The sequence below is a fragment of the Mercenaria mercenaria genome, chromosome 3 (assembly GCF_021730395.1).
Source record: "Mercenaria mercenaria strain notata chromosome 3, MADL_Memer_1, whole genome shotgun sequence".
NCBI lineage: Eukaryota > Metazoa > Mollusca > Bivalvia > Venerida > Veneridae > Mercenaria > Mercenaria mercenaria.
The window spans coordinates 101,866,191-101,932,399 of NC_069363.1; the positions used below are offsets into that span (position 1 = coordinate 101,866,191).

Consider the following 66,209-nt stretch of genomic DNA (forward strand, 5'->3'; position numbering starts at 1 on the left):
ATAAAGATGATTATCCCATTTCGTTCAGGTTTTTAATTCGATTGCTCTTAATGTGCGGTAAATTTTATGTTTTTTTTACTTTTATTTTTCATACAGTTGATGCTTTTTAAACCCTAAAAATTCCTCGATTTTTTAAATTTAAACTTAAAATTGGAACGTTGGATTAATACTTTTCTATAAAATTTGATTCGTGAATTTTCATCACTTTTAGTACAAAGTGCTCTTTTTGAGTTTTTGATCGCTCACCGTCCCGGGGTCCGTCCCCTCCTCCACACTTATTTAAAAAACATCTCCTCCGAAACCCCGGCCCTTTTGTGAAACTTTACGGAATTTCTTGGGTGATCCCCTTTAATAGTGTTCAAAGAATGAATTCCACTTAAATCTTTGGTTGCCATGGCAACCGAAAGGAAAAACTTTAAAAATCTTCTTGTCCAAGGCGTAGAGCTCGAATATTAGGCAGGTGGCATCATCTAATAGTCCTCTATAAAGATTGTTCAAATTATGCCCCTGGGATGAAAAGAGGCCCCGCCCCGGGGTCACAAGTTTACATAGACGTATATAGGAAAAATGTTAAAAATCTTCTTGGCTGAAACCACAAGAGCTAGGCATTTGATATTTGGTATGTAGCATTGCCTTGCGGTCCTTTACCAAATTTGTTCAAATTATTACCCTGGGATGAAAAGAGGCCCAGCCCTGGGGGTCCGAAGTTTTACATAGTCTTGTATAGGAAAAAACTTTAAAAATCTTATCGTCTGAAACCGCAAGGCCTAGGCTTTTGATATTCAGTGTGTTGCATTGCCTAGTGATCCTCTATCAAGAGTGTTCAAATTAGGCCTCTGAGATGAAAAGAGGCCCCAACCAGGGGATCCCAAGTTTTACATAGACTTATATAGGAAAAAAACTTTAAAAATCTTTTTGCCTGAAACCGCAAGACCTAGGCCTTTGATATTTGTTATGTAGCATTGCCTTGTAGTCCTCTACCAAGATTGTTCAAACTATTACCCTGGGATGAAAAGAGGCCCCGCCAGGGGGTTTCAAATTTTACATAGACTTATATAGGAAAAAACTTTAAAAATCTTCTTGGCTGAAAGTTCAAGGCCTAGGCCTTTCATATTTAGTATGTAGCATTGCTTAATGGTTTTCTAACAAACTTGTTCAAAGTATGCCCCTGGGGTGAAAAGAGGCTCTGCCCCGGGGTCGCTTGTTATATGAGTTATATAGTAAAAGTACTTCAAAAATTATCTGACCATATTTCCTAGACTGTTTAATTATAATTACCTGATGACCCCAAGTAAGTAGGGGTCACTTGACTTTGACATCGACCTTAAAACTGACTTTCAGTGACCATGAATGTGACCTACTGGCCTACTTTGTTAATATTTTAGCATCAGTTTGACATTTTAAACATGTAGCTCATATTACTCAGGTGAGCGATCCAGGATCATCATGACCCTCTTGTTAGGAATTATGTTAGGAATTATAGTCTTTAGTTTGTATTTTCAACTATCCGTATGCAAAACAGATGTAACCATTAACCCTTACCCTGCTAAATTTCTATAATGAACTTGTTCGTCTTTCAATTTGAACAGTACCATTAACTATTAAAAGGAGTTCATATCAAAAAGATACTGACTGAATGGCGAAAAGTGCAGGTCATGATTTACACTGGTCGCAAAGGCAGAATTAGTCGTGTCCAGCATGATAAGGGTTAAATAGATTTTTATGCTTGTTTCACTGCAAAATGTGCAGTCATACGATGAAAATATCTTGCAATTTATGGGAAAAGCATCAAACTTGGTAGAAAGTGAGTATATGGTGTCTGATATTCATGAATATAAAGATATTGGAAATAAAATCAAAATTGTCGACATTATTCAGTGGCCAGTATACATGAAAAAGAGGGGTAAATATTTTTCTAGTAAGTCTGTTTTTCTTTGATTTACTATGCTTTTTTCAGAAAATGTGTTGCTTCACAAAGTTGCCGTTTCTCTAATTGTACTGCAGATAGGATTGCATGATCCATTTAATTTCCTTACAGAATAATAGGTATGAATGAAAATGACAAACAATTGTAATTAACGTATCATCCAGTCAATCGTATTCTGATACTTATTAAAACAACTTTATTTTCCGACCAAAGTAATTTTATATAGGCCTAGAGCTATATTTAAATTTAGCTTGTTTCCGCCACACAATTTTACATTACCTTTTCTGATATATATATTCAAAGATGAAGATACACTACTTTTTCTACCATATAGTAATATTTCCACAGAAGTTATTATGTAAGTGTATAATGTCAATGAAATTTGATTCATTTATAACATTGAAGATGCAAGAAATTAAAGTGGTATCGCAGGCGCTTGAAGCTCTATCAATAAACATATGCATTACCATATCCCACCCACCTAATATACTATGAAATAGATCTAACCTGCACATATATTTTATTGATAGAGCTTCAAACACCTGTGGTGGTATGTATCCAACATTGTACCAACAGACATGTTATTCTACCGTTGTAAATTCAATTTTTAAGCGAAAGTAGGGATAATTTGATTATATGTATCCGTTTCAGCGTACATGTAGATACTAAAGCATAACAGAAGTACTAGCAGAATGTCAAAATATATTAAACGTACTCAGGTGACATTATTAATTCTAATATGCTTGTCTCTGTTAAAACATGCTTACGCTAGAATGACGTCACGATAACGTGCGGTGACGTCAAAGTTTTTGTTGCGACCAAGAAAGAGCGCTACTATATTTCATCTACTGTTTTTGATTAAAGGCATATTAGAATTGAAATAATTTATTGCAAAACCATGTTTTAACACTATTTATGCACTCGGGCGGTAATACGTCGTACAAATAATTTCAATCGGGCTGCGCCTCGTGCATAAATAGTGTTAAAGCATTCTTTTGCTATAAATTATTTCTTAAAGAAATCAAGGACAATTTTAGTCTAACAGGGAAAACTACGTTCAAAGAATGCAGCCGCTCATACAACATTCCAAATACTTTCTATATCTCCTACTGGACTGGGCAATTGGTTATATACAAGAAACTAATAAGAGAACCCTAACAGAGCCCAAGAACGTCAAGAAACAACAAAATAATAATCACGAAGAAACCAAACTATAGATCATTAGAAGATGATATTAGAATCTACTCTAAATCAAATAATATTCTGTTAGAAGTTAGTTTTATTCAGTGAAATCAAGTTGGTTTATTCAGTTGACATACATCAAGGTTAAAGTCTAAGTCACTACTAAAGACAGCGTCTTTTTATATTAGGTACTTATTTTGCTATGTTGTTAATATAAGCTTGGGAAGGTTCAAGTAGTACCTTTCAGGTGAGAGCAAGAATTTTGTTCCGTGTCTCAAAGGTAGCCAAATGAAGCTCCTTTAGTACAGGGGTAACACTTCTATGACCGGTTGTCCTAGTTATATTGCCAGCTGCCGTGTTCTGTACATGTTGTAGTTAGTCCATAAAAAACATATTCCAATAGTCTGATAGTGAGGTAATTAGGCAATTTATAACAGCTGGTTGCATCACTGGTTGGATACAATCTTAGCTGACCTATTATGCGTAGACGTGGATATAGATACCTGCACATAGAGTTGAACATTTTCATTATAAAGTCTTAGGTGGTGACCGTAAGAAGTATCCACGTACATTCAATCCGAGCTGTTATATTGCGATCTTTTTAGATCGATCACCACGACTTTTATATTGTGTTATTGGTACTGATTAGTTTTTCAGCATTAACTTGTTAGCTGGGGTGGTTCCAATACTCCCGCTTCCATAGCATTGGGTATTGTATAATCACCCCTTTGATATAGTGCCTGCATTTTAATTTTGTCTTTGGCAGTTTTTGTGATATGCAGGCTCCGTAATGCCTAACTCCTAGTTACAGATTTTCTTAGTATAGCTTTAAAAATAAGTACAACCAGCTGAGAAGCGTCGGTGTAGTAACGATGAAGCATTCTGTAGCATCTACATATCTCACGAACATGTTTACTGTACATTATGTAAATTTTAGATAAACTAGACTTTATCAGCATATGTGTCAATAACCACCTATCAACGCACAAGATTTGACAGCGGTTGCTTAGATAGACGTTTTCCGACCCCACCTGCTTTGCATGTAACTTTGATATGGTTCTCAAGTCAATCTAACAGTCCCCTATGAAGTCAATATAACATACATGTAGTTTTGGTCTACAGACTGAATGATGTCATTCTTGAATTTCTTTAGGTCAATCTGGATTTCTTTAGAACCGATACAGTTTAGTAAAACTTTCTATATGCAGACTGCAATCCCTCATGAAGTGGTTTTATGTAGATACTGCTTTTATGGGATATCAGCTACAATTTCCAAAACCTTTGAAAGGAGTGGGAGCTTGGACTCGAGCATGTTGTTTTTGCGAGTATTGGGTTCCGGGTAAGGTTTCCTTAAAATAGGTCTTCTTCGCGGATTTTTAAACACCTTTGGTACATACCCAAAATCCACGGAATGTACTTGTAAATTTTGTTATAAATGTTTAAAAGTTATCCAGACATTTCTTTTAAAGTCATGTCGGTATCAGAGTTAACAGGATATGTTCAAAAATTATATTTAGAGATAATTGGTCTTCCTTCTTCTTGTCTGATCTAAGTGACTCCAGTGGTAGTTTATATCATTTCTTATGTTTTCAATTTTATTGATGAAAACGTCACTGAAATTCGGTTGAAACTCTTTGGGAGTTAACTCGAAAGGAAATGCAAGATCACTATTGTCTCCTAGCAGACTTTTGGTTCCTTGGAAAAGCGTTATCCAGAGTAATGATAATTCGAGCTTGATATGATATGTGACTTTGCTTTTACGCTGCTTACGCTCAAGCTTATGTTTTAATTGTTTTGCCTCATAAAAATCGCCGTAATCCAGAGACAGCCTGGTCGAAATCGGACAGTATAATGCTTCATGATCTATATAAACTTATCCTCGTCTGTGCCAGGCACGTGTACAGAAATGTCCTGTTTCAATATAGCTTATTCTAAATGGCTATGTAACATGTTTACGCATGATAGCAGAAACTAGGTCAATTATATGTCTAAACGCTCGAAAGCTCCTTTGATTATAATAGCATGAGATCAACCCCAGTATGCGCTTGCTTAATGAATGGGTTTGGATTGACAGTCGTGGATAGATGAATATGTCGTGATGTTTTATATTAGATATAGGACTTTATATTTAAATTGAAACCATAAATATATATCTGTTACTTGTATGAGAATTGCAATTTGACACATGCAAATATTGCCACATATGCAACAGCTGTACTGCTATGGATATCTCTTTGCCAATGTGGTGGTAATTGTTGACTAATCTGATGAAATGCCTATCTGGACAATATCCATATGTTTATGCATTTGCAAATGTGTATATATATTATATATATATATATATATATATATATATATATATATATATATATATATATATATATATATATATATATATATATATATATATATATATATATATATATATATATAAACATATTACATAAAACTGTAGGTTGTGTCTGTTGCTTTGTAATTCGATTTATTTCGTAATAATCTTTCAAAAATGTATTGAAATATTACACTGCACACTTGCTGTTCATGATCAAAATGTTCTGAATTTACAGTATAATTAAAAGATGTTTCGACTGAGGAAATAAATTGCTACTTCATGTTTGTAATTTTGCAGGCCATTTTAGTTTTGGCGGCTATTAGGATAACACGGTAACATGCAAGATATGTGAAGGAATGAGCTATGCAACTTATACATATCATATTGTGTAAATATGTTGCATATGCATTCTTGCATACTAGACGGGTATTTTCTGTATTTTCACCGGTGCTGGAAAACATCATTTTACACCCCTGTGTGTAAGATGACACTCGTGCTGTAAATGACGTATTACGAACTACATATAGTAAGAGATTTATGTTGTAATTTATAGTTTATTTCATAAAACGGAATAAAATCCAATACCTTGATAGTTCTTCTTTATTCCTTATATTATATTTTTCGATTAAAAAAACGTAAGTTTAGTTAAAAATACATAAAGTTACGCTGCAAGCGATAAAACAAACCGGAACTAAACATTGTTATTTGACTTGATTTAGGAAATTGCCCTAGGGACTGTGGTACCTCAACGACGTCAGGCACTTGTTGTACGTGCAGACCTTACTGGATGACAACTGAATGTATAGACGGATGTTTAGAGGAGGAAAAACTGTATTGTTATAACTGTCTTCGAGATTTAAGAAAGAATAGGCTTTTATATCTAACCTGTACTGGATGCCATGAATATGTAAGTCATACTACTGGTGAATGTAAATCTTGTCCTGATGGATGTGTTTCTTGTTTCAACGATAGATTTTGTTACGACTGTATAAACGGCTTGTATGGTAACAACTGTAATAAAAAATGTGGTCATTGTGAAGCTGAATTGTACGGCGATGTGCACTGCAACAAAGTGTACGGAACATGTAATGGATGTGCAGATGGCTATTACGGCCACCTTTGTGATAATGTATGTGGACATTGTTTACCGTACGACCTCAGTGTGGTAAAATGTCACCAGTACACTGGAGAGTGTGGTAAGGGTTGTGCTGATGGCTACTTTGGTCGTCGTTGTGACAAGAAATGTGGAAATTGCCTACCTGATGATAAGGGGGCAGTAACGTGTGACACTGACACAGGAAATTGTCCGAACGTTTGCATCGCAGGTTATTTTGGTAAAACCTGTGATCAAAAATGTCACAGTAACTGTTTTGACCCAAACATAAATACAAGTGTATGCAACATAGCAGGAAAATGCATTTATGGCTGTGTGTCAGAGTGGTATGGTGACACGTGCAATAAAACTTGCAGCAGCACCTGTTCTGCTATATCATGCAGTCAAAAGTCGGGCTTCTGCGAAGCTGGATGTATTCCGGGTTGGTATGGTGACACATGCAATATATCTTGCAGTAGCACCTGTCATAATAAGTCTTGTGATCAATATTCAGGGCACTGTGACAACGGATGTGCGTCTTCGTACTATGGAGACACGTGCGAATTCAGCTGCGTTGACACTTGTAAAGAACTGGTTTGCGACAGGGAAACGTCACAGTGTTTGCGAGGATGTGTAACAGGATATGGAGGAGCATTCTGTAATATGAGTATGCAATTATGAATTTGCATTCTTTAGTTAGAATCTACAACTGTAATCAGTTTCTCTGAGAAAAAAATTCAGCACCCATTTCTGTAATGTAAAGTATCAGTCCCGTAAATACATATTTTTTGTAAAATATTTTGACGGACATATACGATTTAAAAATATTAAGTTTGATTAAGCTTTCAGAATTACAATAATTATACTTAAAATTTATTTTATCTTATAAATATAAAAAACTATACATTTATTTCAGTTCATTTGGAAAGTAAGTAATGGTTTAAATCAGCTGAAATATTTGAACTCATATTTTAGATGATATTTATAGCAAAAATGCAGTGAAGTATGTTTGAATCATTAAATTATAACGATATATCCAGAATGAAACACAGCGAGTTAACAGCGTGAATAATGTCAACAATAATTCATTGACTAGATGAAAGTAAAGAGTCTTATAAGAAAAAATCTATATATATCATGCATATCAAAATATGAACCAGCTTTACATGGCATACAAATACTTTATGGCTTTGTGTTTGACGTGGTAAATTCTTTACACTCATTGATAAAATTGACTGAGATTACTTTCACAGAAGGCATCACAAACAACGCATTATTAAATGATATGCAAATTAATGATTAATTTGGGATATTTCTTTTTATCTGTTAAAGAATTGTTTCATTTTTGCTCATGTAATGATAAAACAGTGTTACTGAAATGAAGTATTCAATAGAGTTAGAATAATTCTTAGCACAGATATCGGATGCAATACTTAACATTTTACCGTGTCTGGATAAAAAAAAACTGGATTTGTCCGCCAATAATATTCATATTACTACTAGTTAAAAATGATATCAGCAAATCATAGTTAAAGGTTACTTGTTTCCACAATTGACTTGATACTTCAAGAGTATAAAAACCTTCACTATAAGATATCTTCACAATACTTATACATATACTGTCAAATTGAAAAAAAAAGTGACAATAGAGCAACCACAGCCATTGTCAATTGTATGGAGAATAAATCCAAATCATAAGTGAATATAGCACGCGCATGGATTCGTAACACTGTAATTGCTCTGTTCAGACTATTGTAATGACGATATATATAACAGACATTACAATGCTACGAAACCCTGTGGAATATGGCAGATTTTGACCTTAAAAGTAGTGAATCATGAAGACTTACATGACTTCAATCAAAGGGTGTCATATTGTAATTGAAAATACTTCTTTTTAAAGTTCATAATCAATAGTTAATTGATGTTTTAGCACACATTCTGATTCTTCCAATATTGTTCATTTTCAGCAATGAACATCGGTCCTGATTTTGCTTTAGTTGGCTTAACAAGCAGTCTGGCTGGAGTTATAATATTACTTGTATTGGCCTTAATTATTTGGTTTATAAGAAGGTATGTAGTTGACATGTTTACGTATATTAACGAATATAAATAACTTTCATGGTATGCGTATTTTAATACTATATTATAGCAATTATAATCTCCCGTTTGAGATTGTTATATATATTATTATATTATTATATATATACGGAAAACATCGAATGGGTTTTCCTCTATATATGTTTTGTATACCGACCGGTTGCATCTACAATCATCAGGGCAGACATATAAAAAATGTGAAGTTGCCTTCATGTGTACACAACGTTATAATATGTTGTCGTCAATAATTTTTTCAGTTTTGGTTTAAAAATATCAAAAAATTAGCGTTCCTAAGAAACATTATTATAATGAAATTTATAAAAAGGAAAAAATGAATATTTTGAGTCCGTTTTAGGGCACTGATCTAAATGTTCACTAACATGCATTGTCTTGTTGAAGGGTCTCTTACTTGTTGCTCATTGACTGTCATTCCGTTTCTTAATTTATCCCTTGTTGTCCAATATAAAATTCCTTGCATCCATTGCAAACCAAAAAATACAAAACATTTTGGACAGTACACTTTATGTTTACTTTTAAATAAAACATTTATTGTTTAATTCTAAAGTAGACCCTTCTGTAATGTATTTGCATAACCAACCGCGTGGCTCGTTACATTTTTTTGACTGAATGCGGGGTAACATTTTCATTGAATTCGGATTAAACGAGAATACGTTTGCGATTAGGTAATTGTCTTTTGGATTTATCTATCTATATATATTGCAGCGTGTGAGACACCATACACATTTAAAATCAATTACTTTTATAATTTTAGAGTACTCCTCAAAGGCAAGCGTTATGGCAACCTTCGGACGTCTACAAGAGTCACCTTTGCGTCAATATATGACGAGTTATCAGATAGAAACAGTGGGTATATATAAAAAAATTACTTTCGAGTCAGTCTATAATCTAAACAATTCATTCAGTTTTGTTATTTTATTTCTGGTCTTTGGGATCATGGCGTCTATTCAATGCGATTTTATTCCGGCACGTCTCGACGGGTAGAACTTACAATAGGACTTTTGTTAAAAAACAACAAAAAAGACCGAAGATTTTGAATCATATGGAGGCATTGCTTACCTTGCTTTCTGTTCGAGCAATTTCAAATGTACTGGCAAACTGAGAACCAATTAGCAATATATAAACCCAAAGGGACTCTTTCTAAATGAAAGTGGTTCTCTTTTTACGTAACTGGACAATGGTATATCATGCTTCACAGTTCTTCAGTCTCAGTTACGTTGGACATTAGCATAATAAACTAGCTGTTGACAAGCTTTTTCAATAAACTAACCTCAAGCCGGTGCTAGAAGGCGTGATCAGTGTTGTTATAAATTCTGGTCATTTGGGTCCATGTAGTCCATGCGATATATGTTGAACAGAATGACGCTTAAGTCGATGCTAAGTGGTGTGAGGGGTTTTGCGGATTTCATTACCTCTCATGATCAGACTCAATGAAATCGAGACCGCTAATATATTTCTTGGTTGCATTATATGCTTCAAAACATTTTATTAATCTTCTTATAAATTTTATTGCATATTTCTTTACATCGCCATGACAGACTCAGTATGATTTTGATTTTGATTTCTGAGCTTCCAAAATATCGCCCTACCTTTAATAGCTTTTATTGATCATGCAGTCTTTAAACAGGAGATATTTATGCAAAAAAATGTAAAGTTCATATAAAAGTTAATATAAGGAGCCATAGTTAAATTGTAAGTAATATATATGGTTAAACATATACCCTGATACTTCATTCAATACTGGCTTGTTTTGTAAATTGTAGATAAAACAGAGGACCGCCGTGTTAGTGAGCGCCATTCATACATGGAAATTGTTGACGCCCATCCAAGGAGTATACATGAATCAGGATCCAACGCATGTAACTATTGTGATAACGATTTTGCTGGTAATTATGCATCAACGCTTGCAACTGTAGAAACCATTAAAGACACTCCGCTTGTTTGTGCGAACGCTCTCAACATGTCTACATTGCACTCGGAAGACAATAAAGACAATAAAAGCGAGAGCGATGAAACTCAAATATCCAGTTTCATTTCTTCTGATGATTATCATTGGCAAGTTCATATAAAACTTAATATAAGAGCCGCAGTTAAATTGTAAGTAATGTATATGGTTAAACATACACTCTGATATACATTTAGTACTGGCTTGTTTTGTTAATTGTAGATAAAACAGAGGAACACCGTGTTAGTGGGAGCCATTCATACATGGAAATTGTTGCCGCCCATCAAAGGAGTATACATGAATCAGGACCCAACACGCGCAACTGTTGTGATGATGATTTTGCAGCTAATTATGCATCATCGCTTGCAACTGTAGAAAACATTAAAGACACTCCGCTTGTTTTTGCGAACGCTCTTAACATGTCTGCATTGCACTCGGACGACAATAAAGACAATAAAAGCGATAGCGATGAAACTCAAATATCCAGTTTCATTTCTTCTGATGATGCTGAGGTTAATAGAAAAGGTTCAAACCGATCAAGAAAATATTATGAAATACCTGACATTGTACCTGGTGTAAATCATAATGTTAAAATTGAAAGCAACCTTACAAATGATGGCTATGAAATTCCTATATCCAGTGCAAGTACTAATGATCGGAAAGGCAAAGCTCCTAAAGCGGGCGAAGCAAATCTATCCAGACAATGTAACAGAATGACTGACTTAGCTACAAGCCAAACAATAGATTCAAAGAGAACACAGAACAAACAATTGATGTCTATAAGAAATAAGGAAATAGATGTTAATGACATCAAACAAACACCACAAAAGGCTAAAGACGATAAATGCAACACAAATCATTCTGGATTTAATATGGAAATGCAGTTTGAAACACATCAACCACAGGAGGAGGTACTTGATGGAGACAGTAACAGCTTAAATTATATACATCCTGTGAATTAAAATACTACAATATCATTCAAAACAAGACTTGATTTCCCTTTCGAAATGAGAAAAAGAGAAATAAGTTTCAGAAGTATCTAGATGCACCCTTGAAACAGGGTGAATAAGGAAAACTTCAATTGAAACCAATTAATTTGTTGAATTATTTCATATTGATACATGTATCATTTTTCAAATTATTCTAATTTTTAGATACGTGTTACCTGGCGTAAAAGATGCCTGTCGTACAGTTTCTTACAGTTGGAAGCTACGCTTGACGAAGACTGATGGGCATTTCTAAAAAACCCACTTGGAGTGAGCTGTTTTTAGATTTGTCTTCTTGCCGGTTTCGTCGGGCCCTTAATGTTTTTTTCTTGATGCTCTGCTTTTTGCACAGTATTACGTTGCATATGTATTTACACTTGCGTATTTGTACAGAGTGCTAGGGTTTCGCTTGGCGGGGCAAACGAATATTTTCAATGTCCTGTAACTTTGGAATACGGTTAGGACTGAAAGGGGTGGAATAATAAATCAGTTTAAACTTCCAAGGGGTATTTTTGACACCGACCAAGCCAGTGCGGCGCTCCGGTGTGTGTTTGTAACTGACCAGTCCAATGCGATGCCTGTTTGTGTCACTGGTTGAGCCAATGCGCTGCCGCACTGTTTGTGTGTTTGTCACTGACCGAGCCAATGCGGTGTCCCACTGTGTGTTTGTCGCTGACCGAGCCAATGCGGTACCGAACTGTGTGTTTGTCACTGACTGAGCCAATGCGGTGCCCAGCTGTGTGTTTGTCACTGACCGAGCCAATGCGGTGCCCAGCTGTGTTGTTTAATGTGTTTGTTTTTGTCCACTATATCACTGTTTTACTTTGTTTAAGTATTTCACTGTACATATATAATTTATATTCACAACAGCAATATTTGTACAGCATGTCTTTTCGTGCTTGTAATATATGTGTTGTTATAAATAGTTCTGTCATCGGTGAGACGAAATGAGGATCATGTCTACCGGTAACATTTTGGGGGTTGTGGCGGTACCGATCGGATTTGTTGTTCCTAGGCGCTGTGACCGTGGCTATGTACAGTCGAGTTCTAACCGACCCTGTCTTCTGAGGTTTTAAAACATTATGTAGGTTCATGCCAGTATCTAATATTTCGTTTTGTTAAGGGGCTCAAGATATGTAATGAAGTTTACTTCGAATTGAGTTGGGTTTATAGTCACACCGACAAATTAGTTCACACCGCGACTGTCCAACTTTTGAAGGTGGAGAAAGACCACAGGTGCCCTTCTAAGTAATATTTCAGGAACGGACAAACACGTGATGGAACCACCAGATTTTAAGTAAGCTAGGTGGATAGCTTTCGCTTACATAATATTATTCTATACCTCTAGCGAGATTTCGAACCCACGGCTGCTGGAGATTATCAATTTAATCATCTGCATATCAATTTAAGCAGATATTGTTCATGTTCGGCACCATTTTGTATGGTTATAACTTCAGCTTGCAAACAAACATCAAACATGATATATAACCAATTGTTTTTCTTTAAACAGTTATTTTCCATTCTAAAATGGTTCGATTTTTGCTTTGTACATTTTACGATAAATCACTGTTGGCGCGCGGACCGGTAAGAAAACATTATGGCATCCATCAAATAGCAGCATGAGGTCCGGTTCATTATTTTGTGAGGGATGAAGTTTGTAATTTGCAACTCGCAAAAATCTGCTTCGTTTGCTTTACCTTTATATCAAAAACAAGCGCAAGATTTGAGGAGATACCTGTCCACATGATTTATTGAAAAAGAAGTTCATTTCAACCGAGGTGCCAGATTGATGAAATTAGTTCTCTTGTAAATAATATGTAATTTCTAGTTTTAATTAATAAAGAACAATAACATTTAAAGAAATAAGAAAATTAATATGTTATTGCTAATACGGAGTATTTATTTTAAGCGTTTAGATGTCCCTTTGAAGTTCTATTGATTATAAAATACCTTGTCGTCTTTATATCATCATATTACTTATTTGCTAAAAATTATATAAAAGTGTTCAAAAGGAGGTGGGTACATGTATTTTGAATGTCATGCAAAGTTTTGACATCTATGTATAAGCACAGTGTAATATATACATTCATTGTTGTACTTGGACCACTTTTAGTTACATCTATCTGACTAATGTTGTATATATGCTATATCATATATGTTCTTTAATATTTTCTGTTTATATAATTGAGTAATATTCCGGGTGGTCAGTTTCCAGGCTTATAAGATTGATTATGTAACTGATTCTTCCTTTGGCTTCTTTTGATTTCTAATTTGATTGACATGTAGCAGTTATCATCTTGTTAATATTTCCTGTTTCTAGGAACTAGTCCTTTGAAGCTTAATTATACTCTTTCTTTGTGTTCCTCTCAGTTAGAAAAAAATATTTTGGCCGATTAACATCTTAAACTATTATCTAAGGAATATATAGAAATAAAGATATAAAATATAATCGTGTTATTTAATACAGTTAAACGAGACTCTAACACGAGTCTGTAGAACTATATCTGTAATCTTTATTTTAAGTAGTGTTTGACAGTTTTAAAACGATAATTGTTCTGTAAAATGTGTCAAATACTATTTTAGACGTTTGAATCCTGTCTAAAGGTTGGAAATCAGTTTTGAAACAATGCATCTCTTTAGTACGTATTGTGAAAATACAATCAATTTTCAACTTCTTTAGTAAATCATCATTAGTATATAAGGAAATTAAATAAATAATTCACTTTAGAATTTTTAAAAAATAGAATCGCTTATTGATATATATGGCAGTACAGTCATTTGCTATTGTATGAATATGTTTATATAACAAAACAGGTTTGAGTCGCTCAGATGGTATTGTAAATAATTTGTAAGAGTTTTATGATGTTAGATCAAATATTGAAAACATACAAGCAAACTAATACCAACTCTGAGTTCATGTCAACTATTTTGTATACATTCATATCAAATTGCCTCTTCTGAATCTCAGTATCTCACTCTTTCTTACATCTCATTCCTTTTGATATGCCACTATGTTCGATATTGTAAATGATATTAAATTGTTGTCCTTGTTTTACACACCTTATATAATAGTAACGTGTAGAACATATAAAAAAATATATATATATTGCCGTAAATGGTCCAAATATCATTTACATTATTTGCTTATACAATAATGTATTTTCAAGGATAGTACATAAGGTCTAAAACTAATCCTCCAGAGTAGCGTATGTATTTGCTCGTTTGCAGTTTTAGATATTAGTGATAGCCTAAAACATAATAAAATATATCAAATATCAAATACATAAAATACATCAAAATATAGATATCATCCTCATACAGTTTTACAGCGAGTTCACACCGTGAAATATGTCAACAATAATTCATTGATTAGAATAAATGTAAGTCAAGATTCTTACAAGAATAAAAATATATGTACTTTTTACATCAAAAGCAAAATTTACCTAGAAATACTTTATGGCTTTGTGCGTGATGTAATAATGGTAAATCTTTTAGGTTCATCGATAAAATTAAACAAAATGCATAAATGATGCCGTATTTATAAATGATATACACATTAATGATACTTTTGGAATAATACTTTATTTGTTAACAGATATTGTTTTAGTTTTAGCTCCTATATTGATGAAACTGTCTTATTGAAATTCAGTACTAAAAGCCGACAAAAATTCTTTAGCCAGCAGCCATGCCCACAGTAATGTGATGTAATGCTCAAAATTTTACCGCGTCTTGATAAAAGTTGAACATGTCTGTCAACAATATTCGCAGTATTCATACAAATCATAGCGCGAAATGTACCAGATCTTCTCAACTGGCATGGTATCGCGATAGGACTATACAAGCCTTAATTAATATACCTATATAAAAATGTAGAAGTCTGTACCGAATCAAGTAAATTATAAAGAACAAATAAACAAAATTACATGAGTTACATAATATTTGCCTACCGGTTTCGTTTATTACTCATCATTGTATTATTTGCTCTGAAAATTAATAAACGAAATCGGTAGGCAAATATTAAGTAACTCATATAACGTTCTTTATATATATATATGAAAAAAATCAGTAAAATCCTTGTGCAGATATAAAATATATAAAAGTTCAGTTTCCAAAATTTCCAAGGAAAAACAGCTGTAGACTTCTGAGTTTTTTTTCAATAATTTTAATTTTTCACTGCAAGCGCTTTCAATTGTACATATCTTCGGGCAGTTACGTTTTGAAAAAATACAATGACGTAACATCATAACAAAACATACGGGAAACGTCGTAAAAAGACGTTGCGGCAAACTTCAAGATTTGTATTTTTTTCAAAAGTTTGTAATAAATAGTTGATTGCACACATTTTTATTCTTCCAATTTTATCAAATTCCAGCAATGAACATCGGTCCTGATTCTGTTGTAGTTGGCTTTACAAGCAGTCTAGCTGGAGTTATAATATTACTTGTATTCGCCTCAATTATCTGGTTTATAAGAAGGTATGTAGCTGACATGTTTACATATATTTACTAATATAACATACTCAGTATGCGTATTTTAATACTCAACCGAAATATTCTTGTTACATTTGTATATTTGATACTCTAATGAAGTGTATATGTGGTATATATTGTAGCAAGTAAGGCGGATAGATGCTTGAATAAATTCTTTTATTACCTCCAGTTATGAAGAGCAAAGCATGCCCATTTAAATAAATTTGCTTTATTGTTTTAGAGAAGTCAGAGGCAAGCATTATGGGAACCCTAAAGTGTCTAGCAGAGACACCTCAGCGCCCATATATGACGACATACCAGATAATGATGGTGTGTATATATACTCAGAATAAACATTACTATCAAGTCGGTCTACAGTTTTCCTGAATGAACGGAGTTTGATTCAGTGTCGTTATTATTTCTGGTCTTTTAGGATCACATAGTCTATTTAAAACAATTTGCCTAAACCGGTGCTAGAGGGCGCCAGCAGCTGTGTTACATTTTTTGTTCCTTTGGGATCATGGTGGCCATAAAATATATGTTGAGCAGAAGTCCTCGTAAGCCGTTGCTAGGGGGCGTGAAGGATGTTGCATATCTTATTACCTCAATAAAATCGAATATGCTTTTATTTGTTTGGTTACATTCTATGCTTCTAAATGATCTTGAGCTCTGAGCTTCCAAAATACTGCCGATAATGTAACGTCTTACGGCAGGAGATATTTAATTACTGTTTAGTTCATGCAAAAGTGTCAACATTGTACATTATATGTATGGTTAAATATGTACACTGATACATTTTTGATATTGTCTTGTGTTTTAAATTATAGATACAACAGAGGTAAGCCGTGTTAGTGGTAGCCATTTATACATGGAAGTTGGTACCGCCCATACACCTAGGGGTATACATGAATATGGACCTAAAAAGCTTAACAGTTCTGATACTGGAATTTCTTGTAATTGGGCAAAAACACTTGCAGTTTTTGAAGCCATTAGTGACACCCCACTTGTTTGTGCAAAGGCTCTTAGTATGTATACATTGCATTCGGAAGTCAGTAATTACAACAATAGCGATGTTATTCATACATCCAGCTTCGTTTCTTTAGATAATGCTGAGGTTCACAGAAAAAGTTCAAACCTATCAAGAAAATATTATGAAGTACCTGACAAAATAACTGGTGTAAATTATAACCTTACAATTGAAAGGAACCATACCAATGACGACAATGAAATTCCAATATCCAGTGCATGTCCTACTGCTGAGATTGCCGAAGCAGACGGTGCAAGTCTATCCGGACAATGTAACACACTGGCTGACTCAACTACAAGTCCAACAAGAGATTCAAAGAGAACACGGAACAACGATTTGATTTCCACAAGAAATAACGAAATAGATGTTAGTGACAACAACCAAACACTACAAAAGGCTAAAGAAGACAAATACAATTTAAGACCGCCTGGATTTCATATCGACATGCCGTTGGAAACACATCAAACGCAAGAGAATTTATATGAAGAAGACAGTGTCACTTTAAATTATATACATCCAGTTAACTAAAATTATAATAATATTTGAAACAAAAGCTACCTTTCTTTCGAAATGAAAAAGAATTTTCTGAAGATTGAAGATTTATCCTTTAAACAGGGATCCTCGGATACTAAATTTTTGATAAAACCAGTTTGTCCTAAAATGTAGGAATGATGGCAAAAACGATATTTTGTAGCATTTTTTCAAAACGTTATAAACGTACATTAATAAACCAGCGATGTAATATAATTTAGTAAAACAAAGACACTATTTTGCAAAAAGGAAATGCGTTTATAGTAATTGTGTTTGTTAAGGGACGGAAATGAACACATGTTCATGATACTAGGTAATGTGCGGAAGCGGCTACATGTTGATGCTATTGCCTAGGAGGCAACTGAACTTTAAACATGTGCTATTAATTTAGTTAAATTGTTTCTGTAAACAAAAGGTTTTATAGTTAAATAAAATACGGCTTATTTTTGTATTACACGTCCTAGAAATAAATCTTACAATGTATATTATCATTGGTGTATCAGTTGATATGAAATCTTTGGGCGTTGTTGATGTCGTCTGCAACATTCCTGAGAAATTGAAGATAAAAATACGGAGGATGCACTGTGCATATGTAATCCATGTCCTTTACACATCTGAACAGAAACAATTTCCTTACGGAATGTTGAACCGCTCACAACATACAACAGAAAATTAATTGAAGCAACGTACTGATTAATAATTCCCAAAATCTCAGCTTTATCTCGGACAAATAGCTGTTGAAATTAGAACAAACAATTTAATTTAAATATGCAGCTTTGTAGGGCAAGCATACGAGATAAACTGCAACAGGACATGTGTTCGTAAAGTAGGGGAACTTGTGAAGGTTCTGATGATGTTGTACGGTCAGTTCCGTATACTGGTTTTGACTTGCTTTACATTGTGTAGTTGTCGCCCTTATTTATTTACACCATTTGTAATTCAAGTTTAATTAAAGTGGCAGGGGCCAGTTTCGTATATGGCCCGGGTACGTTTTTAAATAAAATAGACAGATGCACTTTACAGGCATATATATATTCAACTGGTTATTTATGATGTTTATAGAACTTAAGATTCCTGCGTACGAGCGATTACTGTGTAAAATAAATATGTGTTTGAATCGATTTTCCTAGCTTCGTGTAGACGGCCGGGTGTAAACACTTACCTGAGGTAACGGAAGTCAGACGGAGTGGAAACGGTCATCCATCCATCCAGCAGGTCGCGCAAGGTGTGCATTTTGGGCCATTTTTGTCTCAAAATTTAGTGTCCTGAAACCTTCGTTTTACTCGTTTTATCACAGAAGCAACAGAATCGGCAGGCTGAAAATGTCACATAATGAAGTGCCTAGTCTATGCAATACATTTGCTTAATACTTGCCTTGAATTTATCAAAATTGGATTTTTTATGATTTTTTTTCGCAATGGTATCAACGCAGATTTGTGGAATTTTCAAATTTACTGTCCCTTGCCCCCTAAAGCGGCTTTTTTTTGCACAAGGCAAAATGTTTTGTTTTTCCCCAAAAATGAGGTCCCTTATACCCCCAAAGTGTAAGTTTGTGTTTTATATATTGTTTTTGATACGAGTACTATGTATTATAAACGTCATTACACTGTATAGTCTGTATAAAACTTATTTTTTTGTGTTTCTTTCAAAGTTGTGACATCATCAAATTTGCATATTATTTAGAAAAGTATGATTTCTTGTTTTTGTAAATTAATTTGCTATATCATTAACATGCTATAATGGTAAGGACAGTGCACTTGTACTTTTTATAATGTTTAGGCCAAGGCTATTAATTTTGCCTGGTTTCTTGGTTCATCCATAATTTAGTATCGGTCTGTCCGGGAAATTAGGTTTACAGTGCCGGTCCGTCCAGGAAATTAGGTTTACAGTACCGGCCCGTCCGGTAAATTAGGTACACTATACCGGTCCATCCGAGAACATCAAAAACTCATTTTAGGGCATGTTTTAGGGCATTTTTAGGACACATCGCTTTCTATCGTAAGGTATTTAGAGCCTTTTAGGACATAATTGTCATTTTCCTGGATATCATTATAGGATTCATAAATTTATGGGTAACATACTTTTATTTGTGTTTATAAGGCATAATAAACTGGTAAAGTGATAAAAATTGCTTTTAAAGTCATTCCCTTTTAAGCTGCAAGCAAAGAGACACAAAATTATACACATATGTGTTATCAAGGTAATACAACCAACCAAGCACATATTATATAGTCCCATGCCTCGTTTAATTCTTATCCGATATTGTTTGCAGTTCACAACTAACACTCTTGTTCGCCAATTTATTCATCCACTTTCCAGCATTTGAATCGCTATTCATCATTGCACAAATAGTCCACACTATCAAAACGTCTGTTAAAGATAAGTATCATCCTTTTAATTAATCTGAGTTTCCATATTTTTCTTATTATTTTCCTTGACAACTGCCAGAATTTCTGACAGGAAACACCTGCGTTTTACACAATACCGAATAAGCGAAGGTATCGCTGTAATCTCTGAAGACATACATCCCGCTCAGTCATTTTTAAATGAACATGTTCGATGATTTTTTATCAAAATGTGAAAAAATAAAATCTATAATTCTGATGTAAAACAAAATGGTGTCATTTAAAAATCTAACAGAAGTGGCTTCTCTGTATTGGCCCTCTCTTTTGAACCAATCAAAATGCTTGAATTCCGTATTGGCCCTGTTTTTCTCGTATTGGCCCTGTTTTTTCCTTATTGGATCAGTTATGTTTTGTATTAGCTCTGTCTGTTTCATATGATGTTTGCAATTGATCTAATATAGTGTGTAATATTGTAAAATTGAATAATAATATGTATTATAAACGTCATTACGCTGTATAGTCTATATAAAGCTTACTTTCTGCGTTTCTTTTAAAGTTGTGACGTCATCAAATTTGCATATTATTTAGAAAATTATGATTTCTTGTTTATGTAAATTAATTTGCTATACCATTTACATGCTATAATGGTTAGGACAGTGCACTTGCACTTTTAAGGTTTAGGCCAAGGCTATTAGATTTGCCTGGTTTCTTGATTCATCCGTAATTTAGTACCGGTCCGTCCGAGAAATTAGGTTTACAGTACCGATCCGTCCGGGAAATTTGGTTTACAGTACCGGCCCGTCCAAGAAATTAGATTTACAGTACCGGTCCATCCGAGAACATTAAAAACTCATTTTAGGGCATATATTAGGACATTTTTAGGACACATTGCCTTCTATCGTAAGGTATTTAGAGCCTTTTAGGATATAATTATCATTTTCCTGGTATCATTATAGGATTCATAAATTTATGGGAAACATACTTTTATTTGTGTTTATTAGGCATACATCTGTATATACTTTTTTGTTCTCTAGTCAATAGATCATGTATGAAATTCTGTATTGTAAACTGAGGGTTATATTTTTTATACTTTCAGTCATTTACCTTGGCTCTCCGGGGCAACGTAATGTTCAGCAAAAGAATAAAATAGATGACATATACTAGGCGTTTGTCATTACAAAAATTCTATCAAAGTTATCATAAGTGTTGCATGATGTCTGTGCCGACGGTGAATCGGGGCATGTCTACCTTTTCCGGCTACAATGTCTCTCCATTTGTATGTATACGCATTTACGTATTCCCCGACTGAAAAGGATAATACCAAAGAGGAAGGGTGTTGCAAAGCCGAGGACAAAAAGTTATCCAAAACAACTTGTAAATTTGAAACTTGGAGTATTCCTCGTTAATTGGCATGTTTTTATTAAATCCTATGCATACATTTAACGGAGAAATTCCGATCCCATATATATTATATGGGAATCAACTGCTAAAACTATTATCATTTTGACTATGTAACAAAAAAGTCATCCCACTGCGTACAGTGGCGTTTTATTTTGTACGACCAAATTACGCTTTAAAAGCTGTTACAATTGTCTTAGTTACAATGTAATAATCTTAGCAACAGATACGTAACCTTTACTGGAAAGGACTCCTTGAATCTGACTGTAACATCACTGACGAAAGAAATTTTAATATCTGGTGAAAAAAAGAGGCAAGAAATGAAATGAATTACATGATTTTAGGAAGTACAGAATGCAACATGACTTCACACATTTCTGTCTTGCAATAAGTCTGGGCAATTGAGAACATAATTTTTACTGCATATAAGGTGAGTAATAAACAAACCAAATTAACATGAAAATACTTTGGAAGCATGGCATAATAGCTGACTCTGTTTATGAAAAGTAACAAAGTAACGGCTATCACACTTCACACAAAAAACATGAACAGGAGTCCAACAGAAAAATCCACAGTCAAGAAGTGTAGTCGCCCATACATCACTCTACACGGAAATATGGATATGCGAAACTGTAAAGACATACACAGTGGCTCAGCCTATGTACACAGTAACACAAACGATTACAAAAATAACAAATACGTAACAAACAGTTTGAAAACGTGCATGAAAAAGGAACACAGTTGAGTACTGCCTTAGAACTATCACTGAGGAGATTAAATTGGTTAACTGGCGCCACACCTTACTCGAGACTGCCGTTGTGACAGTTAATCAAATCCACAGGATGATAAATTAGAAGCATAGAACGCAGTTGTTAGGGACATCTCTTCCGATATAGAATATGAAATGAAAATTCCCTGCACCGACCAGTATGACCTGGTCGGTGCAGGAATTTTCATGCTTATCGGACTATAACGTCGTTCTCATCTATTTTTAGTGCTAGATAGCACACGATGTATTTTATAGGCCAGGGGCAGACATTTGACTAAAGTAAATACCACGGAATGTATGTATGTATTTATGTATGTGTGTGTGTGCGTGCGTGCGCGCGCGCGCGTGTGTTTTTGTGTGTGTGCAAATGTTAATTGCATGTATAACGTCATCGTCTGCTAATACCAACTGGATTTGAGATTTTAAGCTAAATGTTCCTGTTAACGACATGCATAATTATTTAGTGAAAAATATACGGTAAAACAATATAAACAATAATATCGTATAGAAATATTTAGTTTCTTTCTGGTCCGATTAGCTAGTCATTATGATTAAGTTATATGGAAATGACTAGTAGTTGTATTTAAAATAACAGAAGTGACAAATAAAATGTGTCATTAATCGTAAGATAAGGTAAAGATGGCTATCCTGTTTAGATGGTGTTTTTAGTTCAAATTGTTCTTACAGCAGGTAATGTCATTTAATAAGTTATATACATTTATTGATGCCTTTTGGTGTACGTGAAGTTAATTTCTGTAGGTTCGTCAAGTCTGTTAAATTATATTTTCAGTCTGCATTTTCGATCATTTGTATGAAAAATAGATGTGCTAAGCAAAATATAGTTTGTTTCTGTCGCTTAGCCGATTAATGCATTTGCTTTTGTTAAATTCTTGACTTAACGGTTATTTTAATCTCTATTTCGAGAAGTTGAAAGACTTATTTAAAACTTACCTTGAAAAAACAAGATAAGTGTAACAGATATAATAAACTTTTCAGTCTTTGCTTCAACATGATAACACTTTAAATTTTCTTTAATAATACTGAAATATTCACACATTTTACTTGCTTTAGGAGATTGTCCAATATACTGCAATGTATCTACACCCAGTACATCTACTTGTTATGCGTGTGAACATTACATGCTGACAACTGAATGTATACACAAATGTCAGTGGGAAGAACAACATGATTGTTATAGCTGCCTTGATTTTTTAAAAACATTCTCCCATTTTATGTTCTGGATGCCATAAATATGTAAATCATACTACTAGTGAATGTAAATCTTGTCCTGATGGATGCGTTTCTTGTTTCGACGATACATTTTGTTACACCTGTAAAAACGGCTTGTATGGTACCAAGTGTAATAAAAGATGTGGTAACTGTTTCAATGGATGTGCGTCTGCATACTTTGGAGACAAGTGCGAATTTAACTGCGTTGACACTTGTAAAGAACGCGTTTGCGACAAGAAAACATCACAGTGTTTGCAGGGGTGTGTAGCAGGATATCAAGGAGCATTCTGTAATATGAGTATGCAATATTCAATTTGTGTTTTAAGTTACAGTTGAAAATCAGTTTCCCTGTAAAAAAACAGCACTCATTACTGTATCGTTAAAATTCAGTCGAGCCTTTTTGTTTTAAAAGGAAGCATTTCTATACTCATTATTGCTCTAGGAATTTTAGTTCATAGAGTTGGTCCAATTTTTTTTTCTGATGTCAAATTTCACTGTCATTAAAACACGTAAAATGATAAAATATTTCTGTGTAAAATTTCAATTTTATGGTTTATCAAAACAATCTGTGCAACCGATATTATGCGGAGTCTATGTAGAGTTTCTTTTCAGTACATGTATTGTAAACAAGAAATGCTTGATCATTTTGTGGGTAAATTCTTTAAATCCATTGATAGAACTTAACAATTAGAGACACTTTTTGTTGTTAAAGGATAACATGGTATAGTAGCCATATTTCCTATCTTGTAACTTGATGGTAATATCTAAATAAAATTTGGTCACTTTAGATAAATTCAAAATTAAAACTTTTCACCGAGAGATTTTTCAAATTTTATCATTTTTTGGGGAGATAATCGGTATTGAAGTTAACATTGATGCCTGTGGGAAATATATAATTTCTTTGATTATGAGAATCTGAACTTGAGCTTCGAGAAAAGTCTGCGGTGGAAAGCTGCATTATATGATTCTGATACAAATATCAAAAAGAAATCTAAATTCCCCGTGGGGAAAAGGAGAAAATATTTTTTTTCTAGTTTTCAGGAGATAACTCATGAAAACAAAACTTATCAGGGGAGGTAATCTAAAGGAAATTTTGAGAACTTCTGTCACTATATAACTTGTCAATATGCACCTTATTTCTATCGTTTGACATTTTTAAAGCTTAAATTATCAAGTTGTATGTACGTTTTGGTGAAACTAAGGCATTAAAATATTTGGTTCTGTGGTGAATCCACTGCATATTGTGTTTACTCGCAGCTGAACATTATTTAGGTTTGTAAATGTAAGCAACTTATATCTCCGAATTATTCACTCATTTTGAAACTCTTTAGAGGGCATTTTGTAATTACGAAAATTTGCATATCTTGAATGAAGGGCTCGAAAAGAAATATTCGTTGAACGGAAAACTGTAAGTCAGGAGGTTTTCATTGAAAAAAAATATAAATACAACTGTAAGCGTACAATGAAGATTATAGCCATTGTGTGAGCAAATTGCTTATACTAGAAATTCTCGTTTTAAGAATACTTGAAACCAACTGATTTGCAAATATTTCGTGGTGACAATTTTATGATGAAAGGCTTTAAAACGTTAATTTAGGGGTATTTTGTGTAGCTCAATACAGTTTTGTTACACCTACATGTGTGATAGTATAACGTTGAATTCTGTTACAAGAAAAATGTAGTATCTTCATTGTATTTTATTGATGATCATACTTTATTGCGGAAATGTTATCAGTCATTTTTTAAAGTAAATAAGTATACAGAAACACCTAAAGGAGTGACAAAACGGCAAATAATACACACATGAATATTTGAAGGACGTTTATGACAGGTGCGTGTTATTAATTAACGTTCGACTGATAAGTTGGCAATTTCGACTTATTAATTTAAAATTTAGATATATGCAACAAGAATTTTTGACCAAGTAATTCGAAATCCAAGTAACATAAGTCAAAATTTCGAGGTAATAACTCGGAATTTCGACTTAATATCTTGTCTCCTTATCCTCATAATTTGAACATTTGGCCAGTCGTTCAAAGGCCAAAGTATAATTCACTAGGTGCCCCTCCAAGCATTGTTTCAGCAAAAGGCGGGTATCTAGGTAGAACCATCGAAATGTGAAGTGGATACATTTAATTTCATATCAATATATTGTACTTACCAGGTAGGGACTTGAATATATACCAGTATACATCAATATATGATATAACTAAGCCTCTTGGGCAACTCCAGGTTTCAAATTGTACATACATATCTATTGTGTTAGTGGGGTCGAACCAGAACGAAAACTGTCCAGATGTTGTGCAAACAGTGAAATATTCTGATTCAAAACACTATCCGATCACCTTCTATGACTTCTTCTAAAATATAAAGTTACTCATGTGCCTGATCTTGGTTTAAAAGGGTAGCCAAAGCCCATAACCAAATACTACTATATTGGTCATCAAAAACGACACTGACATTAGTACAGATATATATTTCAAAGAAACTGATACTAAACAATACCTTAACTTTCATTCATGCCACCCAAAGCACACAAAAAGAAGCATCCCTTATAACTTGGCAAGACGCATTTGTACCATCGTATCAGATTCCAAACTTAAGGCTCGAAGACTTAAAGAACTATATGTTTCATTAATGAAACGAAATTACCCAAAGAGTACAATAAAAAAAGGAATTGAACTAGCTAACAGCTTACCAAGAGAAACTCTCCTCAGACCAGTTGAAAAAGATTTAAACGAAATCACACCCTATGTATCTACATTCAACCCAAATAATAAAGAGATGTTTAACGTTCTCAAAAACAATATATCAATTTTAGAGACTGACTCAATTATGAACGAATTATTAAGAGCCAACACTATCATTAGGAGCAAAAGACAGCCACCAAATTTGAAAAAACTATTAACTAGAGCAAAATTTTCTGAATTAAATAACAACAGGGTTTACAAGTGCAATAGACCTAACTGTAACCTATGTAAACAAATAGAAGAATCTAATTCATTTAACTTTAATGGGAAAATATTTTACGTGAATGAAAATATGTCCTGTGATGTGAAAAATGTAATTTATGTTATGACGTGTAATGGCTGCCACGAATATTACATAGGTCAAACCGGAGACAAATTAAGAACTAGAAGAACAATTCATTCTCAACAAATTAGAGACCTGTCGGTAAGACATTTACCTGTCAGTAGCCATATAGACTTTTGCTGTACAACAGAGCCAAAATTTACAATATTCCCATTTTATAAAATGAAAACTAACAGTTTATCAGCTGGATTAACAAAAGAAAAATACTTTATTGACTGTTTTAAACCGAAATTAAACATGCGGAACATTTCACATGATACGGATTGATAAATAACATTATAACGTCATTAACTCCCCTGTTTGACGTCGAAATTACGTCCCTTGTTTCCTTGACGTCAACGTCATTTCTATTGAATTAATTCCCTTTCTCTTATTGTTATATATTTAGACACACTGATGAGCCATTCACGGCGAAACTAGTTTGTGACTTTTATATTAAAATTTAAGGAAAACTAAGCGAACGTGTGAAATCATTTTATAATTTTACGATATTTTGTTCCCGTTCCGGGTTCTTTTTTATTTGTTATATATATATATATATATATTTATATATATATAACGACAGGATTTTTGTTTAAAAACAACGAAAATGACCGAAGCCTTCGAATCCCATGTTACCTTGCTTTCTGTGCGTGCAAATGCGAATAGAGAATAGACTGGCAAGCTGAGAACCAATTTGCAATGTATAAATCAAATAGACTCTTTCTACATGAAAATGGTTTCCTTTTGGTGTAACTGGGCGATGATACACCAGTGTACTCTACAGATCTTCAGTCTCAGTTACGTTCAACATTAAAGCATAATAAACGGGCATTAGACTTGCTTTTACAAAAAGCCAACCTTGTAACAGAGTTCGCTTAATACGTACCAGAGGGCGTGATCAGAATTTGTATAGTTTGCTGGTCTTTTGGGTTCATTAAGTCCATGCGATATATGTAGAACAGAATTCCGTTAAAGTCGAGGCTAGGGGGCGTGACGGTTTTGCGCATTTCATTAACTCTCATGATCAGATTCAATAAAATCGAGTCTGACAATATATTTCCTTGTTGCATTATATGCTTCAAAAGTGATGATTGTTTGATAAAGTATATTGTATATTTCTTAACATCTTAAAACTGGAGATTTTGAAATACTGTAAAGTTGATGCAAAAATATCATTGGCAGGTTCATATAAAACTTAATGTAAGAGTCGTAGTTAATTATATGTAATGTATATGGTTAAACATAATATACTCTGATACTTCATTTAGTACTGGCTTATTTTGTAAATTGTAGATAAAACAGAGAAACACCGTGTTAGAGAGAGCCATTCATACATGGAAATTGATGCCGCCCTTCCAAGGGGTATACATGAATCTGGATCCAACACGCGCAACTCTTTTGATGACGATTTTGCTGGTAATTATGCATCAACGCTTGCAACTGTAGAACACATTAAAGACACACCGCGTGTTTGTGCGCTCACAACATGTCTGCATTGCAGTCAGAAGACAATAGTAAAGACTATACTAGCGGTATCGATGAAACTCAAATATCCAGTTTCATTTCTTCTGATAATGCTGAGATTCAAAGAAAAGGTTCAAACCGATCAAGAAAATATTATGAAATACCTGACGTAATACCTGGTGTAAATCATGATATTGAAATTAAAAGCAACCGTATCAATGATGGTTATGAAATTCCTATATCCAGTGCAAGTACTAGTGTTCGGGAAGCCAAAGCTCCCGAAGCAGACAATGCAAATCTATCCAGACAATGTAACAGAATGACTGACTTAGCTACAACCCTAATAAGAGGTTCAAAGAAAACAGAGAACAAAGATTTGATGACCACAAGAAATAAGGAAGTACATGCCAATGACATAGATTAAACACCACAAAAGTCTGAGGAAGATAAATGCAACACAAATCCTTCTGGATTTGATATGGAAATGCAGTTTGAAAAACATCAACTACAGGAGGAGGTAAATCAAGGAGACAATGACAGCTTAAATTATATACATCCAGTAAATCGAAATATTAGCATTCAAAACGAGAATTACTTTCCCTTTCGAAATGAGAAAAGGGAGAAATCAGTTTCATAAGTATCTTAAAACAGGGTTAGTTGGGAAAATATTTTATATCAATACATCATGTTTTAAAGTATTCTAATTTTAAATATGTGTTACCTGGCATAAAGAGATGCCTGACTTGAGGACGTAATTTGTATTATAAGACACGGCACATGTTCGTCGTACAGTTTTTGTACAGTTGGAAGCTACGCTTTTCTATTAAATTGATGCAGAAGACTCTATGATGGGCACTTCTAAAAATGAGGAGTTGTTTTGATATTTGTCTTCTTGTCTATTTTGTTAGGCCCTTAATATTTTTTCTTGTTGCTCTGCTTTCTGCACAGTATTATTTTGCATATGTATTTTTGTACTGTTAGACGTTATGCTAACCGGTTGCAACATTGTGCCCCACGTCACAGTATTTCATAAATCTATTATGTTAGATAAGTTCATATGTAAAAATGGTATATAGTTTTTTTTATAAAAGAGTATGGGCTGTTGCAAATATTAATAGATACATGCTCTGCTTTTCAGTATTGGCAGTCATAAAATTTATTCATCAAATTACAGCCCGCCCGCTTAGCTCGGTAGGAAGAGCGTTGATCTACGGATCGCGGGGTCGCGAGTTCGATTCCCGGGCGGAGCGTATGTTCTCCATGACGATTTGATACAAGACATTGTGTCTGAAATCATTCGTGCTCCACCTCTGATAATTCATGTGGGGAAGTTGGCAGTTCCTTGCGGAGAACAGGTTTGTACTGGTACAGAATCCAGGAACACTGGTTAGGTTAACTGCCGCCGTTACATGACAGAAATATTGTTGAAAAACGGCGTTAAACCCAAACCAATCGAACAAACATTTAAAACGATCAAAACTACTTTGTCAGATATATGTTTTTTAAGTGAAGAGATTTTATAAATTACAGATACTGCAATGATTTTTTCAACATAATTATTAAAATGGTGCAGTTTTTAGTTATCTCAGTTTCAACAAGGTTAAAAGCTGTTATTCTGCTTTTAAGGTTGGGTATAGCGCTTTATTATACTTTATTTGTTAGCATAATCAAAGTTTTGTATTGTTTTGTATCATATTCAAAATGTAATTAAACTGGGGCTATCTTTTAAATATCTAAACAGCTAAAACAAGACTGATCAAATTGTGTGTATAGGTCATTAAGGGAATAGAATGCCTTAAGCATCGTCAAGGATGGAACAAGTTAACAGGTAGGAGTAGCTAGCCCACTATGACAATAAAGGAAAGTTCTATTCCATTAAATACACTTGTCCTTGGCGGAACCTTATTGTACAAATGCTGAATCACTTGCCGGAAGTAGGCTAAAGGTTAAAATCATATACAGTTGTTACGGCTTTGCGGATGACCACACTGCTAATAAACGCTTTAAACCACCATCTCCAACAAACGTTACAGAAGAATTCCAGGCAATACAAGAACTTTAACAATCTGCTAAAACAATCAACAACTGGATGAATGAAAATAAGCTGAAAATGAACACTTTCAAAACCGAGTTCATCATGTTTGGTAGTTGGCAACAGCTCTCCAAGTGTTCAACTGACAAAATATGCATTGTAGGTGATGAAGTGAAATCAGAGAGCTTTATTCGATATCTAGGTGCATACCTGGATGAAAACTTGAATCTAAAAGAGCATGTAAAACGGAAGTGTAGAACAGCAATGCTCAACTACTTCAGAATAAAATGTATCCGGAAATGTCTTACCAAAGATGCTACCGAAACCCTTGTGCTGTCACTGGAGATATCCCATTTAGATTATTGTAATGACATTCTGTATGGTATTGCTCAAAGCGAAGTGAACAAAATGCAACGAATTCGGAACATGTGTGCAAAACTTGTCCTAAATCGAAGAAAATATGACAGTTCCAGGCAAGCGCTGTATGATCTTCACTGGCTACCAATCAAAAAAGCCAGAATCACATTCAAAATGTTCACCTACATGTAAAATTGCTCAGTTGGAAACTCTCCAGAATATCTGTCTGAACTTCTCATATTTTATTAATCTTATCTGATGCCTGATCTTTTGTTTAATGCTTACTAAATAGTTTATTCACAATGATATTTGTGCTCATTTATGTCATATGTCATTTAAAATGTCTTAATTTTATTCGTATTTTTATGTATTTGTAAAACGCCATTGAATATGTTTTATCTAAAAATAGGCGCTGAATCAAATAAAACAGTTTCAGTTTCTCAAGCATATAATTACGAAAGTAGATATTTACTGCAAGGTTTTAACATCTTAGTATAAGTCCAGTGTAACATATACATTCATTGTTGTACTTGGACTCAGCGTTAATAGTTAGTTGGTCGAGTTCATTCAATGTTTCTGTATAATAGAGAGCTCCAGTCAAGCCGGTTGTAGCGGATAGGGGTGTAGTTCTAGGGGATAGGGACATAGTTCTAGGTGGTGGGAGGCGTAGTTCTAGAGGGCGTGAATGGCATTGCACTTTGAAAATGATGTCAATGCTTGTAGTGCAATATGTACTGGAATATCCGGTACAAGAATAATTGTTTGTTTACACGGTAACAAGGCTTTGCTGAAAATATGTCAGAAACCAGAAGGTAAACATTATCCTAACTTTTTATCATAACATTTACTGATAACAAGGTTTGAAACCCATCTAACGTTTTTCGAGATAAGGTGATATTGAAATACCCACATGTATTCTACATCTCTTAGCCGTTTAAATTATGTTTAAAATCTGAAGCAATTACTCATTTTAGTATGCATTGTAAAAGGACTATTAATAATTTCTTTATTTTTAATCCCTTATCTAATTACCATTAGGATACACGGAAATGAAATTAAAAAAGTACTTAAGTATTTTTTCAAAAGAAATTGTTTATTAAGATAAGTATATGGCAGTACAATTATATGCTTGTCCGCAGTTCTTATCCACTGTTCACCAAACTTGGTCGTAATGTTTATGGGCATGATGTCTCGGTCAAGTTCGATAACCAGCTGGATTGTTTTAGTTTCTCTTGGGAACTTTATGGCCAATAAACTACCATTAAACTACTGAAACTGACTGTGTCCGCTAACTTATATAAATAGTTTTTATCCAGTGTACTATGAACAATGTTAATGGGCGTAATATTTCGGCCACGTTCGATAGCCATTTGCATCTGAGTCTCTCTGGAGTTATGGCCCTTGAATTACTTAAATTTGTGAATATTTACAATGTCCACTCTCTATCAATTCCTTTCAAAACATTGATAATTATAAGTATTACTGCATTTCTGCTGTATTATACATACGTATAGTGTTTAAGAGTTATGTAACCCAAACATATGTCAGCAAGGTGGTAATGGAGTTCATCTTTTAAGGAACTAATTAACAATATGATGAGTTAAATTGCTAATTTGGTCAATATGACTGGAATAAGATTTTCCTTTTCCTTTTACTAGTCATTTAGGAAAATAAACGACATTTTCACTTCACATAACTATCTTTTGTATTTCCTTTGGAATTCTTGCAAGCGCAAATGAACTCATACTGTAAATAATAACGTATTAATGTAAATGAATGAAACACTCTCTCCGTAACGTAAAATGCCTTTGTAGAAAGTTTTTTTACGCTGTTAGATATATGGTCTATTGTATAACATTTTTCATTAAAGCGTTATATAAGTTTTCGAACGGTTTTGCGTACAATCCCTGTAATATTTCTTTACAAAGCATTTTTCTTCAATATTTAACAGTTTTCAGAAAAAAACCTGGTGCGAGCAAGCACCTAGGTAGAAAAGCCAAGCTTCCGTAAGCTCGTTGGATGGCTTCACACATTAAAGAATTATTAATCCAAGGCGAGGTTTCAAACACACATCGGTGAGGGGCAAGTAATTTATAGGCAGATACCTTATACACTCGGTCACGGAGGTCCTGGGAACGCCGCTTTAATAGGTAGATAACAGTAACAATGGAGTTATTCGACTTCTCAAACTTAACCTTGTTAACAAATTTATGTTTGAAAATTTTAACTTGATCCGTAGGTATTGCTACACAAACATATTATGGTTAAAGAAAGAAGACAATTCACGTTTGCAACGCGTTTCGTATTAAGATACTTCTTCAGGCAAACATAGATTTTATCAATGTATACAAACATATGTATGACGTCATGGCGTCAGTTAACATAACGTCATAACGTCAAAGTATGACGTTACGTTTGGGGCACTATTTGAATTATATATATATAGACCAGAAGAAAGCAACAGAATCTATAGCAAACAACCTCTATATGAATCTTCGATAAAATATGATTGACTGTTTTACGCCCTACCATTGTAACCTAAGAGATTCTACTTCTGTAACATCATATATGAATTGTTCCAGTGCCAACCGATAGTAAAGAACTTTTCAAAATGATAAATACGATAAAAAGTCTGACTGATACATGTGCGAGGCCGTAAACAAGTTATGATTCAGCAGGGACGTCATAAAAGTATTTCGTAACAGTATGACGTCATAACGATGTCACGTCACACACAAGTAAAAATCGTAGCACAGGGTCAAATAACAAAATCTCTGTATTATTATATTTAATAATTCTATTCATAAATAGTTTGCGAGTTTATATTAATTGTTTATAATACTGAAAATTCCGTTAAAAAGAAACATCGGAACATATCGAATGTTTCGTTATCAATGCACTGCTTCCACGGGGGTAAAGTGTAACAGTATATATGGCCCGAATGACGTATTGAGCTGAAAATGTAGTACTGCAAAATGCGGATAATTTACGTTGTCAGAACCGAAATAATAAAGATCTAAAAATGAATCGGCATTCGTTCGGATGCGAAATAATTAAATCACTCGTGCACGCATTCGAACAAACTGACACAACATAGGAACAAATTCATTATTTCTTAAACATTGTATTGTCTGTAAATATTATTAAAGATTACTTATGTTAATTCCTAATAAGTAAGGGGAACAAATATATTACTTCTGTAACCATTCGTATGAATATAAACAATGCTTTTACGCCCTTATGTCTTAGTTACTGCGCAACTCAACCTGAGATCTGAATCATTATAAATCACATGGTAAACAACGCTCGTCTAATAATATAATAAATAATTTTACATAACATAACCTTATATATATCACGTTAAACCGTATAATATATAGAAAATAATTATTTAAACATTTAAATTCTCGGATATATTTTGCATTTGAATAAAATAGGGTTTTCTTTTCTTTATATATTGCAATAACTCTCAATAAAATCAGTCTGTATAATCATACATAAATGTATAAAAGTATTTAAAAACAAGCATATTAACTACATTGCTGCAACAAGTACAAATATGATTTGAGTTTAATTCTTCAAATTGCATTGTTGTAACTATTTAGAAAACTCACCAATACAGACGTCAAATTATATTCACAATGATACTATGTTGTATGAATTATACCAGTGGCTTCCTGAACGCGTAATCATATCAATGATATCCATTTCCGCGTGATTACACGCATAATCTAACGTCATTCACAAAAAATACGCCATGAAAAATAGAGCGTCGTTCGCAAAATTCTTACAAAACTAAACTGGAGACCACAAATTCAAAAACATCATTATAAAACATCATTATATCGTTGCTAAAACTACTTTTCTCTGACGGAAAAGATAAAAATTGAATCGAGACTACCACTGGCACCAGACCAGAAAGAAAATGCCTCTGTACATGTTATACCCTACCCCTAGGTATCATATAAGAACCATGGTAGTGAACGGGAAAATATACTAACCCATTTCAATCACGTATTTCATACCTAAAACACGCAGTTCAGTAAATGTGTACTATTGATATTAAACAATTGGTAATTTATCTTCCGTTATGTACCTGTCACATTTCTTCAATACTTCTTATCTTAGAAAAACAACGTGTAGTTTATAGTTTTTTCAACGGTACACAAAAAACTTGTTTGAACTTCCCTGGTGAAGTTCCGGTCTAGATTACAGACACACTCTGATTGGCTGATGTGAAAATGTATGTCAGTCGTCATTTTACTACAAGTGTACGCTAAAATGTTTATATGCAGCATAAATGTGCAAAATGAATTAAATAAACAGAATAGATGTATACCAATGTATGATTTCAAAATTCAAAATCATACACAAGATAAATTTCATTCATCATTTCGAGTCTTATCGTAAAACTGTGAATATATTGCATTCTGTTTTTGTTTGTTTACATTTCGCTTAACATGTGCACACTGCCGTGACCTCTAGACCGGATGTTCATTAGGGGAGTTCACGCAAGTTTGTTCTGTAACGTTGACTAAAGCATAAAATATATGGAGCATCTCCGCAATATGGAATATTGAGACAATGTGACTGGTGCACGATGGAAGATAAATTATCACTTGTTTAATATCAATAGTACACATTTACTGAACTGCGTGTTTTAGGTATGAATTACGCGATTGAAATGGGTTAGTATATTTTCCCGTTCATGACCATGGTTCTTATATGATACCTAGGGGTAGGGTATAATATGTATAGAGGCATTTTCTTTCTGGTCTGGTGCCAGTGGAGACTACTTTATGATTTTTCACCGGAATTGACAACATTTTAAAGAAAATCCAGGAACTGTACTTTTATCGAAAGGCGAACTTCAATTGAACGTGGACGAGTCTTTTTTCTGTTCTTCTTAGATATTGAACAAATAGATTTCCTGACATTTATTTTGCTTTTCTGATTCGTGAACAGCAACTCATTTATTTTTGCAGCAAGCTACTGTAAAAGTGTTATTAAAGACTGATTGCTATTTTTATGCGTTTAAACAGCATTGGGGCTTGCAAATCCTTGAATCGCGCTAGCAAGAATTTATTGTATACAGCTGCAGAGATCTAATACTAATATATATCAATCACTATGCTAGTACAGAAATGTTTCATGGCATAGCAAAGTCATTATGTGTTTGCGTCTTTTTACCTCGGATTGCAAACAAGTTATAGCATTATCTTATATCCGCCTATAGTCCATTTCAAGTTCCTTCTTGGTTGATATGTGTCACACCAAATGTAAGTTGGTAGATCATAATCTAGGTCTTTGAACTGAACTGAACAAAAAACATACAGTTAATTGACAATTTTCGGGTGTGTTTATTTTCATAACATGTATTTATAGTATAAATATATGGTCAAATGATAACACATAAAGATTAATTTATTATTTAGTAAAATACTTGTAATCAGAGAAATGACACAAAGTTCAAGTCGGATGAGAAAGATATATTTTATTTGACCATATATAGCTGTAGGCTTAAACTTCCTGTTGACAACATTTTACACTAACGGAAAAGCAATGTAAATGTCTTTTACATATTTTAATATTCTTCCCGTCCGATTAACAAGCATTTGTAATTTGTTTATGCTGAAGCTAATAATAAATGTGTTATCAATCTTAAAGATATACTAAAGATGTTTTTCTTATTGTGTTCATGGTTTTTACTTCAAATTACTCTTACTGCAGGTAAATCACTAAAATCATTTCCCTTCTATTTTAATGCAATACTTTGTAGGAAAGAATAAACATTTATCAGTATGTTTGATAACTGTAGACTCGTGAAATATATTTTTGTTTAATGACTTTTATTCTTTGGTTTGAAATTTGAATTATAAATATGTAGAACTAGTGTGATAATTAAAACACTAAGTGCCTTCTCCTTAGCCGGGATTTCAAGATTTCAAAGTTCCATAGAAATAACGACGAAGACCCCTGGAAAATTCTACTCAGCTTCTATCTTTACAATCAAACTAGTATAAACAAAAATAGAGTTAAAAGGAATCCCTGTTAACGTTCTAAATGAAATAGATTTTACTTTTAAAATACTAAACTATAGGTAATGTATTTTTCTTGTGAACCTAGCATAAAAATTCAGACAGAAATTAAAATTAAAAAGCGAAAACTCTACAGAATGCTCAACAGGACAGAAATGAAAATGTTGTAGGTCCGGTTTTATTGAACTGATACTACCTTAGTTTTGTCCAAGATAATGAAATATTAACGCATTTTACTTGTTTCAGGCGAATGCTCCATACACTTTCTGAACTCAACATCAAGCGGACATTCTTGTTGTATATGCAGAACAGCCATTTATAATAGACCTCCTATCATTATTAGTCCTCCAAAGAAAATACCAATACACGATATTGAAAGATATAGACACTTCCTCAATGAGTATTTTAAAGACGTCTGTTTGGAATGCAACGACTATGAACATTTCCCTTCCGGTGAATGTATGTCTTGTCCTGTTGGATGTGCCTCATGTTTCGACAATACACTTTGCTATAGATGTGTAAATGGTATGTATGGTAAAATATGTGATAAAAGATGTGGTAAATGCAGACCGGACAATCAAGGAGTAGTGAAATGTGACTCTGACTCCGGGAAGTGCACTTATGGATGTGAAGATGGCTATTTCGGTATGCGTTGTGATCATGTATGCGGACATTGTAAACAGGATAATCAAGGCGTGGTGAAATGTGGCTCTGACTCCGGGACATGTGCTAATGGGTGTGTAGATAGATATCACGGTCCCCTTTGTGATCGTGTATGTGGACGTTGTAAACCGGATAATCAAGGCGTGGTGAAATGTGACTCTGACTCTGGGACTTGTACTAATGGATGTGAAGATGGATATTACAGTCATCGTTGTGATCGAGTATGTGGACATTGTAAACAAGATAATCAAGGCGTGGTGAAATGTGGCTCTGACTCCGGGACATGTGCTAATGGGTGTGTAGATAGATATCACGGTCCCCTTTGTGATCGTGTATGTGGACATTGTAAACCGGATAATCAAGGCATGGTGAAATGTGACTCTGACTCTGGGACTTGTACTAATGGATGTGAAGATGGATATTACAGTCCCCGTTGTGATCGAGTATGTGGACATTGTAAACAAGATAATCAAGGCGTGGTGAAATGTGGCTCTGACTCCGGGACATGTGCAAATGGGTGTGTAGATAGATATCACGGTCCCCTTTGTGATCGTGTATGTGGACATTGTAAACCGGATAATCAAGGCATGGTGAAATGTGACTCTGACTCTGGGACTTGTACTAATGGATGTGAAGATGGATATTACAGTCCCCGTTGTGATCGAGTATGTGGACATTGTAAACAAGATAATCAAGGCGTAGTGAAATGTGACTCCGACTCCGGGACATGTATTAATGGATGTGTAGATGGATACCGGTATTACAGTCCCCGTTGTGATCGAGTATGTGGACATTGTAAACAAGATAATCAAGGCGTGGTGAAATGTGACTCTGACTCCGGTATATGTACTAATGGATGTGTAGATAGATATTACAGTCCCCGTTGTGATCGAGTATGTGGACATTGTAAACAAGATAATCAAGGCGTAGTGAAATGTGACTCTGACTCCGGTACATGTACAAATGGATGTGAAGATGGCTATTACAGTTCCAGTTGTGATCACGTATGTAGCGGGATGTGTTCTAAAAGAGTCTGTAGTCAACAGTCGGGCTTCTGTGACCATGGATGTGTTTCTGGTTTGTATAGTGACACATGTAATAAAACTTACTGTGACACATGTTCTCTAAGCTCCTGCACTCACACATCTGGCTTCTGTGACAACTGATATGTATTTGGTTGGCATAATGACAAGTGCAACGAATCGTGCAGTAATACCTGTTATAATAAGTACTGTGATCAATATACAGGAAATTGTGCCAATGCATGTGTTTCCGCTTGGTATGGTGACACATGCAACAAAATTTGCAGCGATACATGTTCTTTAAGTTTCTGCAACCAAAAAAAAAAAAACGGGCTTCTGTGAAAACAGATGTATTTCTGGTTGCTTTGATGGTGGAGGAAAACCCCAGGTGCCCCTCCGTGCACCTGGGTAGAACCACCGACCTTCCGTAAGCCAGCTTGGATGGTTTCCTGACATGAAGTATTCAACGCCCCAAGTGAGGCTCGAACCCACATCGATGACGGGCAATTGATTTGAAGTCAGCGACATTAACCACTCGGCCACGGAGGCCCCTCTGTTATAATAAGTCCTGTGACAAATGTTCAGGTTACTGTGCCTATGGATGTGTTTCAGGTTGGTATGGTGACACGTGCAATGAAACATGCAGTGATACATGTTCTTTAAGCTCCTGCAATCAAAGGTCTGGCTTCTGTGTAAAGGGATGTGTTTCTGGTTGGCATGGTGACACGTGCAGAGAACGGTGCACTGATACATGTTCTTTCAGCTACTGCAATCAAAAGTCGGGCTTCTGTGAAAAAGGATGTGTTTCTGGTAGGCATGGTGACACGTGCGAATTATTTTGCAGTAGCACATGTTATAATAAGTCCTGTGATCAATATTCAGGCCGCTGTTACAACGGATGTGCGACTGCATACTATGGTGACACGTGCGAATTCAACTGCGTTGAAACATGTACAGAAAGGGTTTGCGATAGGGAAACGGCACAGTGTTTGCTGGGATGTGTTGCAGGATATCAGGGAGCATTCTGTAATATGAGTATGCAAAAATCAATTTGTATTCTTTTGTTTCAGTTAAAACCAGTTTCCTTGAAAAATAATTTAGAACTCATTACTGTAACGTTAAATATCTGTCAATCTAAACGTAGTTTCTATTTTAAATAGTTTGACAGGACAGGGATAGATAATTTAAACAGATTTTGGCGGTATATATTTCATACTGAAATTGATTTTATTGCATTTATATATGAATGGCTTTACATTTATTTAGGAGTTAATGTTTTAAATTAGCTGAAACACTTCAATGCAGCTTTAGATGTTAGTAATGTCCTAAAACGTAATAGAATATGTTTGAATTCATCTTTTACTTTCATAAGAATATCAAAATATAGGTATTATCAAAATAAGCACAGATTTGCAGCTAGTGTACACCGTGAAATATATCAACAATAATTCCTTGATTAAAATAACTTTTAAGTCAAGATTCTTACAAGCATAAAACGTTGATGTACCTTTCATATCAAAATGTAAACAAAATCTACTTAGAAAACCTGTATGGCTTTGTGATGTTATAATGTTATTTCGATAAAATGTAACAAGAGTTTTTTTTACTCAAGGTATAAAAGATTCCGTATTTTAAATGATATGTACATTAACGATAACTCAGGGAATAAAACATTTTATTTGTTGAAAGATATTGTTTCATTTTTGTGATGTATTGATAAGTGTCGTTGAAGTGCAGTACTTAAATCAGACTAAAATTATCACCGTACATGAATTCCTTCTGATTGGTATTAAATATTTTAAATCAATGGTTATATGATAGCACACATTCTGATTCTTCCAATATTGTTAAATTCCAGCAATGAACATCGGTCCTGATTCTGTTTTAGTTGGGTTTACAAGCAGTCTGGCTGGAGTTATAATATTACTTGTATTTACTTTAATTATCTGGTTTATAAGAAGGTATGTATCAGACATGTTTACGTTTATTTACTAATATAGCTTACACAATATGAGCATTTTAATACTCTACAACCGAGATATTCTTGTTATATTTGATACTTTTATGAAGTGTATGTGTGGTATATATTATAGCAAATTAGGCGGATAGATGCATAAATAAATTCATTTATTAAATACTTCCAGTTATGAAGAGCAAATAATGTGCATTAGAAAAAAATCACTTTATTGTTTTAGAGTAATCCTCAAAGGCAAGCGTTATGGCAACCTTCAAATGTCTACCAGAGACACCTCAGCACCAATATATGACGAGATACCAGATAATGATGGTGTGTGTGTATATATATATATACAGAATAAACATTACTCTCCAGTCGGTCCACAGTTTTATTGGATGAACTGAGTTTAATTCAGTATCGTTATTATTTCTGGTCCTTTAAGATCACGTAGTCTATTCATAACAATTCGTTTAAACAGGTGCTAGAGGCCGTCATCAGCTTTGATATATTCTATGGTCCCTTAGGATCAAGGAGGCCATGAAATATTTGTGAGGGGTGTTGCACATTTCATTACCTCAATGAAATCGAATCTGCTATTATTATTCTTGTTTGCATGCTATGCTTCTAAATGATCTTGAGCTCTGAGATTCCAAAATACTGTAACTTCTTAAAGCAAGAGGTATTAATTACTATTTAATTGATGCAAAAAGTGTCAAATTTATAAGTTATTATACGGTTAAATATGTACACTGATACATTTTAATATTGACTTCTGTTGTTTATAGATACAAAAGAGTTAAACTGTCTTAGTGGTAGCCATTTATACATGGAAGTTGTTACCGCCCATACAGCTAGGAGTATACATGAATCTGGACCTAACACGCATAACAGTTCTTATACTGAAGTTGCTGGTGATTGGGCAGCAGCACTTGCAGTTGAAGAAACCATTATTGACCATCCGCTTGTTTGTGCAAACGCTCTTGGCATGTCTGCATTGCATTCGGAAGCCAGTAATTACAATAAAAGCAATGAAATCCATACATCCAGTTTCATTTCTTTACATAATGCTGAAGTTTACGGAAAAAGTTCAAACCTATCAAGAACATATTATGAAATACCTGACATGATACCTGATCATGATCACAATACTGAAATTGAAAGGAATGATACCAATGACGGCTATGAAATTCCTATATCCGGTACAAGTTCTACTGCTCAGAATGCCGAAGCAGGAGAAGCAAGTGTATCCGAACAATGTAACAGAATGACTGACTTAGTTACAAGTCCAACAAGAGATTCAAAGGTAACACAGATCAAAGATGTGATATCCACAAGAATTAAGCAAACAGATGTTAATGACATCAACCAAACACTACAAATGGCTAAAGAAGATAAACGCAATTCAAGTTCGTCTGGATTGGATACCGACATACTATTAGAAACACATCAAACACAAGAGACGGTAACCGAAGGAGACGATGACAGCTTAAATTATATACATCCAGTGAACTAAAATCATAATAACATTCAAAACAAAAATCACTTTCATTTCGAAATGAGAAAGAATTTTCAGAAGAATCATTATTGATCTTTTAAACAGGGTTCTTAAGCAAAATTGCAATGGAAACCAAATAAGCTGTTGAAGTGTTTTATATTGATACATGTAGTATTTTCTTAAACATGAATTCAATACATGTTACTTATATGGCATGAGAAAATACCTGACTGGCGTACTTGATGATGCAATGTTCATTTTAGACATAGCGCATGTTCGTTGTACAGTTATCTACATTTACGTTATCTAAAAATTTTGAATAATTCCGAGTTGTGCATAATGAATTTGATTAAATATACGAATGTGTTTTTTTGTCACTGACCTGAATGGTTTGCAGTTATGTTATAATTTAGCTTACAAACAAACATTATATATAACTAGTTGTTGTGAATCTTCAAGCTGGATTATTTAATACAACAATCAACTAACACGCCAGTAATAATTTTACCAATTGTGTGATCACATTAGTGAGAAACTACAGCTAACAACAATTAACTTTTGTTTTCATAGATGTTAGTGAATGAATTACATGAAAGTTTAAACGTACGGATAATTTTGAAAGAACTGCAGAAAATAGAAGTCTTTTCAATTTTGCTTTGGCCAAATTAAAGCAGATATTAGAACCAAGTGTTTTTCTACATTTTATAATATAAAATCTGTGTTGATATAATATATTTATCATGTACTTTTGTAAATGTATATAAATGCGTGTGAAACCACAACACTGTTACAAATTTAAAGTTACTTTTATCTAATTACTTCTTTACACCGTTTCATCAGTTATAGTAACAGTAGATTTGTGAACCAATACTTTCAGTAAAATCAGTTATTCCGTAAACGTGTAATCCCGTAATAAATGTACAATCTCGTAAACATGAGATCTCGACCTGAAACATGTAAATAAACTACTGGCTAGAAATGAGTCAGAACAATATCTATCAAGATCAATATCATTAATACAGGTACCATGTCTCGACTTTGTCGGCCAGAACGGAAATATTGAATCCAGCTCTTCTAATCATGTTCAACATCTCATTTCTAACAAAATCATGATGCGTACATTTACAACATACATTTACTGTGTAGTATGGACAGTGTACTGGTTCACTGAATAATAATATCACAACTATTTACATAATAAAGTATTCTAGGCAATCATTATACAATGAATAAAAGAAATAGTTCCGTCTTACGTTCCCGGTTCACCAGTGCTGCTCAAATGCATTTTTACATAAACGACTTATCAAAAATTACAATAGTTATTACAATAACGTTTTCTCAATAGATACAATATATTTATTTACCTTCATCCAAGTGATGAATGTCTCCACTTTACCACACTGGCTCACTCATTCGTGGCGGTACTGTGCTGATTAGTAAGATCTGAAACACAGAGGGCCAACCACCATTATAGACATGCAAATTAGAGAAATTAGATGAAGAGAGCATTGCAAACCGAGTGACAGAATATGGACTCCAAACCCGAACGCGGAAACCAATGACAACTCGAATACTGAACAACATAAAAACCGCAAAACAGCAATAATTTAATTTACAGGAAACTGACAAAGCAATACATTCTAAAATAACAGATACATACTTCTAAATGCTGCACAACATCTCTAAGGTCCCCAGGATGAAACAACAGGGCTCTTGGCAGAAAACAGTCCTGCCCTGATATAGTCAGCTGATCAACTAAAACTCCCGCTACAGTAGCGAAAATTACTACGCTTAAAACCACAGTCACACATACGGCGTGGATAACTACGTCTAGCCACGGATAGAAACGTAGTAATCCGTATCGATCCGTACCTGAGCCGTACCTTAAAGTAGTAATCCGTATTAATCCGTACCAATCCGTATGACACAGGTACGGATCGATGTGGATTACTATCTTTCTATCCGTGGCTAGACGTAGCTATCCACGCCGTATAGGTCTAAATAACCATTCACTACTTATTTTGTACATAATTTTAACCTTTAACCTCTGCAGTACTACTAAATACTGTATGATTACCATGTAAAAATAACACGATCACATCCGGTGTAGCTTGAAATCTGTAAATCATATTATTGACATTTTAGGTTACAAGCTACTAAAATTCAACCCTGCTACACGTGCTCTGCTTTTCAGTATTGGCGAGCACAGAAAAAGAATCAGGACGTTATACAGAAACGATTACAATACTTTGAATGCATATATTTCATTTTAAAAAAAAGGTTTCTTAATACAGATAGTGCAATAAATCGCGCATAATTCAATAGTTTGGTTTGACTTAGTTTGAAATGTTATTATTTCACGGTTAAGGTAGTGCATAATATACATCATTTGCAAAATTGTCAAAGGTTTGTTTCTTTTTTACTATGTTTAAAATGTAGATGATACTATACAGTGTTTGGAACAGTCTTTTAAATCTCTTACTAGATAAAACAAAACAGAACTAATCACTTAGCTTATAACTACAAAAAGATGTGCAAAGAAATCCATTAGGAAATAAATAGAAAATATTTGGTTATTGTCTCTCTGCACTTAAGTTTATCAAGCAAGTCAGAGAAATTTTTAATCTACCCAAGGCTCTGCCGAAGCAGATAAACTTTTCGCAAACGAGCAAAATAAAGTCAGAAAAGACTTAACATATTTCTCTATTTATTCTGCAACCAATAAAACCTGCTTCAATCAAACTATTTCATAAAAATTGATTTTCGATACAAAAACAATCCATTCATATTTTACTGATTTCACTTCATTCCTGAGTTCTCACACATTGTAAGCACCATGAATATTCAATCTTATCTACATTTTTAAAACATATATACATTATTTTCTACGCATTTTCTTTTGATTGTTTCTCGCTTAATTGTACTTATAGGCATTGCTTTCGTTTTAGTATCTTTTTATCTGTTCAGCTTGGTATAATTCATATGACAATTCTGTCACATTAGTTTCACTTGTTTCATTTTTTCTTATCTATTTTTCTTTTTTCCCGTGCTTAATGATTTCTCCCTTTATGTCTTATCACACAGTGGAATAGTCTTGCTGCGTTCAAAATTTTTATATGATATGTTGGTATGTTTACTTTAGTCTATTTCTTTTATTATATATGTTTAGTTTCATGCAGACATAATAACAATGCCATTGCTTCTTTTTTAAATTGCTTCAAGAACCTTTCTCACTGAGGGGTTTTTAGGGTTTTAGTGCCCGCATTACCAATAACCTTTATTCTTTAATCACTGGTACGTAATTAATAATGCCTAGATTTAAAACTCCTTTCACTGTACAAGATACTGTTTATGACATTAAGAATTAATTTGTACATAATACACCATTCTAATTAATGTCTCTTACTTCACTGTCAATGTTACATACTAAGGAAGATGTTTTACATTATTATGTTAGAGGACTATATGTTAGATGTCAGAAAGGATATAGCCAAATATATTCTCTTTAAATAAATATATTATTATATATTATTATCATTATTATTACTATTATCATAATCATGAGTTTAAGCCAATCAATCAAAAACATAATGAAATTCCTAACAAAAATATAAGCCGATATTAACGGTACTAGTGATGACTATGAAATTCATTTTACGATTCATCTGCAAATGGTGATAATATCAAATTTCATGAAGCAGTTAGTAAAAATCTATCCAGAGAAAGTAAATTTAAACTAGAGGTTCAAAGAGAACACAACAGGCAAACCTGGAGTGCACAACACATGAGGAAATGGATGCCAATGAGCGTACGGAAGATGATTATCCTATTTAGTTCATGGTTTTTAAGTCAGATTGTTCTTAATGCAGGTGAAATAATTATATTTGTTTAGCACATTTTTTCAAGGTTCAGCTGGTACTTTTTTAAAGTCATAAAATAATATCACTTTTAATTTTGAAATATTCTTTAAATAAAGCTGTATATTGTCAATTCATTTTTTAAAAAGTTAACTTCTGCAGAAATGTCAAGTTTATGAAATGCATTTTCAACTATACGTCGTGTGAATATATAGTTGCGATGATAAAATAAATATTTTGTTCCTACAAGGCAGCCGGGATGTAATGATTTCAAAGTTTGAACACCGCTGGCATTTCGACGGTGAAGCAGTTTTTGTGTCTATCGGGCAACTTTTGTTAAGTCTTCACAATAAAGCAAAGAACTTGAGTAGATTAAATATTAAAAAGACGTCAATATTGAAAAGAATCCAGCATTAAAGTATTAAACTCCTCTGGAACATAAAATATGGATAACAAAGGATGTCGGTGGTTCTACCCAGGTGCCCGCTCGTGATAAAATATTGCACGAAGGGGCAGGCACCTGAGGTCATCCTCAAATATCAAAGCTGGAAAGTCGCTATATGACCTATAATTGTGTCGGTGCGACGTTTAACTTAACAAAACAAAAAATGTAAAAAGTCTCCAAGTACTTGGACTCAGTGCTGTTATATCTTTTGGTCCTTTGTGATCATTGAGAACATTCTATTTCATAATAACAGAATTTCAATTAAGCAGGTGCTAGCGAGCGTGAGGGTGTTGCACATCTAAATACCCTCTCATGAACAGACTCAATCAAACCGAGCCTGCTATTATATTGCTTAGTTGTGTACTTTGCTTCCAAAGGACCTTTTACGGATTTTATTCTAACATGACTTCTCACATTTCTGTCTTGCAATAAAGACAAGGAAGTATATCCAACAGGGAAAGCCACGTTCCAAAAACGCAGCCTCCCAAAAGGCACACGCTCACAACACTCGCACACCACACACACACACACACACACAAAACAAACACACAAGGACAAAACAAACAAATACAGAACACAGTGGGGCACCGCCTTTGAACGGTCAGTGGCAAAACCACCACTGGGGAGTTTAAACCGGTTTTTGGTGCACCTAACCTCACTCTTACTCCCACCATGTTCCAAAGTCACAACAAAGTGTAAATAAAAGTTATCCCCGCCAGGTGAAACCCTAACATACATAAAGGCAACAGAAGGCATGTAATGTAAAACACAAAAATGCTCTTATATATATATATATATATGCAATCTTTAAGAACATAAAACGTATGTACTCAATGCCTTTGCAGAAGACAGAGCAACAAGGAAAACACCCTTAAGGGCCTGACGAAACAGACCAGAAGACGGAAATCATGATAGCTCAGTCCTGGTGGGATTTAAGAACTACTTATCATAGAGTTCTCCACCTGTTTCATCAGACACAATCAAAGAGGAAAGCGTAGCATCCAACTGTAAAAGGACTGAACACCTAACATGCGGTGTGTCTGAAAACTGTTGGGTCATAACCTCTATCCATAAAACGTTTAATCACTTTACTAAATACAATTGGAAAATTGCCATGACCCATAAAAAGCGGGTTTTGAAATACATTCTCGCAGAAATCTCTTTAAATTGCTATTGTATTTCAAAATCAAATCTGAATTACAATAGTAAAATTTGGAAGTATAACGGTAGCTCTGTTGAAGAAGCTTATTTGTAATATATAAGTTACATTCATTAAAATCTTCAACATGACTACACACTCTTGCAAACCGAATGAACTGAGAAATATTTACCACATAAGATGAAGCCTGGGGTACATCCCCATCCAAATGGGGGAAATTTACAATACTGAAATTAAAATCTGCCCTCTTGTCATAAATTTTGGTATATATAAAATTGTCGTAAATAGAGAGATGTAAACCTTGAAATGAAGCAGTATTATCCGAGTTGTTAGTTTTATTTAACTGCAGCTCCCTAGGATAAATATTTTCCACTAACTGATCAAAAAACGGATTATACATATTAAGTATATCATCCAGATAGCGTGATGTATTATTAAAATGTCAGAAATAATGTCTGCCTGTGTATCATGAGAAAGGCTCAACATAAAATATCTTTCATAACAATATAAAAACAAATCTGCGACAAGGGTTGCACAATTTGTTCCCATGGGAATACCAATTACTTGTCTGGAAACTGCATCCCCAAACCTGACGTAAATATTGTTCAATAAATAGGAAAGGGCTTTACAAACTTCGTCACAGGTCCATATAGTAAAATTCTTCACAATGCAATGAGTAAAAAATGCTTTATCGAAATTGCAAGCGAGAAAAGTAGCATTTTCCCTGGCAAAAGTGTTTTGAATCAGGGCAGTTAGTTTTTCATTTATTAAGTTATGAGGTAAAGTCGTATACAAAGTAGAAAAGTCGTATGTACTGACTGAAGACACCTTGTAATTTTTATTTCTAAGTCTGGGCAATTGAGCATAGCAACTTTACTGCATATAAGGTGAGTAGTGAACAAATCAAATCAACAAGAAGATACTTTGCAAGGAAATGGCACAATAGCTAACTCAGTTTTATACATTCTGTTCATGAAAAGTAACAACGTAACAAAGTAACGGCTATCACACTTCACACACACAAAAACAAGGACGTAAGTCTAACAGGACAATCCACATTCAAAGAGCGTATTCACCCATATAGCACTCCACATGTAAACATGGGTATGTGAAACTATAAACACGTACACAGTGGTTCAGCATATCTGTACAGTAACACAAACGAATACAATATAAACAAAGAGGTGACAAACAGTTACAAAACATGCATGAAGAAGGAACACAGTTTGGTAGCGCCTTAGAACGGTGGATAGCTGAAATATCACTGTGGAGCGCCAAACCTTACTCAAGACTGCCGTTGTGAAGTAAATCAAATCCATATTTTGGTGATATATTGGAAGCATAGAACGCAGTAGTTAAAAAAATCTCTTCGTTGTGCTCATCTAATTTTATCGCGAGATAGCGGACGATGTATTTTAAGGCCATGGGCAGACATTTCACTATAGTAAGGTCCACCGAATGTATGTATGTATGTATGTATGTATGTATGTATGTATGTATACAAGTGTTAATTGCATGCCTTACGTCATCGTCTGTTAATACCAACCGGATGTGATATATATATTTTATTTTCCTGTTAACGACATACATACTTATTCAGTGAAAAGTATATCGTAAAATAATATAAATAATAATATCATATAGAAATATTTAGGGAGTTTTCTAATCCGATCAGCTAGTAACTATGATTAAGTTATATGGAAATGACGAATAGATGTATTTTAAGTAACAGAAGTGACCAATAGAAATGTGTCATTAATCGTTAGATAATGTAAAGATGGCTATCCTGCTTTTTTCGTGGGTTTTATCTCAAATTGCACTTATTGCAGGTAAAGTCATTTTATATGTTTGTACAACTAATGCTTTTTTAAACATAAAAACATTTTACTTTTTATTTTGAATTAATCTTGAAAATATGTGTACGTAAAGTTAATTTCTGTAGGTTCTTAAAGTTAATGAAATTATATTTTTAGTCTGTATTTTCAATCATTTGTATGAAAAGATGTGATAAGCAAAATATTCTTTGTTTCTGTTGCATAGCCGGGATGTCATGATTTCAAAGTTTGAACGCCAGTGACTTTCGGCTGCGGAACAGGGCAACACACTCGAAAATGTTTCTGTTATGTCTTCACAATAATGCTAAAAACTTAGAATAAATAAGACGTTATTTGAAAAAAATAAAGTTAGTTAAACTCTTCTAAATGAAATAATTTTATGGCTTATTGTTACACGATTTCACACATTTCTGTTTGGTTCGCTCATTTCAAAATAATTTTCTCAATGGCAATACCGGCAATGTCTTGCAATAAGTCTGGGTAATTGAGAATATAATCTAAAAAAGGTGATTACTGAGACAGAATTATAAAACCAACCAAATCCATAAGAAGATATTTTGGAAGCATACGATAAAAGCTGACTTAGTTTTATTCAATCTGCTGATGAAAAATAATAAAGTTACCGCCAGAAATTTAAGAAATATATAACGAAACAATCAAGAAAAACGAAGAGAAGGGTTACATAACAAAGTGAATACACGATACACAAGATTACCGTTATGCAACACAGCCACAGTTTGTACGTCACAGTTATTACGTCACAGCTTTAAGCGGCGCGATAAAAAAAGAAAAGAAAAAGTCAAATATTTGGTGGGCGTTTTCAAAGAGGTAGACAATATTCTTGATAACGTGACAGAATTGAAATGATATATCTCACTCAGTGATTTGATCTCGAATGAAATCATTATTTGTCGTCCAGATGCGCATTATTAAATAACTCGAGCTACTCCCTCGTGATATAATTCTTTCGCGGGTGAACTATGAATAGTGATTTTATTCAACGACAAAACTCAGTTTTGGATATAATATTTCTTAAGTGTTACGTCTGAAATATAAAGGTTTTTTTATGCATTTGTTTTTGTTATGTTCTTGACTAGAACGGTGTAAGTTGTTTGAATCTCTATCTTGAGAAGTAGGAAAACTTAGCTTGAAAGAAAGACGATAAGTTTATCAGATATAATAAACTTTTTAGTCTTTGTTTTAAAAAATGATAACACTTTAAATTTGTTTTCATAATACTGAAATATTCACGTATTTTACTTGCTATAGGAGATTGTCCAAGGCACTGCCTAATCTCTATGCCCAGTAAATCTACTTGTTGTGCGTGTGGATCAGACTGGGTGACAACTGAATGTATACGCAAATGTCTAGAGGAGGAACAACATGTTTGTTATAGCTGCCTTGGTTATCTAAGTACACGGTACGATCAGGATATGTTTCTCAGCTGTTCTAGATGCCATGAATATGTAAATCAGACTACTGGTGAATGTAAATCTTGTCCTGATGGATGTGTTTCTTGTTTGGACGATACATTTTGTTACGAATGTATAAACGGCTTGTACGGTAACACGTGTAATAAAAAATGTGGTAACTGTATACTTGGCATTCTAAGCGAGTTGAGGTGTAACAAAGTGACCGGCACATGTATTCATGGGTGTTTGGATGGCTATTACACTCACCTTTGTGATCATGTATGTGGACATTGTTTACCGGACGATTTCAATGTAGTAAAATGTCATCTGAACACTGGATATTGCACTAAAGGTTGCGTTGATAGCTATTTCGGTCGACGCTGTGACAAGAAATGTGGAAAGTGCCTACCTGACGATAAGGGAGCGGTCAAATGTGACATAGAGACAGGAAGTTGTTTCAATGTTTGCATCGCAGGTTTCTTTGGTGAAGCCTGTGACCAAAAATGTAACAGTAACTGTTTTGATTCAAAAACAAATACAAATGTATGCGATATATTATCGGGAAAATGCAATTATGGCTGTATGTTAGGTTGGTATGGTGGCACATGCAATGAAACTTGCGGCGTCACTTGTTCTACTAGATCCTGCAGTCAGAACGTGGGTTTCTGCGACAATGGATGTGTTCCCGGTTGGTATGGTGGCACATGCAATGAAACTTGCGGCGTCACGTGTTCTACTAGATCCTGCAGTCAGAACGCGGGCTTCAATGACAATGGATGTGTTCCCGGTTGGTATGGTGACACGTGCAATGAAACTTGCAGCGAAACGTGTTCTAAAAGAGCCTGCAGTCAAAAATCGGGCTACTGTGATAATGGATGTATTTCTGGTTGGTATGGTGACACATGCAATAAAATTTGCAGCGACATCTGTTCTCTAAGCTCCTGTAATCAAAATTCGGGCTTCTGTGAAAAAGGATGTGTTCCTGGTTGGTATGGTGACACATGCAATGAAACGTGCAGCGACACATGTTTATTTAGCGCCTGCAATCAAAATTCGGGCTTCTGTAAAAAAGGATGTATTTCTGGTTGGTATGGTGACTCGTGTAAAGAATCATGCAGTAGCACCTGTTATGACAAGTCATGTGATCAATATTCAGGCCGCTGTTACAACGGGTGTGCGTCTGCATACTATGGAGAAACATGCGAATTCAGTTGCGTCGACACTTGTAAAGAACGCGTTTGTGACACTGAAGCATCACAGTGTTTGCGGGGATGTGTAACAGGATATCAAGGAGCATTAATATGTGTATGCAATAATCAATTTTTATTCTTTTAATTTTCAGTTGAAATCAGTTTCACTGAAAGAATCAGCACTTCCTTCTGTACCGTTAAATATCTGTTCTTTTGGTTCAACTTTTTGTCTTAAAAGGAAGCAAATCTATTTAAAACCAAGTACTTGCAAATTTTTCGTGGTGAAAATTCTTTAAAGAAAGGTTTTAAGAAATTAGATGTAGGGATATGTTGTACAGATCAATATAATTACATTTTTATTACTCCTAACTGGGTAATACCACAAAGTTGTATTCTGTACAAGAAAAAATGAAGTATCTTCACTATTTTATAGTGAGTAATTATACTTTATTGCCGAAATGTTATAGGTTATTTTAAGTACATAGTAGACAGAAATACCAAATGGAGTGACACAACGGCAAAAAGTACACAGATGAATATATCCTATTTTAAGAGCATTAATAACAGACAGATGTGTGTTATTTATTAACTTTCGACTGATAAATTCGAAATTTTGACGTAGTAATTAAAATTTCGAGCTATGCAACAAGAAATTTTGAGCAAAAAGTCGAAATCCAAGCTACGCAAGTCGGAATTTCGAGTTGATAACTCAGAAATTCGACTTAGTATCTTGTCTCCTTATTCTCATAATTTGAAAGTCTTTTAAAGGCAAAAATATTATTTCCCATGTGCCCCTCCAAACATTGTTTCAGGCATAGGCGGGCATCTAGGTAGAACCATCGAAATGTGAAGTGGATTCATCTAACTACATATCAGTATATAGTACATACAGGTAGAGACTTGAATATATACTAGAATACATCAATATATGATCTAACCTAGCCCCTTTAGCAACTCTAGGTTTCAAACTGTACCTACATTTCTATGTATAGTATGTTCCGGTATTAGTGGGGTCGAACCAGAACAAAAACTGTCCAGATATGGTGAAAACAGTGAAATATTCCGATTTACAACACTATCCGATTATCTTCTATGACCTCTCCTTAAAATCTAGTGTTATTCATCACGGTACCCAATCATGGTCTCAAAGGTTAGCCAAGACACATAACTATACTTTCATTTCTATATCTCCTTGACATTTTGGTTATATTTGTCTTTATTGCGAAAAAAATAATGCGTCTAAATCCATTTTCATTTTCTTCACAATAGTGACAAAGCAAGGAAATTGAGCTCACACATGCTTGTAAGTACTTGAAATATACCTATCTGAGGAAAGACATGTCATTCCTTGCGAACACAGGTATGATGGAAAATCTCAAAACTCTATATATTGTTATTAACAAAACTGTCATTTCATAAAAATCACATTTGTCAAATATTTAAGGACTGAGAAAACAAATGTCTAGACTTTAGTTAATGTGAAAACTTGAGGTTCAATCTGTATTAAATGACGACGGTTAGTGTTAATAATGATCCCGGTTAATTTTCGAGGGCTGAGGCATATGTTGTAAATGAAAATGTATTTTGTTTTTAAGTCAATAATCGATTAATAGTTATTTGATATCTTTAGCACGCATTCTTATCCTGACATTCTTGTAAAATTTCAGCAATTGAAACCGGTGCTGATTCTGTTTTAGTTAGCATAACGGGCCGTCTGGCTGGGGTTATAATATTACTTATATTTGGCTTCATTCTTTGGCTGTTAAGAAGGTATGTAGCTTACATGTTACCATATACTTGCTAAAATAACTAACATTGAATACATATTTTAATATTCCATAACAACAGTACTTTCGTTTTACTCTTGTTTGGAGATATATGAATCCCATATATTGCAGTGAAAGTCACACTATATCAATTTAAAATCAATTAATTTTATAACTGTAGAGTAGTCATCAAAGGCAAGCGTTATGGCAACCTTCAAATGTCTACTAGAAACACCGCTGCGTCAATATATGACGAGATAATAGATATAAATGGTGAGTATGATATATATAAATGTATATTCAGTATAAAAATACTGTCAGATCAGTCCACATTTTTACAATTTTATTTCTACTCCATCATGATTATGGAGTCCTTTCAATGATATTGTATTCCAGCCATTGTCGACGAGTCGTGTATTTTAATAACATTCTTGTTTAAAAACAATCAAAATGCCCGAAGCTTTCGAATCCCATGGAGGCTTTTTTAACTTCCGTTTTGTGCGAGCAAGTGCAAATGGATCGGAGAACAAATTCGCAATATATAATAAAATCTCTAAAAAGATCCTTTGGAAGCAAAGAATGCAACCAAGAATAATAGCAGACTCGGTTTGATTGAGTCTGTTCATTAGAGGTAATGGAATATGCAACACCTCTCACGCCCCTTAGCACCGGCTGGAGAGGAATTCTATTATACATATGTTAAATGGACTCCATGATCCCAAAGGACCAGAAAATATAACAACACTGAATCAAAATACGGGGGTAGGGGACATTTTACAGTCGCCACGCGGCATATAAAGATTGCTGTTGTGATAGTTCATAAAATGTGAAAACCCAAGAGACTCCTTCTAAATTAAAGTGGTTTCCCTTTTGAGTAACTGGGTGGTGATATACCAGTATTTGACTCCACAGTTCTTCAGTATCAGTTACGTTCGACATTAACATAATAAACGGGCCCCCGACTTGCTTTTACAAAAAGCCAACCTTGTAACAGAGTGAGTGTGCTTAAGAACGTACCGAAGGGCGTGATCAGAATACTTAAAGTTTGCTGGTCCTTTGGGTTCATGAAGTCCATGCGATATATGTTGAACAGAGTTCCGCTTAAGTTACTGCTAGGGGCGCCACTCGTAAAAATATTGCATTAAAGTGTTCACTCAGTGAAATTTATTTGGATCTTACACTAAAACAAACAAATATGCTCTGGTCCTTTATATCGCCATGACAGATTCAGTACGACCGACCGTGTCTACTATTATGTTTCATTTTGATTTCTGAGCTTCCAAAATATCGCCTGACCTTTTATAGCTTTAAATATTTATTTACTGTAATGTTGACGCAGAAATGTAAAGTGCATATAAAAGTTAATATAAGGAGTCATAGTTAAATTGTAAGTAATATATATGGTTAAAAATATATCCTGAAACTTCATTCAATACTGACTGGTTTTGTAAATTGTAGATAAAATAGATGAACACCGTGTTAGTGAGAGCCATTCATACATGGAAATTGGTGCAGCCCATCCAAGGAGTACACATGAATCAGTATCCAACACGCGTATCTGTTGTGATAACGATCTTGCTGGTAATTATGCATCAACGCTTGCAATTGTAGAAACCATTAAAAACACCCCGCTTGTTTATGCAAACGCTATCAACATGTCTGCATTGCACTCAGAAGACAATAAAGACGATAAAAGCGATGGCGATGAAACTCAAATATCCAGTTTCATTTCTTCTGGTAAGATTCATAGAAAACGTTCAACCCGATCAAGAAAATATTATGAAATACCTGACGAAATACCTGGCGTTAAATATAATATTAAAATTGAAAGCAACTATACCAGTGACAACTATGAAATTTCTATATCCAGTGCAAGTACTAGTGATCAGAAAGCCAAAGCTCCTGAAGCAGGCAATGCAAATCTATCCAGACAATTTAACAGAATGACTGGCTTAGCTCAGAGCCAAACAAGAGATTCAGAGAAAACACAGAACAAACAATTGCTGTCCAAAAGAAATAAGGAAAAAGATGCTAATGGCATAAACCAAACACAACAAAAGGCTGAAGAAGATACATGCAACACAAATCCGTCTGGATTTAATATAGAAATGCAGTTTGAAACACATCAAACGCAGGAGGAGATATCTGAAGGGGACAGTGACAGCTTAAATTATATACATCCAGTGAATTGAAATACTATAGTAACATTCAAAAACAAGAACAACTTTCCCTTCGGAAATGAGAAAAGGGAGAAATAAGTTTCAGAAGTATTAAGATGCACACTTGCAGGGTTAATTAGGAAATTGTCAATGGAAACCAATTCATTTGTTAAAGTATTTTATATTAATACATGTATCATTTAAAAAAATATTTAAATTTTTAAATACGTATTACCTGGCATAAAAGGATGACTGACTTGAAGACGTAATATATTTATATTTTGCGACACAGCGCATGTTCGTCGTACTGTTGTTTTACAGCTACCCTTTTCTAAATGATTGATGCAGAAGACTCAGTGATGGGCAGTACTAAAAAGCCTACTTGGATTAAGTTGTTTTGATATTTGTCTTTTTGCCAAATTCGTCGGGTCCTTAATGTTTCGTCTTGATGCTCTGCTTTCTTCATAGTTTTATGGTATATATGTATTAACACATGCATATATGTACATATCGTGTCTTTTAGTACCATAAAGAGTGATAGGGTTCGCTTGATGAAACAAATATATATTCAATGTCCTGTAACTTGTGATTTTTTTGTATTTTCTAGCAAACATATTGCACATATTAGAATTTGTTTTAATATATATCATTAACCAGAGTAAACCATTCGTATAAAACAGACGTCGCGTTCGTGGGTTATGCCTTATCTTCGGGTGTTAATATTTTTTCATGTTTCTTTGTATGTTATTTATGTACATATATGTTTTTATCAAAATTGTGTACGTATCCCTTCTAAATAAGAAGTCATAGAAAATATTTTCATTCCACTTTTTTTTAGATCAAGACTGACTAAATTAAGAATCCCCCGGTTTACAGACATGTTATTTGCAACTCGCAATACTCGGCTTTATTTGATTTGCACTAAAATCAAATATAAAATGCTAAAATGTGCAAGATTTGAGGAGATATCAGTCGACATGATTTATTGAAATAGAAAGTAATTTAATTTTAATATTTCAACCGAGGTGCCAGATTGATGAAATTAGTTCTTTTGCAAAATATGTAATTTCTTGTTTAAAAGAACAATAACATTTAAAGAAATAAGAAAATTAATATGCTCTTGCTAATACAGAGTATATTTTTTTAGGCGTTTAGAAGTCCGAAAGTGGTTTTATTAATTTTAAAATACATTGTCGTCTTTGATTTTTCCTTTATGACACTGCCGCATATAAACAACAATTTTATTTTTAACACTAATGCTCCTTTTACGATACTGTTGGGTAATGTTTAAATATGGCCCGCAGTTATTGAAAAGTTCTATTGTTAACGACAATATGATTCAACCAAAATATTTAGTAATTTTTAAGAGTTAAATAGAATTTTTAACAAAACTAATCTGAAAGGCAAGTTTGCTTTATCAGATACGACAGTGACCGCAGAGACTTCATTAAAGTGAAAGACTGTCTCTCAATATAGTTAGTTCATGTCTACATGCCGCCTTACTATAACCATTGTTGTCCTATAATCAAATCTACTCCACACTGAGGACTGCATTTCTTCCTAAAATTCCTAAAATTGATTTAACAGCTTCACCAAAATGAATCGACATTTGCTAACAATAACATTTGTTTTGGATTGCTTACTGATTAGGAGTTATGTCCAATTAGATCTGAATAATGTCCATTTAATAAATAAATAATACAAAAAATAACAAAAACAAATAAATACTTCTTAAATGTCTTTAGATTTGAACTCTCATAATTTTGTTCATACGTGACTTTTACACGCTACGCTACCCGGTCGCAACATAGAGCGTCACGACACGTCAATACTTAAAAAAAACTTCACGGTTTTGTTAGATAAAAATGGTATATAGCTATTTTTATATAGCAGTAAATATTAATAAATAATTTCTCTGCTTTTAAGTATTGGAGGGCACAAAATAGATTCAAGAAATTACACTAAAATGATTAAAATACTTTGTCTGAATGCATGTTTTTCTTTCAAGTAAAGAGGTTTTATTAATTACAGATAATGCTATGACTTTGTCAACATATAAAAAGTTTGCAGCTCATAATGAACAGTTTTAAAGCTATTACTTTACTGTTAAGGTTGCGAATTACAATTTATGATATTGTTACGCAAAGGCCGATGTAGTTTTTAGAGAAACTTCAATTGATCTTCAATTGATCTGAAATTTATTTCTATGATTAAGTTGACTCTAGTGGTAGCGTGATTACAAGTGTTACACTATGGCTGATTATGGTCTTGGGTAAATTTCTATAAGATATTCATCTATAAATATGTTAAGCAATTGGAGGTACTAAGGCTGGCCGGTTATCTTGTACTCAACTGCAGAAATTATAACCCCTTTGGCAGTTCAACTATAGTTTATTCAAATAAAAATTTTAACAGGAAAAGTTCATGTTCAGCAACAAACATCATTCAAAAATTCACACAATAATTCTGTATATAATATTTCACAGTTCTCAAGAATAGTGTGGTAATTTGATATTTTTACCTATAAGGACTATTATTCATTAATGATTATATTTAAGCCCAGCCTCTTGTAAATTTTGATAAGTGTCAGTAAGCTTCTAATACACAAATGAGCAACAGTTACAATTTAATGTTTATCCAATGAAAAATAGCAGTTTTATTCAGCTAAGAGTTTAAAATGCTTATCAAAAGTTAAAATATTAAAATACAGCAGGTATAAAACACACCAAGTATGACTATCTTTGTATAAAATTTGCTAGACTTCTTTAAATATTTCTTTAAAGTTATATGACTATAACAGCCGCTGTAGGCCAGAGGTTAAAGATTGTGAACCCTGAAAAAAGGTAAAGTGGAGTATTTATACCTCCCAGAAGTGTGGAAGCGCGCACACAAAAATGTGTGGATGTGTGAACTCCACACAAATAAATGTGAACCAAGCTTCACACAAAAAACTGTGGAGTTGTGGAACCTGTGAACTGTAGACGAAAGCCAATAATTATACAAAAACATAAAAGATCTTAATAGATATTTGTATGAAAAGAAAGAAAAATGAATAATCCAAATGATTATAATATCAAATTTCCTTTTAAGTGAGTTTCTAGGAAGCATATTTTCTTTAAAGTTAAATGACATTTCTATTTACAACAATGTAAACAAAGTCTAGGCAGTATTTGCTAAGCAACTTTCCACAATGCATTTCAGGTACAACAACAACAGCATGTCTGAAAACCCAATTTAACAAGACTTATTGCTTATATAAATTTATATAGTAGAAGTGAGGCTGGTCTAATTCAAAAGTTTCAAGATCAAACTAGGTAAATAATTACTTAAAAATAGGCTGTAACCTTGTAATAAAATTACAGTTAAGCTTTCAGTCCCATTCAGTAAAGTTGGTCACTGTACTCAGAAGTATTATAATATTTCATTAGCTAAAATCATAAAAGTTCTTTGTGTACTACAATCAAAATGTAAATATACCGAAACTGTCTTTTATAAAAATAAAAACAGATAAAACTAAATTGATCGATAAGCAAATGACTACAAATGAGGGAATAAAATATCTTACCTATCAAAAATGAGACAAGACAGGAAAGGTTTTACACTAGTCGCTGCTTGAGGGAACCTTGCTATACTTTAAATTTTATGATTGTTTTGTTTGGTAAATTGTTTATAACCCCCATTACTGTACATATACGGACTGAAAATAAATTTGTATTCAGTAATACGTTTTTAACAGTGTGTAAGCATAAGTACTATTCTAAGTTTTGTTGTATGATTAATTTAAAAGATCTTAAAACTTTTTCAAAATGTATAGGTTTATATATACATTCTAATTTTTATATAAAAGATACGCACTCTCGAATGTCTTAACTAATACAATTTTAAAAAATGCGAAGTACGTCACTTTAATCAGGAAATATGTCAAACAAGCATACATTTTACTTGTTCTTACATTTTGCTTTTTCTTTACATTGATTCTAAATTGCCTGTGTCATTTTATAAATTATTGTCCTGTTAAAAGTGACAAATCCTTATTTTAGCCGTTTGAATCCTGTCTAAAGGCTCTGACATCATTTTTAAAACAATGCCTTTTCTTCAGTACGCATTGTGTAGATAATTATTGTTTGCTTTTCTGAACTTTCAACTTCCTTAGTAAATCATCGTTAGTTTATTACTACTGAAATTAAGAAATAATCCACAAAAGAATACTTTCAAAATAAAATCGCTTATCAATGTACATGTCAGTACAGTCATTTGCGATGATTGTATGAATATGTTTGTAACAAAACCAGGTTTGAGTCACCCAGTAACCATTTTATGATAATTATTAGAGCAAACTTTGGAAAACTTACAAGCAAACTAATATCAACTCAATATTGTATAGGCATGACACATCTTTTTTGTATACATTAATATCAAAATGTCTTTTCCGAAACTCTTTCATATATCTCACAATCTCACATTTTGATATGTCACTTTTTTGATAAAGTAATGATACTAAATCTTAAGTTTAAAAGATCACACGATTGCAGTATGTCTACAGTTCTCTTTTAAGGCAGTGTGGTAAAGATAGTGGAACATCACTTCCAATTGACGAAAGAATGATGCAAAGGCTTTGTCCAATGTTTTATAAATATCTTACCCTTTTTATTTTCTTGTGATACTAAAGAATGCAAATGTGCCCTATTGTAAAAAATCGTTTTAAAGTTTTAAACTTAAGCTTAAACATGACGGGCTAGAGTGACGATAGAACTTTGTGACATGTAGGATAAATGATATGCTGACCACCAGTTTTGTTTTGTTTTTTATTGGGTTTAACGTGGCACAGACACAATTACAGGTCATATGGCATCTTTCCAGCTTTGATGGTGGAGGAAGACCCCAGGTGCCCCTCCGTGAATTATTTCATCAAAAGCGTGCACAAGTAGGCGCCTGGGTAGAACCACCGACCTTCCGTAAGTCAGCTGGATGGCTTCCTCAAATGAAGAATTCAACGCCCCGATTGAAGCTTGAACCCACAGTGATGAGGGACAAGTGATTTCAAGTCAGCGACCGTAACCACTCGGCCGCGGAGGACCCTGACCACCAGTGACACTATTTATTAACACATACATTGTACTCAATACATGTTCCAGTTCAAATTGGATCATTTTCCGTGCAGACGTTCCGGTTATACTTTGCACTAAGTAGCATCGTAGTACATGTTCTTGCAGTGTTACGTTTGAAGATATTTATTTTGAAGATGCTTTTCAACCTATATCATGGATACATGCTTTTCTATGCTTTAAACGTTTAAGACTGGCATTGACTGGTCGGTCGAATTCTTGATAATTGGGATTGTAGCATTTGAAAATTGCATTTGCAATATGTATTGTTATACGCCCGTGAAACCGGAAGTATTATGGGAACACCAGCGGTCCATTGAAGTTGTCCTCTCTTTACATTGATAGTTCTTATCCAATGGTCACCAGAGGTCACATTGATTTTTGACATAATGTCTCGATAAAGTTCGATAATCAGTTGGATTGTCCATGTGACTTTGGAGTTATGGCCCTTGAATAATTCAAACTCGATAAAACTGACACTGTGCGTCTGTCTTGAGTAGTTCTTAGCTGATGTTTACTGAACTCGGTCACAATATTTATGGGCATAATATCTCGGCCAGTTTTAATAACAAGTGGCATTAAGGTTATGACCCTTAAATTACAAAAGATTTAGAAAACTGACCCGTTCTCTAATTTAAGCAGTTGTTATACAATGTTCACCAACCTTAGTCGCATAGGCAAACATGTCGCTCATGTGGACTTTGAATTAGTTGAAATTAAGAAAATTGAAAACTTGTCTGCTCAGCATGTAGAGTATGTTAAAAATAAAAAGTATTTCGCTGTAACAGGCGTATTTTGTGACAGTTTGTATACAGTTAAGATATAATACTTTAATAGTAGGCTAGTCAGACAGAAGAACACTAATTCAGTTTTTACCCAATTAGTGGCATTTTTCACCAGTTACTTTCAGGTTTAATTATTTGAAAAAGAATAAGACGTTTATATAGATGTAAGAATAGCACATGTTAGCAGTCACTGTTTGAATATCGATATAAGTAGGTCATTGTTCCAATAAATGAGTTACGCATTATGGCTTATTACTAATTTACATATATTTAAAAATTCTTTAAGGTCATGTCTCCGAAGCGATCCACAATGATTCATAACCGGAATGAGTAAAAAAATGCGAAATGCAATAATTCAGATACAAACATGATAGATGATTCTGATGATAACAGTCAACAATAATTAATCGCTATCAACACTTCTGCACCACACTGTATAGGCTGCTATTGTGGGTGGATCGTTGGTATCACTTGAGGTTTAATTCCGACTGATCAGGCTATTTGTACTCCGCAATTGTTTAATGATATTGAAAATGCTTATTGTTCCTTTAATAAATTTCTATATAAAGATCTTTTGGAAGCACCGGCTTAAGGAGGTAGGTTACCTTGTAACAAGGGTAAATTCAAATTAGTTGAACCGCAGCATTTTTTTTTTGTATTTCGTGTAATATGAAGTTTTAACTACTACAATCTCAATTTCGTTTGTATCTGTCTCTTCAAGTTCAGTTTTTATCCAGGTTTGAAGATTATAACCCTCCAAAGGTATTTCATATTGAAAGAAGAAGGAAAATACGGCTATTTAACACTTTTCAGTGTATCTTAGTTTCATTGATAACCGTAAAAGTCTGTATAATTGATAATTTTACTAGTATGCATGTTAGCTTTCTAATATAAGCTTAAAATGTATATGGTCGGGGCTCGTGTTTCCATGGTAACGCATTTTCTCTCATTTTTAAACAACTTTGTATAAAAATACGGGTTTTCGACGGCTTCAGTGTCATTCTGTTAATGACCAACATGGAATATTTGGGTAATATTATCAGCAAAATACCAAGCACTTTACATGGTACCCTATTTTTCTCAAAGTTTAAAGTAACCATGGCAACAGAGATGTTTAAAATAGCTTATATCTTGCTTTTTGTAGTAATATCTTTTAAAAAATATTGAATAAGATTATCTTTCTAGTTAATGTAGCTTTAAAACATATTATTTCTAACGTAGGTTATATTTTCGTGTTATCTGCATTTATTCAAACAAATTTCACAGCTTAGAATACTTACAGCAGTACCCCTCGTCTGGCATTGTTCAAGGAAAAATCGTTCAGCATGCTGTTAGTATTCTCATGGATATTGTTGAAAGGAAAATAAAAAGCCGAAGCTGTGTTTCTTAAATAGACCAGTGTCAACGCTATTGAATTTCACATTTAGATATATAGGTCACGGGCTTCGTTTCCATGGTAACATCAATTTAATTAAAAAAACACAATTTTCTACTGAAATTTGAACAATTTAAGTATATAAGTAACAAATTATCAACGGAAACTGAAAAATAGGTTTTACAAATCAAACTGCTAGATTTTTTATTTGAAAATGGCCGTAACAAGCAACCTTTCACCCAACTATATTCCAAATAACATTGGTTACCATCGTCCATTTTCTTACATTCCTCATAATATTTCAATATAACTACCCAAAAGAAGCAAAATATTGATTATTATTCAGAGCAATAGACTCATAAAAATATTTCAGCAAATAATGGTTATTTGGAGATAGCTGAAATAAAATAAATGCACAGAATTACGTACTTTCAAGATAAAAGCTATTAATTTTGCGCGGTAACTGACACGTAACATCATGACGTCAATGACGTCATTTTAAAGCAACATTGTTTTGAAGCGTTTCTGCGGCAATTTATTCATTATTTCTGCATTATTAAGCCATAAAGCATCAGATCGGAGACAGGTTCATGATATGAATATGCAAACACGTTTAGTTTGTCGTAAACGTCGTCGTAAATCGTCACGTAAGCTTCCGGTTGGACATGCGCACATACAAATATGAAGGTAACCTACCTCCTTAAGCGGAACTCTATTACACATGTGTTGAATAGACTCTATGATCCTTATGTACCAGAAAATATAAGAACACTGAAAGAAAGTACGGGAGTCCTTTTACAGCCGCCACACGGCACTTAAAGATTGTTGTTGTGATAGTTAATTATTTTCTAAGAAAAGATCTTTTGCAAGCAAAAATGACGACATCTCATTCCTTTCTCAGCGGCATTTAAAGATACATTGTGTATACTTAGTAAAGGGTTTAAGTGTATATTGTCAATGATTTAAAGACGCATCATTAATTAACTTCCTTGTTTCTTTATTTACGGCATATTATTGTGTCAATACAATAACTTTACATGTATTAGTATTATCCTATAATAACAAGCGTTTTGGATATAAAGATTCCAGTCAGACAGTTCCTCAACAGTGCCAATGATAAAAGTGCAAAAAGTTCGACCAATTTGCTACGAAAAAATGATTTGGCACTCACACATTCAGTTAGTAGTTTCTTACACAAAGAAATCTTTGAACAATTATTGATCCTTGGACTCAGCAAAAGGGAGGCTATTCTATACATACCAGTCAGCATACGTGATTGGGTTGTGTGCCCTTTCACTACTATTTGTATACATTCTGATGGGCTATATTTCAATTACCCAATCGTCAAGCCGTGTCCTATGGATTCTCTAGTATATTATTATAATTATTATTACTATTATTATTATTATGTACCACATTTATTATATAGCAATATTTTCATGTAAAAATACGTTCTAAATGCTTCAAGTAAAAGCATGTATATAATGTAAAAGTAAATCATGGTCATTAAACTATTGAAAGACTAGTTAAAATTAAATTACAGTGATATTATTCATAGTGTTTAAAATTAAAGGTAAACAGATTAAACTCCCAATTGCAACAATAACAACACAATCGTGAAATGTATTTAAATATAAAATATTAAATCACAATTTAAAATATACTTTATATAAGGGTTCTTGACTGGCCGGCCAAGTACATGCATTACTCCAACAGGTAATTAGTGTATTAGCTCCTAAGGAGTTGTATGAAATAATGCGTCTTTTATTTAGCGTTTTTTTGAAACTTTGAAAGGTCTTGCTGTCTCTTATGCCAGCATTCCCCTAACTTACCCTAAGCCTTCTTTACACAAGGGAAACAATCCGTTTATAGTGAAATTGTTGTGTGAACACCGTTTGTTAATCCTAATCCTGTCCATGTTGTATCAGTGCAAACGAAAAGTAACCTACCTAGTTAAATGCTATGCATGATAACACAGTCATGCATCTAACAGTCCTGAAATTGATTTCTTCGATTTTCTCATATTTCTAGATATTTTGTCCATACTTTGACGCATATATATGGTTAGTTGAGATTGTTCTCTGTCCAGCAGTAGCCTTTTCAACATATTTCACATTGTGAAATTCTGTGGGTTTTGATTAATAAAAATATCGTTTGTTTGTTGACAAATTTCACCACAGAAAATGTCACACTTTCTCCAGGGCATTAACTTATTTGGTCTTTACATAGTTTTCTACTCAAATTGCTAATCTTAGTGGCAATTAAGCAAAAAGTGGATAGTTTGCATGAGGTTCTAGGTCAATACCCACCTAAGCCTACCATAAAGTATTAGCGGAGTTGTCTCCATTTTTCCAAATATTTTACCCGGGATCATTTTTTTTAAGCTCAAATAACTCTTTTTCAGAAAATGGTTCTTGAACTTTAATGCAGTTGACTACACATATATCTAAAATAGATAGTTCCTACTTGAAGTTTGTTAGTTACACCGCCTTCAACACAGGTGTTATATGGTCGTATCTGGATGTTCTGGTTACGTTTATAGTTTAAATTTTGGACATTTTGTAGTTTGTTCATTGACTGTTTAGAACCCCATATAGAAAAGAGTTACAATAATCCAAACGTGATGTAACTAAAGAGTTAATTAGAGATTTGTTTGCGTCCGCGGTTAGATATTTTCTGATGTGACCAGTCTGCCGTAAATGTGCATAGGAATTCCTATACACACTATTCACATGTTGCTCCATCTTCATGTTCGAGCCCAGGAAAGTACCGAGGTTTTTGATACTGCCTGATTGTTTAATTTCAGAGCCGTTTTCAAACAGATTGTGATTTGTATTCAGATAAATATATGTTTAATTCAGCATGTTGGTATTTATCCAACTTACTAGATCCTGTAGACAACTCTCAACGCAATGGATCGGTAAGAAGGATATACAGTTAATGAAACTGTGGATCGTCAATGTAGAGTTACGTTATTGTAGAATAAAGCTACTTTACTATTGTTGTGACACGAAGATTAGTCTGGTTGAGAATGGACTGGTATAGACAAAAAATGTACAGACAATTCGTTAGGTCAGACAGGTTGTTGCATTAAGTTATTTGCAATTGGCTTCTTTTGTGATACAGTAGTAGCTATTGAATATTGAGTTACAATGAAGTCACATAAATGTCAGTAAGGATAGAATTTTAAAATGTGTCACAGAAACTTGAGGTACTGTTAGATTAACACAAATTGTATTGTAATATTTATCGAAGAAATCGAAAGTTAAACGCAAGGCTGCTTTCGAAATTATTTGCAAAAATTGTATACTAGGTTTACTGTGGATCAACAGAAATGTCATTAAGTTAATGGAAGTAACGCAAACAAATTTCTTTCCATTTTGTTGTGTCAAAGTAATCTGTAGTGCAGTATGAGTTTATATCTCATAGTTTACCATATTCATGACATCAAAATTGTTGCATTCAGCTCTATTTTCATCAGTCTTCGCTATTTCAATTACCATTTCAACTCTATTTTTATCAGTCTTTGCTATGTCATTTACCATTTTAGCTCTATTTTCATCAGTCTTTGCTATCTCATTTACCATTTCAGCTCTATTTTCATCAGTCTTCGCTATCTCATTTACCATTTCAGCTCTATTTTCATCAGTCTTCGCTATCTCATTT

The 66,209-nt window shown here is 33.8% G+C and overlaps 4 protein-coding genes across 7 annotated transcripts; all 4 read left to right on the forward strand.

Moving 5' to 3' along the window:
* Nucleotides 1–5,575: 5,575 nt before the first annotated feature.
* LOC123523812 (protein draper-like) lies at nt 5,576–14,384 on the forward strand. Of its 3 annotated transcripts, XM_053539516.1 has the most exons (6): nt 6,213–6,348; nt 7,049–7,201; nt 8,505–8,607; nt 9,407–9,498; nt 10,416–10,538; nt 10,820–14,384. In XM_053539516.1, the coding sequence occupies exons 2-6, from the start codon at nt 7,198–7,200 to the stop codon at nt 11,557–11,559; spliced, it is 1,062 nt and encodes a 353-aa protein (XP_053395491.1). In that variant the 5' UTR covers nt 6,213–6,348; nt 7,049–7,197; the 3' UTR covers nt 11,560–14,384. The 3 variants fall into 3 exon arrangements, with proteins under 3 accessions (XP_053395490.1, XP_053395489.1, XP_053395491.1); XM_053539515.1 differs by having other exon boundaries at nt 5,576–7,201; nt 10,416–10,511; XM_053539514.1 differs by having other exon boundaries at nt 5,577–7,201.
* Nucleotides 14,385–15,808: 1,424 nt separating this feature from the next.
* LOC123523811 (uncharacterized) lies at nt 15,809–18,448 on the forward strand. The gene is made up of 3 exons (XM_053537704.1): nt 15,809–16,058; nt 16,294–16,382; nt 16,880–18,448. Exons 1-3 carry the CDS (start codon nt 15,958–15,960, stop codon nt 17,605–17,607), a joined length of 918 nt encoding a protein of 305 aa, XP_053393679.1. The 5' UTR covers nt 15,809–15,957; the 3' UTR covers nt 17,608–18,448.
* A 17,449-nt stretch (nt 18,449–35,897) lies between these two features.
* LOC123523809 (protein draper-like) lies at nt 35,898–42,142 on the forward strand. 2 transcript variants are annotated; one of them, XM_053539517.1, is made up of 5 exons: nt 35,898–36,010; nt 36,565–39,038; nt 39,862–39,964; nt 40,199–40,290; nt 40,746–42,142. In XM_053539517.1, exons 2-5 carry the CDS (start codon nt 39,035–39,037, stop codon nt 41,471–41,473), a joined length of 927 nt encoding a protein of 308 aa, XP_053395492.1. In that variant the 5' UTR covers nt 35,898–36,010; nt 36,565–39,034; the 3' UTR covers nt 41,474–42,142. The 2 variants fall into 2 exon arrangements, with proteins under 2 accessions (XP_053395492.1, XP_045157440.2); XM_045301505.2 differs by lacking the exons at nt 39,862–39,964; nt 40,199–40,290; nt 40,746–42,142 and having other exon boundaries at nt 35,904–36,010; nt 36,565–39,037.
* A 6,551-nt stretch (nt 42,143–48,693) lies between these two features.
* On the forward strand, nt 48,694–56,106 carry LOC123523722 (cell death abnormality protein 1-like). Its single transcript, XM_053539518.1, has 4 exons — nt 48,694–48,745; nt 50,021–53,123; nt 53,301–53,392; nt 54,578–56,106. Exons 1-2 carry the CDS (start codon nt 48,694–48,696, stop codon nt 51,496–51,498), a joined length of 1,530 nt encoding a protein of 509 aa, XP_053395493.1. The 3' UTR covers nt 51,499–53,123; nt 53,301–53,392; nt 54,578–56,106.
* The last annotated feature ends 10,103 nt before the right edge of the window (nt 56,107–66,209 follow it).

Coding starts and splice junctions, on each gene's coding strand:
- LOC123523812 (XM_053539514.1), top strand. CDS start 6,229: ATGACAACTGAATGTATAGACGGATGTTTAGAGGAGGAAAAACTGTAT. Junction 7,202..8,504: donor AGGAGCATTCTGTAATATGA/GTATGCAATTAT, acceptor GTTCATTTTCAG/CAATGAACATCGGTCCTGAT. Junction 10,539..10,819: donor TTGTGATAACGATTTTGCTG/GTAATTATGCAT, acceptor TGTTAATTGTAG/ATAAAACAGAGGAACACCGT.
- LOC123523811 (XM_053537704.1), top strand. CDS start 15,958: ATGAACATCGGTCCTGATTCTGTTGTAGTTGGCTTTACAAGCAGTCTA. Junction 16,059..16,293: donor ATTATCTGGTTTATAAGAAG/GTATGTAGCTGA, acceptor TTATTGTTTTAG/AGAAGTCAGAGGCAAGCATT. Junction 16,383..16,879: donor CGACATACCAGATAATGATG/GTGTGTATATAT, acceptor TTTAAATTATAG/ATACAACAGAGGTAAGCCGT.
- LOC123523809 (XM_045301505.2), top strand. CDS start 35,959: ATGTTTTTCTTATTGTGTTCATGGTTTTTACTTCAAATTACTCTTACT. Junction 36,011..36,564: donor TCAAATTACTCTTACTGCAG/GTAAATCACTAA, acceptor TACTTGTTTCAG/GCGAATGCTCCATACACTTT.
- LOC123523722 (XM_053539518.1), top strand. CDS start 48,694: ATGGCTATCCTGCTTTTTTCGTGGGTTTTATCTCAAATTGCACTTATT. Junction 48,746..50,020: donor TCAAATTGCACTTATTGCAG/GTAAAGTCATTT, acceptor TACTTGCTATAG/GAGATTGTCCAAGGCACTGC.